The sequence below is a fragment of the Trichosurus vulpecula genome, chromosome 8 (genome assembly GCF_011100635.1).
Source record: "Trichosurus vulpecula isolate mTriVul1 chromosome 8, mTriVul1.pri, whole genome shotgun sequence".
In the NCBI taxonomy this organism is placed as follows: Eukaryota; Metazoa; Chordata; class Mammalia; order Diprotodontia; family Phalangeridae; genus Trichosurus; species Trichosurus vulpecula.
In genome coordinates, this window is record NC_050580.1 from 71,195,711 (window position 1) to 71,267,799 (window position 72,089).

The 72,089-nt window shown below is 41.5% G+C and overlaps 1 protein-coding gene across 3 annotated transcripts; it reads right to left on the reverse strand.

Annotated features, from left to right (window-relative positions):
* Positions 1-15,863: 15,863 nt before the first annotated feature.
* Positions 15,864-44,470, reverse strand: LOC118828936 (annexin A8). Of its 3 annotated transcripts, XM_036735830.1 has the most exons (12): positions 44,450-44,470; positions 38,860-38,950; positions 38,290-38,384; positions 35,906-36,019; positions 35,376-35,466; positions 33,345-33,424; positions 33,025-33,084; positions 30,448-30,541; positions 27,211-27,306; positions 25,245-25,303; positions 22,492-22,614; positions 15,864-16,017 (listed from the first exon to the last, which is right to left on the reverse strand). In XM_036735830.1, the coding sequence occupies exons 1-12, from the start codon at positions 44,468-44,470 to the stop codon at positions 15,958-15,960; spliced, it is 984 nt and encodes a 327-aa protein (XP_036591725.1). In that variant the 3' UTR covers positions 15,864-15,957. The 3 variants fall into 3 exon arrangements, with proteins under 3 accessions (XP_036591725.1, XP_036591726.1, XP_036591727.1); XM_036735831.1 differs by lacking the exons at positions 38,290-38,384; positions 38,860-38,950; XM_036735832.1 differs by lacking the exons at positions 33,345-33,424; positions 35,376-35,466.
* Positions 44,471-72,089: the final 27,619 nt, after the last annotated feature.

A 72,089-nucleotide genomic window follows, 5' to 3' on the forward strand; every position in this document is an offset into this window, starting at 1 on the left:
TGCTTTAATAATAATAATAGCTTGGGGCAGCTAGGTGGCGCAGTGAGTAGAGCACTGGCGCTGGAGTCAGGAGGACCTGAATTCAAATCAGGCCTCGGACACTTGACACACTCACTGTCTGTGTGACCTTGGGCAAGTCACTTAACCCCAATTGCTCTGCCTTTCCCCCTCAAAACCCCCCCTAAATAATGATAATAGCTAACATTTACATAGCACCTACTATGTGGCAGGTACTGTGCTAAGTGCTTTAATAATGATAATAGCTAACATTTATATAGCACCTACCGTGTGTCAGGCACTGTGCTAAGCATTTTTTAATTCCATAAATTTACCCATTTAATTGTTGGACTACGGGTTACAGATATTTGATAAGATTGTACTGGTCTTTTGATTCCTTCAGTCTTTCTTCTGGTGGCAGATTTGACTGTGACTGTAGAGGCGGTACTGTAGGTCCATGCCCTACCAGCTACTGTTTTCATACAGGATCCACAATGCCAGATACCCACAGCCTGTCTCTTATTTTGGTCTTGCCACAGAAGGAGCAGGTATGTGTGGCATGCTGGCTAATTTAAATTTTCTTCACTATTTTTCTGAGGGATGCACCATAACGTGTTCCATATTTACCAACAATCCTGACCTTCTTGGTACATTTAGCCATGTTTCCAGTTGTGGGGCTCTAAGCATTTTAATAATAATAAAAGCTGATATTTATACAGCACCTACTATGTGCCAGGCACTGTGCTAAGTGCTTTAATAATAATCATAGGCAACGTTTATACGGTACCTACTATGTGCCAGGTGCTGTGCTAAGTGTATGATAATAATGATAATAATAATAATAATGATAGCTGACATTTATACAGCATCTGTTATGTGCCAGGCACTGTGCAAAGTGCTTTAATAATAACAATAATGATAATAATAATAATGATGGCTGACATTTGTATAGCACCTACTTTGTGCTAGGCCCTATGCTAAGTGCTTTAATAGTAATCATAGCTGACATTTATATGGTGCCTACTGTGTTCTAGGTGCTGTGCTAAGCCCTATAATAATAATAATAATAATAATAATAATAATAATAATAATAATAATAATAATAGCTGACATTTATATAGTACCTACAATGTGCCAGGTGCACAACCACCTTGGAGGTAGGTGCTATTAGTACCCTGGTTTTACAGAAGAGGAAACTGAGGTAGACAGAAGTTAAATGACTTGCCCAGGATCATCCAGCTAGTATCTGAGGTCAGATTTGAACTCAGACCCTCCTAACTCCATGGCCAGCACTCTATCCACTGTGCTATCCAGCTGCCTCTTCTCTGAGAGATGCCCTACTTCTAAATATGGGGCTCCTTCACCCACTTTGGGCCATTTCCTAGTAGGGCCTACTTATTAAGCAGGTAGGATATAGGCTAATGTGAAGTGAGACAGCAAGTCATCTAAGAAATCATGCTGCCTTTCTAGTTAGAGGACCTGGGTTCAAATCCCACCTCAGCAGCTTATTACAAGTATGACTTTAGACAAGCTACTTCGAGGTTCATGGCCTCAGTTTCTTCATCTGAAAATAAAGGCATTGGACCAGATGGCCTCTAAGTGACTTTCTCTGATGCTGTTATGAGGAACAGAGGCTAAGAAGGCATTTCAATGTCCTTGTATTCATGCTGTCCCCAGTAGACCTGAGTGAACTCCTCGTCACGTTTGGGTTATGTCCAGAAACATGTATGGGTCCAAAATGAGAGAAGGGATTGCTCCGCTGTACTTTGTGATAAAAGGGCCACTGAGGGGTGCATTGGATTAAGGAAGATGTGGATTCAAATCCAGTCGGCCACCCTGGACAAGTCACTTAGCTCTGTTTGCCTCAGTTTCCTCATCTATGGAATGACCTGGGGAAGGAAATGGCAAACTGCTCCAGTGTCTTTGCCAAGAAAACCCCCAAAGGGGTCACAAAAGGACTGAATGACAACAATAAAATGGACTAGCTGACCTAAGGAAGTATCACTAGAAGTGGTCCTGTCCCATTCGGATTGCAGGAAGTATTCATATATCAGGTAAGAGCATGGAATAGAGGACCCCCAGGGGCCTTTCCTCTCGAAGGTTCTATGACTCTAAGATGCTTGTTTGTATGCCTAGAGTACACTCAACCTCTTTCTCATACTTCAGTATTGACTAGCATACCCTTTAGAGGCCCCTCCCCCCTTTAAGCTTCCTGTTGGCTAATTATCTCTGCTAGTAGAGATTTAATTAATGCCCTCAACATGGAGTGTGGTTCCATGCATCACCGGGCTTGGCCTCAAATGAATAAAATAATTGGATTGCTCCAGACGAATGTGACACAAAATTAAAAGATGCCAAGAGACATTGCAATAAATTGAATGATTTTGCTCCAATTTATTATATTTCAAATTAAATTCGGTTGAGCCTCCCCAAATATTAATCCAGATGCTGGCTACAGAGACATAAACTTAAAAGTTTATTATCGTTTAATTCCAGGGTTTTCTGTTTAGATTAGACTCTAACATGAGAATCAGCTGGGAAAATAGACTGGGAAGATCAACCAAGTTCAAAAGCAGCAGGACATTCCTCTAACCAACCTACATCCTGCCTAAAGGGAGAGTTTTTATAACCTAGAATTTGGTTTAAGCTGCTTCAAAATTATTTTCTGTTTGCAGACATTTTGATTCAATTTAGAAAAACATTCATTTTTCTGAGCATCCGCTATGTGGTAGGCCCTGGAGAAACGAAGGCAAAAGTGAGATTGTCCCTGACTTCAAGGAGCTTACACTCTTCTCGGGGGCTATAACACATACACACGTGAGTAGGATATAAGGAAAATTGAGGAGGGAGGGAACATTAACAACTGGTGGGGGCATGTCATGGAACACTTCACAGAGAAGGGGACAACTCAATTCAGTCTTAATGGGAGACCAGCATTATAAAAGGTAGAGACAAGGAGAAAGTGCACTCCAGACCCTGGAGACAGAGGCTGTGGACATGGAGCAGCTAGTGAGTAGTTCAGGTTGTACGAAATGTAGAATTCAAGAAGGAAGGGGTAGTACCGTGAAAAAAAGGCTGGAAAGGAAAACTGCAGCCAAACTTTGGAGGGTTTTACATCCTAGGTTAAACAGTTTATATTTTATCCCACAGGCAATAGGGAGCCACGGAATGTTTTAGAGCCAGAGAGTGACCTGGTCAGTTGCATGCCTCAGGAAGATCATTCTGGCAGCTGTGTGGTGGATAAAGTGAAGAGCGGAGAGACTGGAATCAGGAAGACCAATTAGATTGCTTGTTTGTCGGCCCCTCCCTGATATGGACGTGGTCTCTGCCAACCTTTCTCCTGCCCAGCTGGATTCCTAGGTCTCTCTATCTCTTTTTCTCCACCCTCCACCTCTATCTGCACCCCTGACCTGTTTGCCCCATTGCTATCTAAGGCCTGGCAGTGCCAAACATGGCTCTGAGTCTAGTTGGCTTCTGGCCCACACTGTGCCTGCCCTCTGTCCCCTTCTCTCTAGTGAAAATAAGCAGCTGAAGCCTTGTTTGTTTCTAGAGCAATTGGCCCCTTTGGGTTTTGATGCTAAAAGGAAATGTGGCACCTTGTAATAATCCTACATGTCTATGCAGCACTTTCATATACACCTTTTCATTTACTCCTGATGCTGTTCCTGGGAAGAACATAGGGCTAGCACCGTCATCCCCATTTTGGAGATTCGGACAGTTTTGAGTGGAAAAAATAATAATAAATATTTATATTGCGCTTTAAAATGCTTTACACACATGGTCTGATTTTATCCTTCTCACAACTGTTAGAAGGTGGGTATTCCAGGTGTTATGATGCCCATTTTACAGATGAGACAACTGAGTTACCAGGTCACACAGCATAGCCAACAAGCGTTAAATCCATCAGCTGAACGTGGGGTTTTTCTGAGCTCCGGTCCGGCACTGTAGTCATTCTAACACCGCTAACACTAATTCTAAAGACCTCTACCTCTTGGTAACAATACTTGGCACATTTTTCCCAAGCTGAGTCAGCCGGGTGAGTATATAGAGAACGCTGGACTTGAAGTCAGAAGACCTGAACGGGAATCCTGCCTCAGACACTCGCTAGCTGTGCGACCCCAAGCAAGTAATTTAACTTTGATCAGCCTCAGTTTTCTCAACTGCAAAATGGGCACAGTACCTACCTCACAGGGACCAAGTCAGGCACCTTGTAAATCTTAAAGTTTTATGCAGATGCCAGATGTTATCGTTATTACAACGTGACTTGCCCAACTAGCAAAGAGGCGGATCTGAGACTCGAACCCAGGATTCTTGATTAGAGGTGTCACATCCATGTCCTGTTATAGCATTCTTTCCTACTACGGAAATATGGAAGCCGAGATGCGTCCCGGAGAATCAGTCCTCAAGCAGTTGTTGAGTGCCTCCTCCGTGCCTAGTACTGTGCTGGAGACTGTGAAGGACTCAGAAGACTCTTAGGGCACAGGCCCTTTTATAATCTAAAGTTGCTGAAATGAGGGAGAGGCGGCTTTGGTTTAGGGGCTAGAGGACCGGCTTTGGCCACTAGATGAGCTAGCGGATGGGGGGCTGCTCTTGGAGTCAGAGAGACCTCAGTTTAATCCCTGCCTCCGACGCTTACCAGCTGTATGACGGGGCTAGTCACTTCATCATTCTCGGGTGCTTAAAGACCCCCAGTGAGGAGAAACCCACAGCGGTTAGTGTTGGAGTGAGAAACACCTAACTTTGAGTTCTGCCTCAAACGCCAGCTGCGTGCCCCCAAGCAAAGTCCCTGAACCCCTCTCAGTCTGTGAACATAATGATAGCAATTACCTCCCACGATTGTCAGGAGGGTCAAATGAGATAGTGCATGTAAAGTGCTTTACAAATCTCTTTTTTTAAAAAAAAATTAATATATTTAGTTTTCAGCATTGATTTTCACAAGAGTTTGAATTACAAATTTTCTTCCCATTTCTACCCTCCCCCCTCCAAGATGGCATATATTCTGGTTGCCCTGTTCCCCAGTCAGCCCTCCCTTCTGTCACCCCACTCCCCTCCCATCCCCTTTTCCCTTCCTTTCTTGTAGGGCAAGATAAATTTCTATGCTCCATTGCCTGTGTATCCTATTTTCTACTTGCATGCAAAAACTTTTTTTTTTGTTTTTGAACATCTGTTTTTAAAACTTTGAGTTCCAAATTCTCTCCCCTCTTCCCTTCCCACCCACCCTCCCTAAGAAGTCGAGCAATTCAACATAGGCCACATGTGTATCATTATGTATAACCCTTCCACAATACTCATGTTGGGAAAGACTCACTATAATTTTGCTCCTTCCTAACCTATCCACCTTTATTGAATTTCTCCCTTGACCCTGTCCCTTTTTGAAAGTGTTTGTTTTTGATTACCTCCACCCCCATCTGCCCTCCCTTCTATCATTCCCCTTTTTTATCTTCTTCCTCCTTCTTTCCTGTGCAGTAAGATATCCAATTGAGTATGTATGGTATTCCCTCCTCAGGCCAAATCTGATGAGAGCAAGATTCACTCATTCCCCCTCACCTGCCTTCTCTTCTCTTCCTACAGAACTGCTTTTTCTTGCCACTTTTATGCGAGATAATTTACCCCATTCTCTCTCTCCCTATCTCCTTCTCTCAATATATTCCTCCCTCATCCCTTAATTTGATTTTATTTCTTTTAGATATCATCCCTTCATCTTCAACTCACCCTGTGCCCACTCTCTCTCTCTCTCTATACATACACATACATATATACATACATACACACTCACATATACATATATATACATAAACATATATATATGCCTATTCCCTTCAGCTAGTGCTTTACAAATCTCAAAGCGCTATATAAAGGCTAGCTATTATCACTATTATTATTAATTATCTCCTGAAGTCATTTGTTCCACTTATTGATAGCTCTGATTATTAGGAAGTTTTTTTTTGACACCAAGCCTGAATTAGTCTCTTTGCAATTCCCACCTACTTCTCCTGATTTTCCTGGATGGATTTTTTTCCCCATCTTTGACCCATTGCCCTCACCCAGAAAATTTAGAAACTTCACCATATGATACCACCCAATGTTGTCACCAATATCCCTTGCAAGCACATATTTCACAAAGCTAAAAAAATTACAGAGCTTTTTTCAGAGCTCATGGAAAATATTCTCTCTGTCTCTCTCTGCCTCTGTCTCTCTCTCTGCCTCTGTCTCTCAGTCTCTCTCTAATTCTGAAGATCTCTTTAAATACGTCTTTGCTGCTTAAATGTAAGGAAGTGATCTGTTGTCTGGGAATGTGAAAAAGATCACAAGGTAACCTGGGCAAAGCGTACTGGGTGGGGGGGGGAATCCCTTTCATAGCTGAAGGGGAGAGAAGAGTAGTGGGGGGTATAATGATTGGGGAGAATGGAAAGGAATGTGCCCAAGGCAAGAAAGAGAAAGAAGGGGGATTTAGTCCAGGGAAATAGGGACTTGGAAATATCATAGAGGTATGATATTTATGGTATGATAGCAAAGGTATAATAGAAAACTAGGAATCTCTTTCTCTCCATCTCCCTGTCCCCCTCTCTCAGCCCTCACTGTCTTAATCTCTGTCTTTCTCTGTCTCAATCTCTCTGCCTCTCTCTCTCTCTCTCTCTCTCTCTCTCTGTCTGTCTCTCTCTGTCTCTCTCTCTCTCTCTCTGTCTCTCTCTCTCTCTCTCTCTCTCTCTCTCTCTCTCTCTCTGTCTCCACACACACACACACATGCACACACACACAATCACTTGTTCCAGAGATCTGGACAATTCTCCACAGTCACTCACAGTCATGCATTAAGTTGGTCTTCCAGATGGCATTTCCCCTCTCATTCCTCAGCGCATGGTGCCTGCTGCAACTCTACAAAGCTTTTAGAAAGTACCCCCTCCCCCTTCTGGAGGACAGCCCCTCTTCTGTCATAGAGCTATCTCAGTAACATGGGAGTCCCTCAGACTTCACTCTCATGGTGGTGATACTGGACCAGACCAAACAGGTTTTTTCTTTGTACTATGATTCCTACAGACCTCTGACCTCATGAAAGAGTTTGCTTGGCAGTCAGACGCATACCATACCTCTTTCATCCTTTGTTCGTTCTTCATTGCTGACTCCAAATTATTTCCAAGTAAAGTCATTGTCTAATGTCTTTCTCCCCTAGCTTCTAAATGGCATAGGGTCGGCCTATATCAGCATTCCCCATGAATCAAGAAGCTAAAAAAATTTGAAAACCCACCTGTGGACCCTCAGTAGCTAACTGGTTGGGAATGTTCAAATTATTCAGGGCTGCTTCCCATGCCATCCAGGGCAGGGGGGTGGTGCATGGTAGAGAAGCCAAGAACTCCCTGGCACTGCCATGCATTGAGGAGAAAAACAATGGCCAGCTCTCTCATCATCCAATGAGGATACAAAGCTTTGCAGCAGCCCCCTCACTGAGCTGAGGAAAGACTCTGGAAACCTTTAAGCTCTTACAGAGATATGAGTTATCACTCATCGGCTAAGGAGAAACACTAAAGATTTCATTCTCCTTTCCAAACGGACCCCTCCCTTCTTGTCCTTGCCCCAGGCATGTTCCCTTCCACCCTCCCCAGTCATCGAACCTCCATTACTCTTCTCTCAGCTGTGAAAGTGATGTTCCCCCCAACAGGCTGCGTCCAGGTTACTCAGCTCTTTTTACATTCCCGGACAACAGATCGCTTCCTTACATTTAAATAGCAACGACGTATTTAAAGAGACCTTTAGGGTTACGGAACCATTCATACACATTACCACAACTGACACCCACGAGAGAGGCAGGGGAGGGATTATTATCTTCACTGAGGGAGTAGGGAGTGGGGGAGAGGGTACCTAGACCAGTGACTGATCATGAAAACTTCCTCTTGAGGGAGATCAGCCTTGTCTGTAATTTATGATCTTAGAAAGAGGTCCAGGGAACTGAGAGGTTGAGTGATCAGCCCATAGTCAGGCAGCCAGTACATGTCAGAGGTAGGCCTTGTCTTGCCTTATGTCATAATAATAGCTAGTATTTATTTAGTACTGTAAGTTTGCAAAGCACTTTGTGTAGGTCATCTCTCCTGTTTGATCTTCACAACAACCCTGGGGGGGGGGTAGGTGCTATTATTATCCTCATTTTACAGACGAAGAAACTGAGGCTGAGAGGGGTTCAGTGACTCCCTTGGGGCAACACAGCTAGAGTTTGAGGCAGAATTCAGAGTTAAGTGTTTCTCACTCCAACACTAACCACTGTGAGCTCCTCCCCATTGGGGGTCTTTAAGCAATGTCTGGATGGCTGATTGTCAGGGAAGTTATACTGGGCTTTTTTCTTTCAGTTATGGGGTTGACTATATAACCACTGAGCTTCCTTTTTCTCTACAATTCTATGTTTCTGTGCTACACTCAGCCTCAGAGGACTGGCAATGCAGGCACAAAACAGGATTTAGTCCAGGGGAATGGGGGCTTGGCAATACCATAGAAGTATGATATTTATGGCATAATAGCAAAGATATGATTAAAAAAAACCCTTAGAAACCAGGAAAGTTGGATTTGAGTCCAGTTGCCACCACCAAATAGCTGTGTGACCTTGAACAAATCACTTAACTTTTCTGGACCTCGGTTTCTTAATTTGTAGATGACAGGGCAGGAGGATATGGTCTCTACTTTCCAGTTCTAACATTCTCCAACTCTATGACTTTTCCAGAGTGAGCCCGAGGGGCAGTGGTGTGAGTGATCCATTCCAAGGATGAATGAGTCATGCATCGACAAAGGCAGAACCTTAAACTAAACACCAGCATTCAGGATATTGCGAGTCTCTAGTCTCACAGGAAGGTTTGCATCATGAATTTTTGAGGGATCATTTTATCTTTTCATCTGTCTTGTGGAAGTAATACTCCGTGCAATGTCAGTTCTTCAGGAAAACAATTGCCAGATTCTTCTCTCCCTTCTCTGGGAAACAGTTCTTTCTCCTTATCCTTCTTAGAGTTGTTCTCCAAGTTTTCTGGGTACAGATAGGAAGGGGAGTAGGCTGCTACAGATGCAGTGCAATCTGGGAAACTGGCCATCATCTTTCCTTAATATCTCCCTATAGCCTCTTGCATTAACTGAAATTCCTACTTTGAGGATTCAATTCATTCCAATGAAAATTGTCTCCAGAAGTTTTATCAGGGTACATATGTGTTATATGAGGGAGAAATCACAATAATGCACAAGCCTCATTTAGCTGATTAGATAGCAGCTATATCCAATATGATGGGGTGTTAGGGCTGGAAGAGGACATAGAATGCACTGGATTTGGAGTTGGAAGGCCCGGGTTCAAATTTTTACTCTTTTACATATTAGCTATATGACCGTGGGCAAGTCACTTAATCTGTGTGGGAATCACTTTTCTCATTTATATAACTAAGAATTTGGGTTAGAAGATCTCTCTCTCAGCTCTAAATCCTTTGATTATATATATAAAATCCTGTGATTATATATGTAGGTATATATGTATGTGTATGTGTGTGTATATACATATGTGTATGTATATATATATATATATATATATATATATATATATATATATATATATATATATATATGAAATTAAAGATGAAGTGACCATCCCATTCTCACCCAGCTAGAGCAGAGTTTTGGATAAGGATGAAGATCTGACCCTTGCTCTGGTGCCTTTTCCCTATGTCACACGGAAAGGATACAGAATCATGTAACTTCAGGGTTGGAAGGAGCTCAGAGGTAGACCAGTCCAACCCATGCCTCACCAAGTATCTGCTGTACATGATTCTCGATAATTGATTATCCAGCCTTTGCTTGAAGACCCCTTAGCGAGGGGGAACTTACTACCTCCTGTACGGGGTTGATCTGGGCAGTTTCCTGATGAATCTGATGAGTTTGAAGGATAGTGGGGCTTCGGTTGGGTCTTTGATTTAACTTCTTATGGAGATCTATAGCTCATAAGATCATGGATTGAGGTTGGAAGAGACCTTAGAGACCATCTAACTCAACCCTTTCATTTTACAGATGGGTAAACTGAGGCATGGAGAGGTGAAGGAGTAGTCCAAAGTCACACAAGTGATAGAGGTAGGCTGTGAACCCACATTCTCTGACTCCAGATCCAGGGCTTGTTTGCTTACCATGCCACTTTTTAGTGCTCCTTGGAGGAAGGGTCTCAGTGATTATGGATGAATTGGTTGGCTCAGATTCTTGTAGGATGGACAGTAGTGGGAGGAGTCACACTTTAACATTAGGCCTAATAATATTCTAGCCTTTTTTTGACTTTTTCTCCTCTCACTTTCTGGGAAGAGGTCAGAGACCAGATACTTGAGAATGGAATTTGTCCCCTGGAGGGCATCTAAGTACTGGCATATCCCCGTAGACTGACTGTCTCTTCCCCTTGGCACAAGAGAAGCATTCTCTCAGTTTAAGAGATGACCATGAAGCTGAAGAAGATAACTAAGTCACACTATGGGCAGAGGGGAAAACCTAGATTTTGTCCTTCACTGTTATCATGAATTATTTAGAGACTGTAGTTCTAAGCAGCAATCTCAAAAAGTTTGTTTACATTCTGGGGAAGTTGAAGCCCTCAAAGTGATATCATAAGACTGTAGGCTTGTATTGGTTTTGGGGGGTAAATGGAGGACTGATTGGAATGTGAGGAGGGGGTTGCCTGTCTAGCAACACCAAATTCCTTTCCCTTCTCGGGGAGTCTAAGCTTCTAGAGCAATAAGTATCATAAAACTGAATGGATACCTATATGCATCTTTGGGGTGAAACTGGTATTTACTGGAATGTTAGGTGGGGATTGCCAGTCTAGACACCTCTTAAAATGCTTCCCTTTCAGAGGCAGTCCAAACTACACGGTAATAAGCCTAGATCCCTATATGAGTCTCTTCAGTGAAAGATCGACTATTCACTGAAGTATTAAGGAATTGCTTCACTAGAAATCCTGTTTGTTTTTCTCCCAAGGGGTGGCGATACGAAAATGAAAGACTTTAGGACCCTGAAAGAAAGTGGGACTCATCAGAGAGGAAGGTGAATTGTATCCATTGTCTATGGGCTAATTTTATTTTTCCCTATTACATTTGACCTTATTAGATTTACCCAATTTTCGAGCCCCTTAAGATAATTTTGGAAGATGATTGTCATACAATATGTTAGCTATCGCTCTTAGTTTCATGTCATTTGAAAATTTGATAAGCAGGCTATCTATGACTTCATTCAAGACATTGATGAAAACGTGAAATAACATAGGGCTAAAAGAATCCCTGGGGAATTCCATTATAGACTTACCTTCAAGGCCATGGGATCTTATAGAGTCTTCCTCTGAGCTCTTTGAAATATTTGCTCCCCAAATTTAATGGGAATATTAGACTAAACCTAACTTTCTTCTTCTCAACCACACATTTTGAGATAGAGCAGTTAACTTCTGTCTTATTTTCTCTTAATTGTCCTATCAAGCACCAATTCCTTCTGGCTGGTCAGGATTCCATTCTGCATAACAATTCCCCTTATCTCTTCCCTTTGTCATATTTTGAAGGAAAAAAATTGTCATCAAGGCAAACTCACACTTTATGAGCAGCTCTATTTTTGTCAATCAACCAACCAGGTTTGTTAAGTATCCACTACATGGCAGGCATTGTACTAGGTGTGGAGGATACAAGACGGAAAATAAGACAGTCTCTGCCTTAGGCAAGTGTTTTGATGAGGGATCTGGGGAGGAAAATAGATACCTGAGCAGGGCAGGTGTAGAGAATTGCAGTGGAGAATCCTGGACAACCAGAGAATTTTAGGAGCTCTCTAGGTTCTTGGATGGGATAGAAGTTAGTAGGAGAATGGAGGGGAGAGGGGCTCCTGAAGATAAATACGGTATTTCACAATTTTGTCTAAAGTAGTTCTTTTCCTAGGTTATACAATCCACAGTCATAGGCCAAGAATGACTGACCTCTGTGTGTCCCTATGATCATAGTGTCAATCAATATTTCCTACTGAGACCCAGCTCTGTTTTTGCCCTTCAGAAAGTTTCCCTTAATGGCAAGGTGGGGTGGTCTCTGAGGGAAATTGGGTCAAGAGCATCAGCTCCCCAGGGAATCTGCTTTAGATGAATATTTTAGGGACTAAAACTGAGCAAAGACCAATATCACTGGACTGAGTCAGAGTTGTGCAGAATGATTGAGGAGTGGCTGTACATCATTTAGTTTTCAGGGATTTCTGTTTAGTTTGCCCTGTGGAGACTGGTCCCTTCCCACACCACTCCTTCAGCCAGTAGAGAGAGCCCAACTTGGGAGATGGGTCTTCAGAGACACCTTCACACCAACATTCTAAATTAGAGTCACAGGGCCAACTCAGTCTACAAACCTCACCTTACTTCTCCTCTCACTGGCTAATAGTTCCCTACCACCAACTGATATCTGCCCAGATGAGGTTTTTCCCTTGTTACCTTTCTCTATACTCTGATCTCTTATTTAGTTCAACTTTATCCTTCCCCAGGCACCATAGTGCATGGAGTGCTGGGCATGGAATCAGAAATACTCATCTTCCTGAATTAAAATCCAGCTTTAGTCTCTTAGTAGTTGTGTGACCCTGGGCAAGTCACTTAACCCTGCTTGCCTCAGTTTCCTCATCTGTAAAATGAGCTGGAGGAGGAAATGGCAAACCACTCCAGTATCTTTACCAAGAAAATCCCAAATGGGGTCATGAAGAGTCAGACACGACTGAAGTGACTCAACAACAATATCCCTCCCAGTCTCCCAATATCCATCCTAGTCTCTGGTGACTCCTTCAACTATACCATAGGACTTAAAAAATTATTGATATCTTTTGTTTTTATATCAACAAAGCACTAGCTCTAGAGTTAGAGAGGCTGGGTTCTAATTCCACCTTTGACAAGATGGATTTAGTCCTAAAGAGATAAATATTCTTCCTGGTTGCTCCCCCAACTTAATATTCCTGTATATTTAGGTGGGAACCATTATAAGGCCTAAGCTATTATTTATTGTCTTCTAATTTTTATTCTTGATCAGGAAAACCAAATATTTCTCTAATATTTGAAGCCACCAAAGATTCTGTGAACAGTGATCAGTCTTTAATCTTTGTGCAGAACAGAATAATCCATGACTCAGGATCCTCTTTAGTCTGTAATTCAATTCTACAGCTCATCAACATTTGTTAGCCTGTATAGCCATCTCAACAGAAACATGGAATCCAATTAGGGGCTGGTATTGCATCAGTTGTCATAGATCATTGTTCATCTGGCACCATCTGGCCTTCCTTTGAGCCATCAGGACCCAGCACCAGTCAGCCAGGCAGGCAAGCAGACAGACCCTCAGGGTGACCATGTGCTCTGATTTTCTCCCTTTTTTCTGAACCCAACCAATTTGTAGATTTGGGCCCTTAGCGAGCAGCTCTGTGTTCTGCTATGACTCCAGCTCTAGAGTAATTTTTAATATTTGAGGAGTCAGATTTTAGTCCGGGAAGGGACTATAAGGAAAGTTACTATGTTGGGTCAAATGGAAGGCTCACTCTTTTCCCCAAGATGGTTAAGACATAGAGACTGGACTTGAGATTCCAGCGGTAGAGGGAAATTCCAGGTGAGGAAACTCCTTCTACTAATGCAGGTTGGCACCTTTTCTGCAACTTACAGTCTTAGAGAGTTGCCCAGATCTTTAAGAGGTTAAATGACTTGCTTAACTTTTTTCTCAGAAGCAGGACTTGAGCCCAGGTTTTCCTGGCTCCAAGGTCAGTCTTCTATACATTCTCTGTTGTTGTGTCATTTCAGTGTCTGACTCTTCAAGACCCCATTTGGGGTTTTCTTGGTAAAGATACCGGAGTGGTTTGCCATTTCCTTCTCCATCTTCTTTTACAGATGAGGAAATGCGACAAACAGGGTTACACAGCTAGGAAGTATCAGAAGCCACATTTGAACTCAGGAAGATGAGTCTTCCTGACTCCAGGCCTGGTCCTCTATACAAGTGCCAGGCACTAAGCTAGGTCCCATGGATACAAAGACAAAAATGAAACGGTCCCTACCCTCAAGAAGCGTACAATCCATTGGGAGGCAACATCCATCTAATTATCTTTCTATTTCTCTCTCCCTCTCTTTCTCCCTTTTTCTCTCTCTCTCCCTTCCTTCCTTCCTCCCTCCCTCCCTTCCTTCCTTTTTTCTTTCCCTCCTTCCTTCCTTCCTTCTTTCTTTCTTTCTTTCTTTCTTTCTTTCTTTCTTTCTTTCTTTCTTTCTTTCTTTCTTCCTTTCTTCCTTTCTTCCTTTCTTCCTTTCTTTCTCTCTCTCTAAATATACACACAAAATATGTACAAAATAAATATTAGATAACCTGAAATGGGTATATGTAAATAAATATGTATATACAAAAGAAGTGATAATAGTAGCTACCATTTGTATAGTGACTTAAGGTTTGCAAAGTTCTTGACAAATATTACCTCAATTTATCTTCACAACAACCCTGGAAGGCAGGTGCTATTATTATCCTCCTTTTACAAATGAGGAAACTGAGGCTAACAGAGGTTAAGTAACTTGCCCAGGGTCATACATCTAAATATTTGAAGCTAAATTTGAACTCAGGTCTTTCTGACTCTAGGTCTAGTGTTCTATTCACTGTACCATGAACTGGCTTGACTTTATATAAGGTGGTTGCTTCAACCCTGACTATTGCATTATGATGACATTCCATAGTACCACAAATCTAGGAAGTCCTACTGTCTGTGAAACAACATGGTGTGGTAGAAAGGACTCTCTGAATAGAGGTCTTTGAATTCTAGTGAAGGATCCGCCAATGACTTGTGGTTTGCCAATCTCTGAGTCTGTTTTCCTTTCTATAAAATGGGGAGATGATGATTGCCCCTTTTCTCTCCCAGAATGGTTGTGAGGATAAACGAGGTAAGAGATAGTTGGGTATAAACTGTTATAAATGATGAGTAAGTGGAAATCAGTCCTAGTTACCAATGAAAGCTCCCAGAGCCCGAGAGACCACATAGAATCATGCGTTCAGAGGTTTCAGAATGCCAGTGAGCATTCTATTAGTTCCCTTTTATTTCTACTGACCAGTCCAAAGAAAGAGCTTTCAGCCAAGTGATTGCTTCAAACCCAAAGACCCTTAGGTTTTAATATACAAATCTTTATTAATTTGCAAAGTACAACAAAGAATTCAGAAATTCTCAGGCAGAGAGTGCCACCTATTGTAAAATCACAAGTACAGTCAATCTCCCTAAGAATTTAATTGCCATCAACAATTGCTAATGGGCTCTGGCAACCCCTTTCTCTGCTCCATCCCTACTCCTGCTTTCAGTTCCCCACCCCCACCCCCCAGCAGCTGATTTAGTAAATAAAATAGTTCAGCTTAAGCTTCTCAGGTCATGAAATTTAGCTTCCACTGATCTCCCAGGATTTCTAGATGAGGATGGTTAGAAAAAATACTGGTGATAACCAATTCAGAATGTTTCAAGTAGTTATAATTATGTTCTGTTTTCAGTCATTCCAATTAAGTCCTTGTGATAACTTGCCTTGAATTAAATGGATGCAATTCTATTGTCCAGATTCAATACTTCCGGCTAGTTTCATGTGTATCTTTGCTCATCTGAGGGCCATCAAAGACACTCCGGTATTGTGATTGTATTTAATACCAGATTCTTACTGATTGAGTCCCCGAGGTTTCCTTATTCAGCCTGACATACAGCCTGGGCTATGTTCTTTTGTGGAGGTTGCAGTGCGATGAAGGTGGATAGATTGACAGTCTACATGTAGGTAATGTCTGATTCCTCCTGCCTGAAATACTAGCTTGAAAGGATCGAAGATTTTGTAAAAAAAAACAAAGAAAACAGAAACTTTGTAAATAAAAGCTTATTGGGTGTGATTCCCCAGTAATGGCAACTATGGTGTCCTGTAACGTGTGGATTTCCATCCTAATTTTCATCTCTGACATTTCTCTTCCATCTCTGAAAACTTCAGGAGTCACTCCCGACCAGATTCAGCAGAGCCGTCTTGTAGTCTCCACTGGTGTCTCCCTGGAGGAGTGTCAAGAAAATGAGAGTTAGTTAACGGAGTGACCAATGAATCCACATGCTTATTAAGTTTTAGCCATGTGCAGAGCAGCTAGGGGCAGCTAGGTGGCAAGTGGATAGAGCACTGGGATTGGAATCAGGAAGACTCATCTCCATGAGTTCAAATCCAGACGTAGACGCTAGCTTTGTGACCCTGGGCAAATCACTTAACCCTGCTGAGCTCAGTTCTTCATCTGTAAAATGAGCTGGAGAAGGAAGTGGCAAACCATTCCAGTGTCTTTGTCAAGGAAACCCCAAATAAGGCCACAAAGAGCTGGACATGACTGAACAACAAAAATGTACAGAACAATGTGTTAGGTGCTCGAGAAGATATGGGAGTATTTCTCATGAAATTTATAGTCCAGTATATTACTATTCATTCCCTTAGTGAAATTCTTGAACTGAACAATTTCGAGGCAGAGAAATCCATTGTGATATAGAAAAAAATTGAGAGATATAGTTTCTAGGTAATTAATTATTTTATTAATAATGCTAACATATTATTAATAAAATTATGGTCATTTGGCCATTCTTTCTTAGACCAAGGATCCTCATGGAACCCACACAACGTTTAGACGCTCTTGGAAGAGTAGGTGTTCCTGAGGGTAGAAATCAACTCTGATTGGTTGACAATTAATGAGAAGAATATGAGAGCTGGGCTTATTCTAATGAGGATCTGGGGAATGTAACTAGGATCACTCAGTTTTGGTCAAAGAGAATTATCTGTGTCCATATTACTTGTCTGACAAAAGGGAGAATCCACATTTTCCCAGACCTGTCTGAGGAAAACACAACGGACCAGAATCCATCAATTCACCTAACTTTTATCTTTTGAACAAGTCTGAGTTCTTCTTTTCAATATTAGTCCTGCACTTAAAAATCTGCCTGAATAACCTACAGGGGCTGATATCTGAATGAGGAAGTAAAAAAAGGGGAAAACTTTGTCCTAATTCAATAATTAGTTATTAAATACAAGAGAGAAATAATCATTTCTCTCACCATGATGTTAGAAGATGGATAAATAAACCTTATACTATAGATGGAGAGGTTGGGGGAGGAGAAAGTAGTCAGTAGGAAGAGAGAATGTGTGCTGGGGTCAAGAGAAGAAAGTGGGTATATTTAACATAATAGAGAAAAAAAATCTTAAGCATCTCTATGCAGTCTGATCCTCCTTGGACAAAGAGGTCTAAGGGTTTGATCTCACACTGCCTATTAGCTAAATGCTTGTTTTGTTGATAGATGATAGATACTTGCCACATGGTGCTCCTTGGCACCATCCTGCCCAGGAACTTTATAATGAGAAGCATCAGATTAACTTCAGAGGCTGCATTTCATTAAGTGAACGTTTAGCTCAAGAGAAAATTTCCTCCTTTCCATTGTATAATTTCTGACTGTCAAACTGGAGCCAATAAATTAATAGGGATTAGATGGAATATTCAATTCTAACACCAAATTGACCTAACAACTAGACAATAAAAGCTAATAGAATCAGCCTTCACTTATCCATTGGTAAATAAAGGTCTGGTGGCCTTATTATCATGAAGATCCACAGGAAGTTGAGGGGAGATAGAGAGGAGCGAGGGAGAGAGACAGAGACACATAGACAAATAGAGATAATGGTCACATGCAGAAACAAAGACAGAGACACCCAGAGACAGAGACACCTAGAGAGAGACAGGGAGAAAGATAGATACTGAGACACAGAGAGAGGCAGAAACACACAGAGAAGTGGAGAAAAACTAAGAAAAATAGAGACAGGGACACAGAAAGAGACAAACAGAGAAAGATTGGGAGACACAAAGAAAGAAAGGCAGAAAGAGTGAGAAAGAGAGTGAGCAACAGAGACATATATAGAAAGAGAGAAACAGAGACAAAGACAGACACACACATAGAAAAAGACAGATACACAAATACAGAGAAAGAAAGTGGAAGAGAGGAAAGAGAGAGAAAGAGAGAGAGAGAGAGAGAGAGAGAGAGAGAGAGAGAGAGAGAGAGAGAGAGAGAGAGAATAAACACTTATTCTTCTACACTTCTCTAAGGCAGGGCAATAAGGGAGTAGAATCCCATGAGAGAACCTGAGGGTAGAGCTTTGTGCTGATGGAATTCTTATATTGGGGCTGTAAGAGATTCTGGAGATTACATGGATGTTTGAGACAAGTGGTTTCCAATTGAGGAGTTTTTGTTTTGTTTTCCTCTTTCTTTTCATTAAAAAAAATCTACAATTTTGTAAACTGCACGCTTACAAGTGAGGAGTCCATTTCAGCATATTGTCTGAGGCTTCTTGGGTGGGGGTTATGAGTGAAGGGAGCAAGGAAATCCCCCAGAGTATACCCGGATTCTTCAGGTGGTGAATTAGTTTCTGGTTACCAAGGCTTGGATAACTGATATTTAAAAATGAGGCAGGTGACTACGCTACATCAAAAAGCTTGCTTTATTTACAAGCCAAATAGAAAGATTTCCCCAAACTAAAGGACTCCAGCTCTACTAGAGATAACCTTTAATGTAAAGCACCACAAGTGAACAGCAAGAACACCCACAAAATGGGGTAATGTCTTATGTGTCCTAATTTGTTGAATGAAGGAGGGTTAGGAAAGCTGACTTGTTTTCTTCTTAGAATGTGTTTCACATTATCATATTGATATCCCCTACCCTCACCCCCAAGCACATACTGAGGGTCTTCAACAACAACAAAGAGCAAGAACAAGAACAACTCAGGGTATTGATTACCAACGAATCCCAGGTCTAGAAGGGCCTTTCAGAGGCTGCTCGATCATTACCACTATCAATTATTAGAGGCAACCTGAACAGATGGAGCCATTCTGTCCTTATAGGTGACCAACTGATAGTTGGTAAATTCATTTAAAAGCAGCACAATTTTAGTGCAAGTTGTACCATACTCAGTCAGAAGACCTTCCTTCAAATACCAGGCCTTCTGCTTGTTAATGACGTGACTTTAGTCAAATTATCTTTCCACTCTGGGCCTCAGTGTCTGTATCTATAAAATGGGGGTATTGGCATTTTCACTTCCTACCACATAGAGTCATTGTGAAAAAAGAAAGTGCTTTATAAATGTGAGCTACCATCTATCATTAGTTAAAGGCCATCCCCAGCATTTGCCCAATGCAATTCAGGTTGTACTTTGTACTTTGTAGTTGTTGCATTTGTCCTTTGTCCTCGAAGAGGATCGTAACGTCAGGGAAATGATGACATGACTTGCAGTTGACTTTGATTTGAGTGAGGGAGGGCTTTGGAGGAGGTGGAGAGAGACAATTTTACTTAAAGACCTAGGTATTGTTTTCAACTACCAATTAACTTGGTGTGCCCAGGCAAGTCAACTGGGGGAAAAGGCCTGATGTTTAGTTCATAGATATAAGATTATTTCAGTTATGTGAGGAAATGTCTGAAGTGATCCTTTTCCTTCTCTCTTCCCTTCAACTTGTAGATTTTCTTCAGATCAGGGGAGAAGAAAAAGGGGAACAGGGAGATATTCATCACAAGTTTCATCAGAGAATTAATATTCATTCCAGATCCCTAAAGGAGGCTCATTAATCAAGATAGCAGAAGCTGACATTGTATATTAGAAGAAGGAGCCTTTATCTCCAGAGATTTTCTTTGGGGAATGTTCACGTGATGAGCCTTTAGGTCCATTTCAAACGAGAGGGTTCATTTGTATGCTGGGGAAAAGGATACTACTGTTTTTTTCATTCATTAATTCAACAAATAGCTACTAAGTTTACTATTAAAAACTAAAGTTTATAGTAACTTTAGATTGAATGTGTGTAAGTATGCCTGAGGAGGTTACAAAGGAGTGTGTATGTGTGTGTGTGTGTGCGTGTGCATGTGCGTGTACACATATGCATGTGTGTGTGCATATAGATGTATGCATGTGTGCATGTGTGTACGTGTGTTTGTGTATGTGTGTGTGTGCGTGCGTTTCAAATCCAAGTGGTCCAATAATAATGCTAGACGACATTTATACAGTGCTTACCATGTGCCAGGCATTATGTTAAGTGTTTTACAATCATCTGATCCTCATGATAACCTTGGGAGGCAGCTGCTATTATCACCCTCATTTTACAGATCAGGAAACAGATGAGAGGTTAGCTAATTTCTCCAGTGTCTGAGGCCAGATTTGAGCTTAGGTCTTCCTGACTCCAGGCTCAGCGCTCCATCTACTGAACCACCAAGCTGCCCCTGGCTCAGGGGAAACCTTACTTAAATAAACATTAAGGTACTAGCAGTATTTGCGTTTTTTACATTTTTGCTTAGTCAGAAGATTCTGAGCTCTGAGCTCCTCTCTCTCCCTCCAGGTGATGTAGGAAGGCTGTGGGCTCAAAGGCTATTCATGCTAAAGTATGAAGCTCTTGTGGACTCAGCCTTACTTTAGAGGGGAATAATCTGATGAGTCTTGTCTAAGTATCTAAGTAAGAACAATAAATTATAGGCCTTGTTTGGTCCTGGACCAGTAGGATGTAGGGTCTTGGCCAAGGGATGCTTAATTCTCCTGGGGAGAAGGAGGAAGGAAATCTAGATTGGGATGCAATTTTGGTCACCTTATCTATAAGTAAGATCAGCATGGCGTACCCTCATGAAGGCTAGGGAGCTTGTACAGGTTGTGTCTGCATGGCACAGGGAAAAGCTTTCTAATAACTAGCCCTATCTAAAAACGAAATGGACTGTGTTGGGAGCTAGGGGATGCCCCCTTGCTTTAAGCCTTCAAGTGAATGTCAAATACCTCCTTACCCAGTAGGCTGTAGAACTTTGCAATGCATTAGTCAGATTAGAGTTAAACCAGATGACCTCTCAGGTTCTTTCCAACCCTGAGATTCAATAATTCTGTGTATGACACAGAGTCCCTGCTCCTGAGTGAGTTTAAGTATAGACAGCAAAGAGAGGGAGGGGAGCTTCAATGAGGGGCCATCCCTGGTTGGTCTGCTCATTTCTAGAGCTCCCACTGATGGCAGGAAAAACTTCTTGAAATCAGAGCATATGAGTGAAATAGACTTCCTTGGAAGGTAGGGGTTTCCCCTCATTAGAAACCTTCAGGTAAAAACTGGATGACCATCTGTAAGGGGACAGAGGTTAATTCCGATCTGGCTTTGGGAAAGATGACTTCTGAGATTCTTTCTGACTCTGAAATTTTGTGATAACTAGACCCAGTGCTCTGGTAAATTCTTTTCCGTCATTGAAATCTTCCTCTAATACGCTTTGGCCAGCATTCTTCCAAGAGGGTCATGGGGGTCAATCTTTTGGTTTTCCCAGTAGAGAATTCATAACTTGAGTGGCAAGTTCTATGATCAAAAATGGTAATAGTGTTGGTCTGGTAAGGAGAAGCACATGGCTCAGGGACTTCTTTGCCAGATTCTCATGACTATTGTTTGCACTGTAATGCGGCTTTCTTAGAACTGGTTCTTAGAATTAAATCTCTTAGGACTGATTACTTATCACTGTCCCAAGGAAGACTTTCTACTTCATCTGAAAAAGGGAGTGCTTGTTCTCATATTTTGAAGGGTAATGTAAGTTCATTTCTGGGACAAAATACTTTAGAAGATATTAATCTACATTCTAGTTTCTGACTGTTTCATCTCAGAATATAATTGTATATATATATATATATATAAATTTTAAAGTTATTAAAATAGAAGAGAATTGAGTAATTTAAAAATCTTTTTGGACACAAATTCCTACTCTAAGGACACATCTATGCTTTTGAGGCAACCCAGTCTAAATTCAGGGCAGCTAGATGGAGCAGTGGATAGAGTGCTGGGCCTGGAGTCAGAAAGACTCAACTTCCTGAGTTTAAATCTGGCCTCAGACACCTACTTGGTAGCTGTGTGACCCTGGGCAAGTCACTTAACTCTCTTTGCTTCAGTTTACTCATCTGTAAAACGAGCTGGAGAAGGAAATGGTAAACCACTCTGCCAAGAAAACCCCAAATGGGTCATGAAAAGTCAGACAAGACTGAAAAACATTTGAACAACAATCTAAATTGACGTTTCATTCACTCTTTCCTTTAGATAGTCCAAGCTAAATAAATTTTGCTCTAGGCACCAAAAGCAAAAAAGTAAATAAAAAATGTGGGTTTTTGACTTGTCTCTTGGTGGGAATTCCAAAGCTACTCCATGAGTTCATTGAAAAGAATCTAGAAACTGAGATGCTGCTACTGTTTCAGGCCCCAAGGTTTAGTCAAAAGGCCCTTTGGGGGATGTTTTCACAGATGCCTGAACTAAGTAGTAAAAGGGAGGAGACATTTTGAAGGGCTCTCCTATGGAAGAGGGATTGAATTTGTTCTTTGTGGTACCAGAGGGCAGAAGAATTTGATCTTTCATTGGTAGGCAACAGGACCCAGGAGATTTTTGATCAGAGGTATGATGTGACCACATCTGTGTGTGTGTGAGAACAGTAAATTATGTGAGTAGAGGATAAAGATTTACTCACCATGATCATGCTAGAAAGAGACTTCCCATACAGCTTCTTAAACTCGTTCTTGATGAGGTTTAAGTCGATTTCACTCCTTGAAACAATATTTCGGATCAGGGTGCCATCTCGAGTTCCTAATCCCTGCATTAAATAGTCATAAAATAGATATCACTTCTGGCCTTTTCAAAAGAGAGAGAAATTAATTAGGATTCCATTTAGTCTCAGTTAATGAAACATTTCCATATACATTTTGAAATACGGAAATGAAATTCATTAATGTAATATGAAGTATCACTCGCCATGATTTTTTCTCCATTAAATTTGAACCCTTTTCTCTTTCTTAGAAGTAAAATTTTGAAGATTCTAGTGGTTGTTAGTCAGTCATGTGAGAAGCATAGATTAATCAAGGTCTCAAAACAATAGATGACATTTGTGGATACCTTTGCTTGTTATTTTACAAGTAAAACCTTCCTAATAAATAATACCAGTTTAATTTGAGCCTCATGAAATACTATCTGCTGGGGCTTGTGTCTATTTTTCTTACCATAGTCAAGCTGTTTCTCCTGATTTCATCTTCTTAATTGCCATTTCTGCTTCCTCACATAGTGAGGGTAAAAATGGTGGTGTTACTATCGTTAATGAAGGGAAGAGATTGGTATGGAACCACGTTCCATTTCACAACTATTTGTTATCCTTCTTTCAGTTTTGTCCCCAAATGCTCTTGAGGGGATCTGGTTTAGCCAGGTCTTATATCAACTTTTTGCCTACTCATTTTCCCCTCAATGACTTTTTGCTCTTTTATGAAGTGATAATAGCTTCTCTCCATCAAACTTGTCAATGATGCATTGGAAATGAGTTTGAATCTAAACTAATATTGTCCTTGGTAGTTATGTCCCCCTTCTAGGCAAAGCAATCACATGTTTTCTGACTGAGGCTATTTGGGGGAGGTCTTATTGTGATGACTACTTTTATGCTGGTTAAACTTCTCAAAGGGATAGTGATAATGTCTTTGCCTTCATTTATTTTCCATCTTTCTGGTTCAGTAGCTTTTAAAAATAAACTGGTTTGATGCTGTTAAGTTAATCATTCAACAAGCAGTCATTAATCCCTCCCAGGTAGGAATACTCTGATTATTGGTGGGAGAGGTATAAAGTTTAAATAATATATAATTCCAGCAGGGCAATCAGCCAAAAACATATACAACCATAACACTCAAATGTTATAAGTAGAGAGTTAGATAATAATATTAATAATTATATATTATATAATACATTATAACGTCTATGTATTATTTCTATATTTATAATTATTTCTATATTATAATTATAATAATAATTATATATAATGATAATAAGATAATAAGAGAGTTAGAAAACAAAGTGTTATATAAACTCCACTAATAAAGGTCATCTCTTTTGGGGTTCAGAAAAGGTTTTCTGTGGAAGGTAGCATTGACTATAAAGATTGGGTAGAAATTTTAAAAATATAACTGGAGAAGAAAACAGTAACGCACAAAGGCAAGAGGACATGTATCCTATTCAGGGGGCAGAGAACAGACCAGTTTGGAAGTAGAGCGAGTGAGAGGAGCAAAATGAGACAAGCCTGGAAAGGTAGTGTTAAATTAGTGAGAATCCTGAATGCAAGGCAGAAGAATTTGAACTTCATTTAGCAAGCCATATGGTTTTTTAAGCAGATAAAGGACATGCCAAGATTGATGTGCAAGAAATATTCCATGAGAAAGGTGGTTAGGAGGGATACAGAACAGAAAGGGTAGAATACCTAGTAGGATCTTAAAGCAACAGTCCTGGTAGGTGATAGTAAAGGCTTGCATGAGGATGGATGAAATGGGAATAGGGAAGAGGAGACAAGTATGAGAGATGTCACAGAGGTGCAATCAACAAGACTTAGTAATTAATTGGTTAGGAGAGGTAAGAAAGAGAGAAAAATCAAAGATAATCCCAAGGTTGAAAACATTGGAGACCCAATGAATAGTGGTGCTCTACAAATGAATGGTCTGGAAAAAGCTTTGAGGAGCAACATGTATCTCTGTCTTCTCTCCTAGCCATGTAAGTTACAGGCAGTGGGGAAAAGAGAATCCATTGGAGAAGTTTATAGGGGTATGGTAAATAGCAGAGTTTCTGTTAAAATGAGGAGGTGGAAGGCATATTGGATGAAAAGATTCAAGATACTGGGGAGTTTGTTGAGAATTAAACAGGAGTTTAAAAGGTCACAATTTAAAGGTATAGAAGATGGATATCTAACTTGGGTTGGAATTTAAGTTGAAGTTCACTCAAGGACAAACAAAGAGGCATATGGTAGACTGAGTAGGTTTTAACAAAATTACCTTGTATTTATTTTGTTGATACTATATAAAAATATGCTCAACCCTCCCTCTCCATTTACCTTTCCCTGCCATGTCAATTTCTTTAAGGCAAGGACTGTTTTATTTTCAGCTTTATAATTTCAGCCCTGCCACAAGGCCTAACAAATGCTAATAAATGCTTTTTGATCAATAAGCATCGGTTACCAGCCAAGAGTCCAACCATATTTACTCAAAATGTTTCTTTGGGAAATAAAAGATTTTTTGATAAGTGGAATTTAGTTAAAAGGAAGATTATTTTGTTCATTGAAGAGGCTCAAAGCTAAAGAAAAAACATCAAAAAAAAACCAAGCCCCAAACCAGAATGCTTATATTTGGTTTTCCCCACAAGACCCAGGGATAAGGGACTTTGAAGGGGATGATAAGCTATATCATTAGCACAGTCTCTCACCTTCATGGAATAGTACAGTCTCTCTGCAAAGTAACTGTGAATGTTCCGGGTGCACTTCACTAGAAAAAGGGAAAGGTTCTGTTAATCCTTCAGAAGTAATAGGTGGTGAAATTTGCATCTCCTATGAATATCTTGCAACTGGGGTCCTCTCAGCTTGACTTGCCCGTGATGCTACGATTAATGGTTCTTCGTGGTATTTTATCATCGTGAAAGATATCAGGGGTTGATTTCATGAATATAACTTCCAACAGTCAGTGTCTAGGTTGTGTCAAGGTTGGCCTTGATAACCTAAGCTGAGCTATCTTTAAAATACGACTTCAAAAAGTTTTCTCTTAGAAGATGGCTGCAATTGTAAAATGAGAGAGACTCAGTACTTTGCTGGGAGGGTCCGGTGGGATTGTAGGCACTAAGACCTACTGGATTTTAATTCAAGGTTTGGAGTGGCCCAGAGAATTTCAAGGCCTTCAGCTCAACCTGTGCAATTTACGGCAAATGCAGGTCTGTATTTTCTGTGTTTTTTTCAACTCAGGCCCTATTTTTTTTATTTTTAACATAAACCTACTTGAAAAATTCTTAATTTGTATTGGCATCTTTTGTTTTTATATCACCTTCATTTCCAAATATATCCCTCTTCCTCCTATAAGCCATCCCTTGTATCTAAGAATAAAAAAAGAGAAAAAAGCTCATTTCTTTGCGTCTACTCTGTACGTAACTTGTATATTCCTATTTATATAAATATTGCCTTCTCCATTAGAATGTAAGCTCCTTGAGGGTAAGGACGGATCTTACTTTTTCTGTGTATCCCCAGCTCTTAGAACAGTGCCAGGCACATAGTACATGTTTAATAAATTCTTGTGGTTGATTGAAATTGGATCGTACATGTGATAGTCCATGTCTATAGTCCCTCATAACATCAGTTTTTAAAAATGATATTTCTAATATCAATGTATTTTAGAATATATCATATAAATTAGACAGTCACAGATATTTAGAACGGGAAGAAAGCTTGGAGTCCATCCAGTCTAAATAGTTTATGGCAGATTTAGGACTAGGACCTAATAATCTGCCCCAACTCTAGGGCAAAGTAACCCCAATTTCTCCCCTCTGATCTGAAGCTATCATAGTATAGTGAAAAGGGCACTGGACTGAGCCAAGAAATCAAATGGCTGAGTGGAAAGAAAGCTGGAACTGGAATTGAGAAGACCTGAGTGCAAATCATCCTGCAAACACTAGTTGTGTGACCCTGGGCAAGTATTGACTTCTCAGCCTCAGTTTCTTCACCCGTAAAGTGGGCCTAATAATTACACCTACCTCTCAGGGTTGCTGTGAGGATCAAATGAGAATATTTGTAGAATGCTTAGCACAGTGGGTAGCGCATAGTAGGTGCTTAATAAATGCTTCTTTCCTTCCTTCCTTTAACCAGCTATATAACCAAGTGCACATAAATCAGTTCATCTCATGTGTAAATTAGAAGACATTTTGAAGGGTAGTTATGTGGAAGAGAGATTAGATTTGTTCTGACTTGTTTCAGAGGGCAGAGCCTTGTATTTACTTATCTCTGGATAAGTCCGACGTAAGCCGCTTGAGGGCAGGGACTGCTTTGTTTCTGTCTTAGCATACCCAGTGTCTAGCACAGTACTTGGCAAATATAAATAGGGATTGGATCTGTGATTTCATTGACATAGAGAATTCTAAGACGAGGACATGTTCTCTACCAATGCAATTCTCTGCCATGAACAGCCATAGGGAGTTTCCTAGAGACCTGAGAGGTTAAATAATTTGTCCAGAATCACCCAGCCAATATCTATCAGAGGCGGGACTTGAACCCAGATGTGTCTGGCTTCAAAGCCAACTCTGTACCAGGCTTAATAAATATTTGTTGAATTGACTTGAATTTCAAGAGGCAGCCTCCCTCTGAAAGCCTTTGGGGATGTGAACAATTATCGACACTCTTCTAATGCCTTACCAATAGTGAGCATTGCCTCCTCCAGGGAACCATGGGTCTCACTCTTAATGCTGTCTTCGATGCTCTTGTTGGCGATTTTTTGGTACTCGTCAAACACTATGTGGAAAGAGTAGACATTAGCTAGTCACAAGAATCTCTAAGGGAAGGAAGACTGCCATAGAGAAGTTTTCTGAACCCATAATCACAATTCACGGTCTAACAAAAGATTCATCTCCTCCGTTTTGTGAAATTAATTATACAAAAGGGCTTACAAAAGTATAGAAATTAAATCTTTTAGTTAAAAAAACTTATTGAAAGGAATAATAAATGAATAGAAGCATAAAATTCAACAAAAATGTCTGTCAATTAGTATAATGTTTACAGGCCATTCATGGAACATTATTCTCCTTTAAGCAAGCTACATTCTAGCCCAACTGAAGTACCTGCTTCATATATTGGACATTCTATCTCCAATTTCATGGTCTGTGTACAGTCTGTCTATACCTGTCCTTGGAAACGTTCCATTTTCACTTGTGCCTCCTAGAAACCCTAGCTTCCTTCAGTTGTAGTGCCATCTCCTACATGAGGCCTTTCCTGATCACTGAACATCTTCCTTCATAGCTGTGAGCGTGCCTCAATTCTTACCAAAATTATTGTGAATTTACTTGTATGTTTGTACATAGTTTTCATTTGCTTCTATGTGTACAAATTTTTTTTTCTCTCTTAATAGACTGTAGGCATCTGGAGCACAGAAAGTGCTTTAGTTAATATTTGATGACTGATGGAGTTGGTTCCACTGATTCTTGTCTGAAGAACTTAATGATCAGTAATTGTTTAATTCATCTTAATATTTTAAGGTGGATGTATTAAACCTATTACTAATTCACATTTATTTATTACTTTAAGTTTTATGAGACACTTTCCTCACAATCACCCTGCAAAGATGATATTCCCAAGTATAATTAATCCCAAATTGCTAAGATAAGGAAAGTCACCTTCTAGTAAAAATAAGAGCCAGGAGTGGAACTCAGATCTCCTGATTCCAAGCGTGAATCTCTTTACTTGGCAGCCTGGTACAGTGGAAAACGCATTGGCTCTGCAGTCAAGGAAGCTGGGATATGAGTTCCAACTCCAGTATTTACTGCTGTGTGACTTTAGCCTAGTCCCCTGACTTTTCTAGGCTTTTGTTTTTTCATATGCAAAATAAGTCGTTGGATAAGATGATCTTCTAAGGTCCTTTCCAGCTCTAAATCTGTGTTTCTATTTCTTTTTTCCTTTTTTCTTTTTGGAGGGGGGAAGACAGAGCAATTGGGGTTAAGTGACTTGCCCAAGGTCACACAGCTAGTAAGTGTGTCAAGTGTCTGAGGCCGAATTCGAACTCAGGTCCTCCTGACTCCAGGGCCGGTGCTCTACTCACTGCGCCACCCAGCTTCCTCCTGTGTTTCTATTTCTTAAACGTCTTCTATGTCACTGGGAATTTGATCTCCCCAAAGATGGTGGGGGTTTAAAATATAAAGAAAACAAAACAAAAAATCAGATACTTTCACAGCTGATAGATTCCCTAATGGACACTGAAGGGAAACAGATGATTTGTGGATGTCCTTAACCTTTCCAGGTTGATATCATAAAGGATGATTATAGCATTGAAGATTTAGAGTCCAACCCCCTCATTTTACGGATGAGGAAGCTGAGACTGAGAGGGAGAAGTTAAGTGACTTGTCTAGGGTCACACAATCTGAGACTGGATTTGAACTTGGGTCTTTCTGGCCCCAAGCCCAGAGCCCTAACTTCCCCTCCCCTCGTATAGCATGATGCTGGGAAAGAACATAGCTTTGAGTGTGACTCTTCAAGTCCTGACTTGGGCCATGTAACTTTAACTTAATGGCTTTTCCCCTCTCAGGTTCAGTTGCCTCGACTGTAAAAACTAACAACACACGTGCAATACCTTCCTCATGGGATAGTTGTATGGAAAGTGCTTTGTAAATTTTAAAGCAATATGTAAATAAGCGCTATTATTAATTCAAATGTTCAAGCATCCATGATTTCAGTTGTGTGACTGCTCCATCCACAGACACAGATAGCCAGCCATCTGCACTTTAGAAGGTGGCCTTTCTTCTGGAATTGTTGTGGCTGAAATAATTGTCACTTGATAGGCAACCTCCTAGTGACATGCTTCTTTAAACTTAGCTAGACATACAGTCTTCTCCGTGCCACAATGAGGCATTAGAAGAGATTCAGTAGAGGGAGCAATGATTACTTTTGGTATCACTGCCAAAGACACACTCCTGAGTTTGAGGGACCATAGTTATACTCCTGCATGGCATTGCTTCTATTCTAATGGCTGATTCAATTTGTTGGTCACGTGTGAAACAGGTGGGGTGGCTCAGCAGATAGAGCATTGGTATTGCAGTTAGAAAGACCTGAGTCCAAATCTAGCCTCAGACACTTACTGTCTGTGTGACACTGGGCAAGTCACTTGAAAATCACCCTCTTACCCCCACTTTTCTCTTAATGGGGACAATAAAACACCTAAGAGCACCTTCCTCCCAAAGTTGTTGTGAGGATAAAATGAAGTAATATTTGTGAAGCACTTTGCAAACTTTAAAGTGTATTTAAATGCTAGCTATTACGATTATTGTCATTATTAATAACAGTCCATTTAGATCAGTTCTTACAAGCCCTGGCTGATCCTCTTCTAGATGCACTAGCCTCCATGAAGATGGCCAATACCCTATCTGTGCTCATTGGACGGTGACCCCAGGCTGAGTCCTATATCTCCTTCCAGGTGGACCTGCTCTAAATCTCTAGCCTCAATCCGTCGTGTCTCTGTAGCTTCACTGGGTCTAGAAGAGCCCCTGAATCTTAAGGGCACCGATCCTGGCTAACGTCAGTTGAGCAGACTTAGCTCTGAATGATGAATGGGGAAAAGAACTGGGAATTTTAGTTCCATTGTTCTAGGAATTCCGAATGGGTAAAATAGCTCTAACCCATTCCCCTGTAGACCCTGACCACAGACAAGGGACTGAATACACCAGTTTCTACTCGCTTTAGGTTCGTCCTTCTTTATGTGGTTTGTGTGGGAAGTCAGATGTGATGGAGATTCAAGGTTTGGAAGCTGTTTGTCCAGAGCTAAAGCAGGGCTCACAGATAACTCTATGAAGGGTTAGTTAGCACAGTGCTGGGCACATAGAGAGCACTGAAGAAATGCTTGTTGACTAACTATGGGGGTGTAAAAACACAACAAAGGATACTCTGTACCTCTCATCAAATGTGTGGCACTCCGGGTGCAAAGGATGGTGATAAATTTCATCTCATCGGTACCCTGTATCTTTTCTCCAGCTGCATAGAGGTCCTAATAACACAAATAACATTTATTTATTATTTATTAAGTTATTTATCATTATTTATTAAATTATTATTATTTATTTATTAAATCATCCCTAACAACATATACCTGTAAGAAAATCCAGAAACTGAAAGAGGAAAATATTAGAGTGGAGACCATTTGAGTCAGGATCAATGGAGAGAGAAACAGAAGTGATCTTGTTATAGCAGTAAGTGTGGCAGAAACGCTTGTTTTGTTCCGTGAATTGAAAATAAAATTTAAAAAAGGAATTAGTGTTTTCCATGTGGCTCCAATGGGGCAGCTTTTTAAAAGTGATCAGAGTAGACGCAGAGGGCACTCACTGGCTGACTTACGTTTTTGAAAGCCATATCCAGAAGAGAAGCAAGAAAGGGGATAAATAATGTGTAATAAAGAATAGCTTTGTAAAAATGGCACCAACCGTGCTAAAACTGTGAATGAACTGAGATTGGTGATGAATGCTAGGGACAACAAAAGAGGCTGTTTTAAACTATGTTGTTGTTCTGTAGTATCTGACTCTTTATGACCCAATTCGGGGTTTTCTTGGCAAATATACTGGAATGGTTTGCTGTTTCTTTCTCCAGTTTATTTGATAGATAAAGAACAGCGGCAAACAGGGTTAAGTGACTTGGCCAGGGTCACACAGCTAGCAAATGTCTGAGGCTGGATCTGAACTCATGAAGATGAGTGTTCCTGGTTTCCAAGCCCAGCACTCTACCTGCTGCACCACCTAGCTGCCCCTTCATGTAAACTATGTTGGGAAAGATAAAAAAAAAGAACCAGGACTGCTCTTTGGCTTGGATAGGACGATGACAATGGATGACAGAAAGGAGACAATAATTCATTCTTTAGTCTTTTCTTCTGCTTTTTTTCCCCCCACAAAAGCCTCACTTCAATGCCTCATTGTGGTGTGGAGGTGACCCTGTGTTCTTTAATGATCCTGCCATCAGCGTGCAAAGGAGGTGGTTTGTTGAATTGAGAAAAGTCTTGGGCTGGCCATCAGAAGCCTTGGGTTCTAGTCCTAATTCTTTGATTGGGCAAGTTCCCCTCAATAGGGCCCATCTATAGCATAAGAAAGGGGGACATAGTGACCTCTAAACATTCCTTCCTCCTTTAATATTCTCTGGTTCCAAGGATAACAATAAAAGATCTCTATGTATAGTCTTTCAGACCGAGTCCTGTGGAAATTTAAAATTACAATATTAAAGGACTAGAGGCAGCCTGATGTAGTAGCGGGCCAAGCCTCAGAGTCACAAGACCTGGGTTCAAGTCCCACCTCTGACACATATGAGTTACGTGACCCTGGGCAAGTTCTATAACCTCTCAGTGCTCCAAGTGACTGTCTAAGATTTACAATGTAGACCAGGTTTGGATGTCCATTGGTAGAGGGAGTTTCCTGAATGGGAGTTTCCCTATAACAGTGAAATCACAGATTGGTCCAAATAGACAACAGTTGGAACAAATCTCCTATTTAGCTTCAGATAACTCATACGTTCACTTGTTGAGACAGCTTTCTTCTGGGGACTTCCCAAAGAGTATCCCCAGCTCCCTTGGTTTAGATATTAGAAGGGAATGACAGAAAACTTGCTCCCGATTCAGTGACAGAAGAGACCTCAATTGTAGACATTGGGATGTTTATTTCAAAGCATTAGGCTGCGCCTAGAGGGGTAGGCAAGAAAGGCAGTGACCTAGAACTCGGCATGCATGGGATAAGATGAAACACTTTGGAATAGTTATTTTTATAAATGCATATGTTTTGGATGCCAGAAAATTCCTTTCTCTGTGTCCCGTGTTTATTTTGTGATAATAGAATGATAGTTCAAATCCTCCAGGGGACAGTGATATGTAGGAGAACAAATTTCAAAGTTTATTTATTGGAGACTTTATTTCTTTTATTTTTTCCTAGGAATTCCAAGTAGACAACATCATTCTAACCCATGCTCACAAAGACACTGATCAGACATAAAAGGGAGTTGAATGCATCAGTTTCCATTTGCACTGGGGTCTGGTTCTAACATAGCTCCAATTTTCCAGGGCCTGGGTGAGAGGTGGTAGGTATCATGATGTGTGTGTGTGTGTGTGTGTGTGTGTATGTGTGTGTGTGTGTGCGTGTGTAAAATGCGTGGGGACATTTTTAATGTCTAGGGAAGCAATGGTAGGGCTCATGAATACGTTGGACTAGATATCCTCTGAGGTCTCTCTAAGCTTACTTGAGCAAAAAAATAGAAGAATGATAAAAGCATCCAGGAAGCAATAAAATAAAATACCCAGAAGAAAACAGAGGGAAACAAAGTGGTATAGCTCTGGAACTAACATGTTAAACGTACTTTAAAAAAATTCAAGTCATATGGAGCTTGAATTTTTGTGTATAGTCCTCTTTTTCTGTTCTTTGCATATCCAAATGCTCATATTTTCTGGTGTTTGACAAGTTCAGAATAATGGAAGAAATATTTAATAATTAAAAAGTTTACCTGTGCATCCTGGAGTGCCAGTCCTGGATCCACAAAACCGCTGACATCATCTCTACTGCCCTGTGAGAGGAAAACAAAAGTAGTTATATAAGGAAATGGATTCTTCTCCCAGAGCAGACATGAAGCTGAGGCTGAATCTTACATTCCTACCCTTGGCTGCCCTAGGAGTTCCATCCCTTTGACATTTGAATCATCAAAGGCTTTCTCTCTGCAGACCCATGTGACCCTGCTCTCCGATTCAGGGCTTTCTCAGGGAACCAGGCCTGTGGACCCTTCCACGACTGCCTTAGGGACCATCAGAAAAGCAAACCCGCTCTTACTTGCAGAAGGCAGACCAGGATTCTCTCCAGGTATCCACTCGTGTCTGATTTAATATCTTCTTCCAGGTTGGAACCATATTCTGTATGGCAGAAACTCAGGAGGGTTAATAAAATTGGTTCAAATTTATACAACGCTTTAAAGTATAAAAGCACTTTCCCTGTGATGAAATGACCCTGTGAGGTAGGTGTGCATAGAGAAAATACCAGATTTAGAAGGACTGGGGCCTGATATATCATAGATTTAGATCAAGAAGGGATTGGGGAAGCCATTGAGACTAATACTTTTATTTTACAAATGGGGAAATTGAGGCTGAGAAATTAAGTGACTTGTCCAAAATCACACAGCTAGTAAATGTCTGAGCCAAGATTTGAACAAATCATTTTAAAGATAAGGAAATTGAAGCCTGGGAGGTTAAGTGACTTGCTTAATGTTGCAGAACTAATAAGAAAAAGAGTCAGGATTTGAATCCAGGCCTTCTGACTCCAAATTCTAGTAGGCTGCAATGTTGAATGTGCTGTACTGGTCACCACAGTATTGGTGGGCAGGAAAATCTTTCTGGTCACATCATAGTGAGAAAAAGAGAGCTTTGAATATGGCTCCGTACACACATTTTCTCATATCCAGATGCAAAGCCCGTTGGATTCTCTATAAATGTGATTTGGGGCAAGTTACACGTCCTCCTTAACCTTCAGTTTCTTAATCTGTAAAATGAGAGACTTAGACTAGAGGGCCTTTGAGGTCCATTCAATGATCCTATGACTATCAGGCTCTTAGAGCCAGATCTCTCTACTACCATGTCGAGTCCGAGAATACCTCTTGGGGAGCTCATCAGCTCATCACCTTTTCTACTCTTGCCATGGCCTGAAGACCATCACATCTGAGGCTCTTGGTCACAACCCTCCCTTCTCATTGACATTGGTCCGTCAAGCTCTACAGAAGCTACTTGGGCTGTGTTTCTGAATCCCATCAGGTGAGCTTCCCCTAAGATTTGTCTATGGCTTTCATCTTTGTCAGTTCCCTTTCTTTCATAGGACAATGGGGCAGGGAGCACAGGCTTTATCATTTGCACGTGTCACAAGCTATTAGTCTGTATCTGTGTAAAGAAACAACAGGAGGTAGCTTAGGTGACCCAATGGATAGAGTCCTGGTCCTGGAGTCAGGAAGACTTGAATTCAAATCTGACCTCAGACACTTACAAGCTGTGTGATCCTGGGCAAGTCACTTAATCTCTGATTGCCTTAATATACTGGAGAAGGAAATGCTGAGCCAATCGAATATCTTTGCAAAGAAAACCCCGTGGACAGGTCCACTGGGTCATGAAGAGTTGGACACAACTGAACAACAACAAATCGATTTCTTTGTAATGAATTTCTTAGTCAAGGCAGTCCTTACATTCCCACTGCCTTGGTAGAGCATACCATTTTAACTCTCAATCTTTTCCCTTCTAGACAAACTTATTAATGAGAAAAATCAAATAAGCATTGTAGGAAGATCATTTAAAATACATAAATAGCCTCTACTAGATATGAAATACAGTAATGAATATAAAGGATGCTTGAGAGCAATTTGCAATTTACTTGGAAAAATGTAATTTCTGTGCTTTTAAAACCCAAAAATAAAAATAGTTGGTGCAGTACACGGTAAGTGAGGATATTTAGCGAGATGATCTCTAAAGCCTCTTCAAAGAGCCAACATTCTATGCTTTTCTACTTATGTAAAATGTAGGTCAGGAAGTTCTTCTGATGCCAAGATTTTTTGCAAAGTTCCCAGGATCGGGAGAGCACTGCCGCCACCTCCTTTTTGGGAGATGTTTTGAGGTGACTTCTAGGACACTAGGCAGTGTCTACTTGAGGTCTTACAGGTCCTCACATCCCCAAAATGTCTTACACTCTGACAGTGTGCGGCCCCTCCACCTCCCCGTATCTTTGTCTCCATTGCTACTAAGCCCGCTAATTGGTGAATTCCCTTCAGCAATTGCCTTACGAATCCTTTACATGAGATACCAAGGGCAGAGCCACAATGACTCTTACCTTCCTCGTAAGCTTTCATGATTTCCCTAAGTTGGGTTTTGGTCCGAGATGCCAAGACCTCAATGATGACACCCTCTTTGGTTCCTATACCCTGGGAAGAGAAAGAAATTCCACATAAGAGTAACTTCTGGCAAATGAAACATATGGAAGCCATTATGAGGATAACGTACTAGACAGGTTCTTAGGGGGACCATGGTAGAACGTTTTTGCATGAGTAGATTTCAATGAGTCAGAATTGTGTCTGTGCGTTTTGAAATTTAATGTATTGCTTGGGTCTGGCAAATTAAAATGTGTTTTTTTTTGCATTTATGCCTGCCACAATGTTGATAACTTTATAGTGCATATTGTTTGAAAACAAGAGACAGCAGCAACCCTTCCATCTCATGGCAAATATTTACTAGATGCCTGCCATGGAGGATGCAGAAGGTCAAACATTTGTCTTCCTCATCAGGAGCTGAAGCCTGAGGCAATATCTGGATGGGCAGCATTTAGGCTATCACTTGACAGGCCTTCAACATTGCTTCAGTTACCTTCATGGCATCATGTAATTCCTTAGCTTCATATTTGTATGGTGGGTACATGAGGGCTATGATGAGCCTCTCAAACTTGCCGCTCAGTTCAGATTTCAAGGTCTCAGTCAGATCCTATTGTAAAGAGAGAGTAAGAAGATGCTTTATCAGAGACAACCTGGCTCAGAGAAATTTCCATGTCATCGCCAGTTAGAAGAGAAATCATAAGGATCTCGCCAGCTCACCCCCTTTCTTCTCTCTTCTTAGGCTCATATTGCCCAGATGCCTGTCTAGACCAGATGCTCTATTTAGGGGGAATACGGAGCCACAGGGATCGCTAATGTTAGCTAAATGGAACACCATTTAACATCCAAATTTATCAGTTAGATTGGTGGCACTCAAGTTTTGCCATCTAGTGGCTCTTCTCTAATCCTCCTGAGTGCTTCCTTGACCTCCCATGCTCCATATTATTTCTCCATCCAACAAATGTGAGTCAGCCTTTTTCTCTTAGGGACCTCCACCAGTGGACAGTCCTGGATCACTCCACAAAAAGAACTTGAGACTGTAGCAAATCAGAAAGGAAGGTAGGCAGGGAGGGAATGAATGTGGAGGGAAGCAGAATCAGGCCACTAAGCCTTTTTGTCCAGATGATGGCTTCTCACGACACCACCTCCAGAGTAGATGTTTAGATTGGGGCAGCTAGGTCAAGTGCTAGACTTGGAGTTAGGAACACCTGTGCTGGAATTCTATCTCCAACACTTACTCTCTAAGTGGCCCTGGTCAAGTCACTTAATCTCTCTTAGTCTCAGTTTCTTCAACTGTAAAATGGGATAGTAAGAGTATCTCTCCCTCAGGGTTGCATTTAATGTACTTTGTAACCTTAAAGCTATGTATCAATATTAGTTATTATTAATGGCCACGGGACCCTTGGAATTCCACCCCCTGGGAGAGTGGAAGTAGTAGAGAGTCTTGTTGCTAGTCTGGGGGATCATTGAGCCATGTGGATTGCTAATGTTAGACACTATCTGCTCTGAGGTGTACTAGTACGGCCACCTTCCCTTTCTTCAGCTGAGACAGAAAATGAGAGACATTTATTTTCTTCAAATCTGAGATAGGCCAACAACATCAACATTAACTAATTTTTTTTTAGTCCAGGAAAACATATCTGTAATATAGACTTAGTGAGAAGTTAGAGGTGGGGCTTGAATCCAGGTCCTCCTATCTCCAAGGCTGGACCTCTAAGGAGCATCCAGGTTGTTCACGGGATAGATCACTGGCCCTGGGGTCAGGAGGATCTGGGTTCAAATCCTGCCTTTAGACATTTACTAGCTGAGTGACCATGGGCAAGTCACTTAACCCTGTTTGCCTCAGTTTCTCGATCTGTAAAAAAAGCTAGAGAAGGTAGTGGCAGACCACTCCAGCATCCTTGCCAAGAAAGCTCCAAATTTGGGGTCACGGAGAGTCAGACATGAATGAAAGGCCTCAACAACAAAAGGTACCAAAGGTACCATACTACCTTTGGGCCATTAGCTATATTGATTAAGATTATGAGCTCTCCTAGTACATTCCTTGAGATAAAGGAGACTGTGCATGATCTGCAAAGAGCAACATCCTTTCTGAGATTTCTGACCTATTTTCTCCATTAGTCATAAATAACAGTTTACATTTGCATAGCCGTTGGTGTAGAATAAGAGTCGTTTTAGTAGCTAGCATTTATATGGTGCTTTCAGATTTGCAAAGAGTTTATAATTATCATCTCATTTTATCCTCTTATAACAACCCCAGGAGTTTAATACTATTCTTATCCCCATTTTACACATGAGGAAACTGAGTCAGACGGAGCCACACAGCTGGTATGTGAGGTCAGATTTGAACTCAGGTCTTCTTGAATTCAGGGCCGGAGCTAGTAAAGCAGTCCTTAATTCCATTTTATAGACTTAGAGCTGGAGGCTGTGGATGCGATCGTGTCTAACTTGGCTCCTCTTATTCTAACACAGAGCTGCGCTACCCAAGTGGGTAATTTAGTATGATAATTTAGTATTTTAGTGTAATATTTAGAATAATAATGACATTTAGTATAACTTGGTATAATAATAATATTCATACTATTTAGGATAATAATAATGTTTAGATAGCTCTTTAAGGTTTGCAAATATTGTCTTGTTTGCTCCTCACAACAACCCTGGGAAATAGTGGCTGTTATTATCTCCATTTTGCAGATTGGGAAACTGAGTCAGACAGCAGTTAAATGACTCGCCCAGGGTCACGCTGGTGTCTGAGGCCATGTGTGAGCTCAGGTCTCTCTGGACATCCAGTGTAGCACCAGCGCTGCCTTCCTGGGCTGGCAGGAGAAGTGAGATTTACAGGCTGGTGACTGGTCAGGCCCTGTGATGCCCTTTCTTTACCTTTCCATACCGAGACTTGTACGCTTTGGCAATCTGTTGCCGCTGTGCGCTGCTCCTCTTGGTGAGGACGTCAATGATGGCCTGCTCATTGGTTCCTGTTGAGGACACATGCATGTGTCTATGTATAGATGTACACACACATATAGACACCACGCCCCGCCCCCCAATAAGTTTACATCAACCTTTCATTGAAGCCCAACTTGACACAATAATTGTTTGTTGTTAATTTGGTCAAAACCTGTGATTTTATTCTTGTATTGAGCTCTGGGGGAGGAAACTCTTGATCAGGGCAGATCTAAAACTGCCCTGCAATTTTTAATCTTAAAGACTTGCCCAAGGGCACTGAGAGACAAAGCTCCTTGCCCAGAATTACCCAACCAGTATGTGGAAAGGCTGGATTTAAATCCACACCTTCCTCTGTTCGTTGTCCACGGTTGGTTGGGTTCTCCCGTTTATTATTCCCATGCTGCTTCTCTACACAATAGTTACTTCTTTGAAAACAAATAGAAACACTTAAATTACCTTAAAATAATTTTTTCCAAAGGAGGTCTGATCAGGTTGACGACTTACCTATTCCTTTCATGGCCGTGTACAACGTTTCAGCATCAGGTTCAGGGTTGAAGTGAGGGTTGCCCTTCACAGTGACACCTTCTTGCTCAACCTGAGGGGGGAAAATCATCACTCTATCATCTCTGGTGACAGCCAGACCAACCCTACTATCAGAAACTGAATCTTTGAGGTGTTTGGTTTAGTATCTAGAATACCCAAGGGTGTATAATAAATAGGGAATCTGCAAGTCACAGTCACTTCGGGAGCATTCGCAAGGCTCCTTTCAGGAACGAGAAGAGGACTTGAATTAAATTTCCTTTCTTACTTTGTCACTTAGAGGCTGCCTTTCATACTCAAGTCAACAAGGATTTATTAAATACCCACTAAGCACTAGGCACCATGGCCAGAGGCTGGGGACAGGAAGACAGGAACAAACTGGTGCTTGCTCACAAGGAGTTTCCGTTCTCCTTGCAGAGAAGGTTGTCTTTTCATTCCTCCATTTTCCTCCCCTGATCCCCCCATCCCCATCTTCCTGCTCCTTTTGGTAATGGACTTTCCCCTTGGACCTCAGATAGTACTTTGTTCTGCAACGTTAATGTGCTTAGGAGGCAATGCCATGTATTATGGTTTGGGTCTTATCCCCCTACTAGACTGAAAGCTTCTAGAAGGCAGGGACCATGCCTTAGCTAAGCTTTGTAGCTCCACCAGCACCTAACACAGTGTGCAATTTATCTTAAGTACTTAATAAGTGTTTGTTGAATGGATGGTCTAATTAGCAATTCCCTCCATACTTCATTTACCTCCTGGTCTATGAAATGATGGTCAAGGGAAGTGAAGAATTAAGATAACGGAGGCAGCTAGGTGGGGCAGTGGATAAAGGGCTGGGCTTGGAATCAGGAAGACTCATCTTCATGAGTTCAAATCCAGCCTCAGACACTTACTAGCTGTGTGACTTTGGGCAAGTCACTTAACCTGGTTTATCTTAGCGGCCTCATCTGTACAATGAGCCGGAGGAAGGAAATGACAAACCACTCCAGTATCTTTGTTGAGAAAACTCCAAATGGGGTCACAAGGGTCAAAGGACTCAGCAACAACAAGACAAGGGAAAGACCTGCCTACCGAAAGGTGCAACTAGTTGAGCAAGGTCTCAGTTCTTTGAACATGGAAAGAAAGTGACATAGTGACCTTCTTCTCAGTCCTAAAATGGAAAAAAGTTTCCCACATAATCTCCAGTAGCATCTATGGTTCAAGTCTCGGGAGGATTTCAGCTTCTCAAAGAAATTCATTTGCACATAACACTGAATTCTTTTCCAGACTAATAATAACAATAATTAATAATCATAATGATAGCTAGAATTTACACAGCACTTTAAGGTTTGTAAAGTGCTTTACAAATATTACCTCATTTTGTCTTTACAACCACCCTAGAAGGTAGATGCTGCTTATTATCGCCTCCCATTTTACAGATGAGGAAACTGAGGTACAGGTTGAGTGACTTGCCTAGGGTTACACAGTAAGTGTCTGAGGCTGGGTTGGATTCTTGCCTTACCTCCCACTGCTCCCCATTTTTATACTGTACTTGCAGCTAGACTGAACTCACTGTTCTACGAATCTGTCTCTCACTTTCCCACTTCTGCATCTCTTGTCATTATCTTCTCTATATTTGGAAACCCCCTCTCTTCCACAACACACATCTCCTTCTGTCAAAGTTTTATTCTTCTTTAAAAGTCTATATATCAATTGCCATCCTGTCCATGAAGCATTTTTTTTTTGGACAGGACCAGTAATTTCACTGGCACAAGGAATCCCCTCTGTGACAAAATGTCTTCAGGTTGCCTGGAGACCCTGAGGAGTTAAGTGATTTGTTCAGGGTCACGCAGCTTCTGTCAGAAGCACAATTTGAACCCAAGCCTGTCCTGATTCCTGAGCTGGCTTCCTAACCACCACACACCATCATGGAGCCCTCTCTGGTGCTGTCCAGTCAAAAATGCTCCTAACTTCTTAGCAGCTCCCATAGACCACAGTAAATATACAAAAAAGGCATTAAGAGTGTGATATTTCAATTATAGTTGTCTGTCTCAGTGCCTTGTCTAACCTCCTAGACCCTAAGGACCTTGAAGACTGTCTCTGTCTTCTCTGTTTCTCACTCAGCACCTAGTACAGTAGCTTGCATTTAGCTTTCTTGTTATTGAGTTGTGCTTGACTCTTCACGGCCCCATTTGGGGTTTTCTTGGCAAGTATATTGGAGCGCTTTGCAATTCCTTCACCAGCTCATTTTACAGATGAGGAAACTGAGGCAAACAGGGTTAAGGGATTTACCCAGGGTCATACAGCCAGTAAGTGTCTGAGGCTGGATTTGAACTCAGGTCTTCCTGACTCCAGGCCCAGTGCTCTATCTACTTGCTGCCTTGCATTTGGTAGGTTCTTAATAAATGTTTGATGGATTCAATTGTTTTTTGACTCTAAGGTTAAGGATAAATTGTGAAGCATAGTCTTTAAAGCGGCAGGATATGAAGTCCTGTTGGAAATTGGGCTAGAGGAGCCATCATTCCGCCAAGAGAGATCCTGGGTTGTATGCAGCATCTTGGCACAGAAGGAGCCCACTTGTATATTTTATTTAGTCCTGGGTGTAGCAATAAACCTTGTTTTATTGAAAACCACTGTCTTTTACTCTGTTTTTGTGTATGGTTTTTGGGGCACTCTCATATATGTTCTCCTTTCTAGCCTCATGACCACCTTGTTCAACAGGCAAGGCAAGTATTTTCAGTTTCATTTTACAGATGAAAAAACTGACCGTCAGAGACAACAGAGGTGACTTCCTCAAGATCAAATGTCTAGCACAGACTAGAACTGAAACCTATCATCTGATTCCAGCTCCAGAGGGCTAGAGATGATCCATCTGGAGAGTTCTTGCACTCATCTGTCTTGCTTATTACTCTCTGTTGTTAAGAGTAGGAGTGTGTGTGTGTGTGTGTGTGTGTGTGTGTGTGTGTGTAGGCTTGAGGGATAGAGTACGTGCAGGTGTGAAAGTGGTTTGTTGATGGCCCATGGGGTGTTTTGTGTGTTTGTGTGTGTATGCCCTATAAGGTGGCTGGGGGCCATTTGGGGTGGCATGCATGGTGGGTGTGGTTCTGTGAAATGCTTGGGGTGTGTCAGTGTGTTTGGTGTCTGTTCCAGAGAGAAAGGGATAGGAACAGAGTCAGCGTGGTGCCATGGTCTTCCCACTCTATTCCCCCAGCCACAAAGATTGCTCAAGAACTCTGTCCCAGAAAGGTGTTCCTGCCACTCCCTGTTTCCTTTCCCCTCTGGAATGTAGGCTGGCCCACAATCTTTCTCTCTACCTAGTCTGGGAAAGGGCTGGTAGGGTGAGGTTTTCCTCTATCTCATTCAGAATAGAGTTTTGTTCTTGGGGAAGAACACCTAGGCTTCAAGGGCCATTGCAAAGCCTTTCTTGGGTTTCTAGCCAGTGGAGAACCTCTGTGCTGGCATTCGCTGGTCTGGTGGCTGGAGGCTAGGGGCTGGGGCTGATGACCTGTTGAGTTCTCTCACAGATCTTTGAGGTTAATATTAAAAAGACTCTGAGGCTGGGGGTGGGGTGAGGCAGGAATCTGGAATTTACAAAGACAAGTGTGATTTAACAGACTCAGACTGAGAGCTCCCAATTTCTCATGCCCATTGTGCTAACTGATTTTTCCATAAAACCTTTTAGTCTTTTATGTGAAGCAAGTATCTAAAGATAGTAATAGAGAGAGACATTAGCAATTTCCCAAGGTTTTAGAGGCTTATTCAAGCAGAAATATTTTATGGAATAAATATGACTCAGCCAAGCATGTCTACACACATTTACAATGTCCTTAATAATGATTACAAAGGAGCTCATCTGCCTCTTTGTCTTTCCTCATTAAATGAATATAAGCTAGTAAAAAAATACACAAACGACTAAACAAAGCCTCAATGGGCAGAATAAGAACAGGAGAGAAGGAAGGAGGGTGGGAGGGGGAGAGATGGGAGGGAGGGAGGGAGAGAGAAAGAGAGGCTTATTAAATAAGAAGGAAGCTCAGGTCCTGGCACGAACTTCCAACATGGGCTGCGCCCAGAGAAAGCATGGTTCTGTAATTTTGGAGTCAGAGAACTTGGTTTTCAAATCCTGGTTCTGACACTACCTACCTAACCATGAGTAAGTCTACACTCAACTTTCTTAGCTACAATTTCTTTATCTGCAAAATCAATGAGGGAGTTGGATCAGATAATTTTTAGGATCCCTTCTATCCCTATCCTAGCCTTTCTTCTGACCTACACTGATCCTTTCTGTGTCCAAGAGTACTTAGCAGACCTCTATGTCTAGGGAAAATTTAGTCTGGGGACTGAACAGGTGATTTCACTGGTGAGGTGAACCCTAATGCTGCTCAATGCCTCCTTTTCTACTTAGGGTCTTAGAAAGTTACCTGGGAGACACCGAGGGGTTAAGGGTCTTAAAAGACTTGCCCAGAGTCATCCAGCCAATATGAGTCAAAGATGGGACATAAATCCAGCCCTTCCTGCCTGCAAGGCTGAGTCTTTATCCCATAGCCTCTTCTGCCTCTCAAGCAGATTAAAAAAGCCCAAGTCCTAGTCCCAGTTGCTTGGCTTTTTACCTCTACCTTTCTGAGCTCATTTTTTTTATCTGCCAAACAAGGCATGATGGGTTGAAATCTGGAAGAGACTTTTGAGGTCCAATCACCTCATTTTACAGGTGAGGAAACAGAAGCTCAGAGAGGCTTCATGACTTGCCCAGGGTCTAACAAAACTTATACTGCTACCTGCCTCACAGGAGCTGTTGGAGCATCCAATGATATAACATTACGAACAGAGCTTTGTAGCCATAAAATGTAATATGAAAATGACCTATTGTTTAAATTAGCCTCTTGGTCTGCACAAGCCCTTCTTAAAAAAGAGGCATAGCCTTTTGCCTAGATAACCTCTGGAGCTTATGTCTTGCTCAACTTACAATAGCCTAACAGATTTTAGACAAGATGGTGCTGGCTACTGGAAGAAAAGGAGGATCAGAACAATTTTCATTGCAGATCCCTTTTCCAGGTAGTCAAACTGGTTCTTTTAATCCAAGGATTCTTAACATTTTTTGTGTCTTGGACCCCTTTGGCAATCTGAGGAAGCCTGTGGACCCATTCTCAGAATAATGTTTTTAATGCATAAAATAAGGATACATAGAATTACAAAGGAAACCAATTATAGTGAAATAAAAATGTCAAAATATTAAAAAAAATAAGTTCCTGGATCCGAGGCTAAGAATTCCTGCTTTTGACAAACAGAGTCAAGTCGGGAACTTGGGGGCCGTATCTGACATTCAGCTTCTCCCTATTTCCTGTTTCACCCTTAATTACAGAAAAAAATTTGAGCACAAGGTGACTGACTGGGCAAGAATGGTTCCCTACAAATCTATCCCCACAACTAGAAAACCAACTCGATTCTCACTTCTTTCAGTTAATGTGGTAGCTGATATGAAAAGTAGGATTATATGCTAAGCCCTCTATTTTCTGTTTTCTTGGGAGTTCAAGGAACCATTACTATATTCTACGAAAGCCATTTCCACACCAGCATTTTATTGACTTACCCAAGCTTTCCACCAGGCCATTGTCTTCAGTCCAGTGCCCCTTTCCCTAGTGAAGTAGAGGAGAAAAATACAAAATAGCATTATCTAGAGAGCAGCTGTATACTTTTAGGATTATGGCACATGTGTAGGATACATAGAAGGACCCCCTTCACCCTCACCTCCACCTCTACCCCTTCCTTCAACCAACCTACCAGTAGGAAAAAATAAATGTCTCAAAAGTTTGGTTTCTTTTAACTTCGGAGACACAGGACCGTAATCGGCTAACCAGCTCTATTCCTGTCTGGGATAGTCAGCTTCTTTCTATAACTTCTCCCAGGGCCACACCCTTCAACCAGGCTGGGTCTGTTTCTCAGAAATGACTTCACTGCCAAATAATTGCCCCAGTTTGAAAAACCCACAGCTCTAAATCAGGTGATCAAACATAGTAGCTATTGGGAAATGCTCCTATTTAGAATGGAGCCCCAGAGAAGAAAGGGAGAGCAGAGATTGCCTAAATCCAACGCCTTTGTGATACAGATAAGAAACTGCCACCCAAAGTGAAGTGACCAGAATTCACCTTTATAATTGGGTGGTTCTAAAACCATATTTCGCTATTTTTGTCAATGAGGGATGGAAACAAATCCAGGTCTTACAGACAGAGCTGAAATGAGTTATGCAGTAACATACTTGTCGAGTACCTATCAAATGCAGAATATTTTAGTGTGGAAGGATTCAAAAGAAATGTAAAGATTTAGACCCTGTTCCTCAGGAGCTTTCAGGCTGATGGGGAGGGGTGGTGGTGGAACCATATATAATCCATCAATAGACATTATTACACACCAGAAATGATGAGAAAACAGCGGTAGCAATGTATTGATCCATGCCAAACAATATATGGGTGGTGGAGTGGCAAGAATGCTGATTTGGGAATCAGAAGACTTAGGTCTGTTTCAGCTAGTTGTGTGACTGTGGGCAAGTCACCCAACATTTTTGAGGCTCAGATTTGTCATCTACTGGATGGGAATATTGTTCTTTGCCCTGCTTACCTCACTGGGTTGTTTTGAAGATCAGATAATTTAACAATACATAATGCCCTTTGCCGCTATAACCATGTAGGTTGTTATTAGCTAGTTGCTTAGAAATGGGATATTCTAGTGTTTAACAGCATTCCTCTCTTCTCTCAGCCCATGTTTCAAGCAACCTTTGTTGTTGCAAGGGCACACCCTCCACTGGAAATTTAGGGGTGAGGCTTAGGTTTATAGTCTTGATTGCAGAGTTAAATTTGTGTTCAGTTTTCAGGCTTTCTCTCTACCCACAGAATATTTGTACAGCTTTTATTTGTGCCTTGGAGACATATAAAGAAGGGAGCCTGATACTTCTTTTTCCATGGATGGGGTTAGCTTATTTTTTGGGGGCTGGTGATAGGCAGACCATCAGGCAGGCTCCCAGCCTTCCCTGGTCTAGTGGTCTTTGTCCTTAGCAGGCTTCCCAGCTTGATTTCTGTTTGTGTAGGGAAGAAGATAGATTGATAAAGAATTTATTGTGTACTATGGGCCAGGCATTGTTCTAAGTGACAATAATACAATTACAAGCAAGCAAGATGGTCACTATGTACAAGGTTACATTCTAATAAGGAAAGGCAACACATGAAGAGAAAATGGAAAGGGGAGTAGGGGTGAGGGTGGTGGTGGCATGTTATAGCAGTGGCCCCCAAATGGCATGGAGAACTGACCCCAGGTGAGAAAAAATTAAAAAGGCTAAAGCTTACCAATCAGAGCCCAATATCCCAGAAAAGGAGCCTAAAATTATTGGAGTAAGGTTACAAAGTTTAAGAGTTGAAGTCTTTATATTTGGCGTCCTACTGAAGAAGGGAGGGTTAGACAGCTGGCTTTGTGGATGGGATGGAAATCCTTTCAAAATGTCATGTTAGAGCTAGAAAAAGACAGCTAAGTGATGCAATGCATAGAGTGCCAGGCCTGGAGTCAGGAAGACTCATCTTCCTGAGTTCAAATCTGGCCATAGACACTAGCTGGGTGACCTTGGGTAAGTCACTTAACTCTATTTGCCTCAGTTTCCTTATCTGTAAAATGAGCTGGAAAAGGAAATGGCAAACCACTCCAGCATCTCTGCTAAGAAAACCCCAAATGGTGCCACAAAGAGTCAAACATGACTGAAAACAACTGAAAAAGAATAAATAGTTAGAAGGGGCTTTACAGTTCATCTTGAGCAGGGGTGGGGAATCTTCGACCTTAAGGCCACATGTGGCCCTTTAGATCCTCAGATGCACCCTTAGAATCAGTCAAAGGGCCACATTTGAAGACCTAGATGGCCTCAAGTGCCTTAGAGATCCCAGGCTCCCCACCCCTGAACTAGTCTTCAATTTTATAGAAGAGCAAATGAAATTCACAAAGAAAGACTTTTTTCAGCTGATAAAAGTGAAGCTTCTTGAAGTGATCTGGACCTTTTACATTCTTTAAGATCTGGGATAAGTAGCTTTCTTGAGGTCTCTTCCTCGAGAGCCTAGATCTGTTGACTTGGCCTCTCCCGGCCGTTTCCTCAATGATAGCAAACAATCCTTTAAGGACAGTCTTAAGCAACTTTGGCTTAATTTCCTCACCCTTCCACATGTACCACCCCCACGTGAATCTTTTGCTACTTTTTACCAGTAAAAACCTTAATCCTAAGGCATGCACTCCCACTGACCCCTATGAGTTCTCTCTTGGCAACTACCAGGTACCATAGCACCTTCTGGGAACAGATTTTTTCCAATTCAATAAGCATTTATTAAGTGCTAAGCTATAGGCTTGGCATCTCAAGTAGCCTGGGTGGTGACTCAGGAACATTTATTTGCCTGGATGAATAATCATTAATGCTAATGAGGCCCTTTGCCCTTCAAGCTTCATCACATGAGAAAATACCTTTTTCCTCCTATGCAGGGAAGGATGCTTTACCTAGGCAGCTGCCCTTTGCTGGGCTGCTTCATGTGTCTCTAAATGGCATTCTGAAGTACAAGCCTCCTTCTTTTGCAGTTAGCCTATTTATGGCTCCGTTTAATTCAGTTGATTTCCTATTGGTGGGTCCAGGACTAGATAGGAAGTCATGGTCTAATGAGAGTTTTGACAAAACTTTCCTCCTTTGCTATGTTAGACCTGAAAAATCAACAGTTCTTTTTTCTGCATATGAAAAGAAATGTTTGCAGGCCAAACCTAACATACATTGCTTGGTGATTTATTTCTTTCATTTCACAGAAGCTAGAATAGCAGTGGATGGAATGTTGGACTTGGAGTGAGGAAGACTTGGATTCAAATCTTGACTCATACTTACCAGCTGTGTGACTAGGGAAAGTCATTCACCCTTTCTGAGTCTTGTAGGACTCCTTTGGACTTAGCTATTTCTCTACATGAAAGGAGATGCATTACCATCTGTCTTTAGCTATATGTTGTCTCCCTATCAGAATGTGTGAGATCCTTGACAAGGGCTTTGCGTATCTCCTTCCTTTAACAATGTACTTTGCATCTATTTAGCACATAATAAATGTTTTTTCATTCCTTCATTCATAGATAGGTTGAAATCTGCCTTAGTTGAAGGTGCTTCCACACTGGCAGCTCCTCAGCTTTGTGTCTCTTCTTGCCACTCTGAGCAAAAGTAGGAATTTTCAAGAGTCCTGGAAATTTTTTTCAGTGTAAACGAATGATTCTTCATCTCACATAATATTGTCAATCTTGCCTTCAGTTTGCCTAATTTTAACATTTGCAAGACTATCACATTCCTGGCTAACAATGCTTTGTGGAATTTATCAACGTGACTCAGAATTCTATTCCAGTTTACCTGGGCACATAAAAATAGAATTTCTGTTAGGCAGAAAAGACTTTGGACCTTGGGAATCATTTCTGAATTTGCTGATGTACTTACGATATTGTCACTGAGACCTCAAAGATGACTGTTGTTAGGAATTCACTACTATCATAGCACTTGCTTTAGAAGACAAGGATGTTTCTGAGTGATCTTTCAGAGATGTCTGCTATGTGCTCATTAACACTTCCCAAAGCCTGAGAGAGCCTACCATTTTTTTTCTTTTTACTATTTCAAAGAATCCCACAGCTCTGTTATTCAATGAAACTTCATTTGCTCTTAAAACGTTAAGCCTGTGTGCTATATAAAGCCTAGATCTGGCAAATCCATTTTCCTGAAACATGCGGGATATACTTCCTTTTGCTTATTACCATCCTAACCATTTGGTTGACATAGGCTTGGCCTCTTTCATGTCTCGTGATGCAGAATAAAGAATACTTGCTTTGAAATCAGAGAAACTGGGTTCAAATCCTAATTCTGACACTTACCTGTTGACCTTGGGCAAGTGGCTTCCCCTTCTCGGTTCCTCATATGTAAAATTGTATAATTTTTACGATGATAACAATAATATAGATAAATACACCTTTGAAAGATTTTAGCACTCTGATCAACTCAGTGATCAGCTTATGAAGCAGCTTTCTAATACCCACAAAGAGCGCAATATACAGATTTTGAGTTTTATTACAAGGATCTCTAAGTACCAGATTATTTTCTGCACAAAAATGAATGACCTCAAAAATACATTTGAGACTTTTGTATAATTTTTACTTTTCTGAGTTGACTGATTATTTGAGCAGTAGCATCAAGAAAATATCCCTTTTCAATTTTTTTTAGTTTTCATTCCTGCTTCAAAAAAAAATCATGCACTGAATCCTTATGGTATTCAGGCACAGATGCAAGTTTTTGGAATCTGAATATTCTTTTTTGGGGAGTGTGATCATACATTATTTTGTCTTACAAAGAGAACATGAGGAGAAGAAAATAAAGATTTATTCGATTTGCAATATGTCAAACAATCGCAGTTTGTTAAACTTCCATTGGAAAGTTGCCTGGTAAACTATTAGCTTGTGAATAATTCCCATGAGAGCTGGCTTTGAATTGGTCCTATTTACCCTGCCCATGCTGTACACTAATAATTTATAGAGTCCTTTTAGGGTTTGCAAAGCACTTTACATATGTCATCTCATTTGATCCTCACAACCACCTTGGGAGGTAGGCGCTGTTACTATTCCCATTTCACAGATAAGGAAATTGAGTCTGATAAAGGTTAAGTGACTTGCCCATGGTTGAGTAGCTAAAAAATGACTGAAGTAGGATTCAAAATCAGGTCTTCCTCACTCCAGGTCCAGTGCTCTCTTCTCTTCATCATCTGGATGACTCTAACTAGGGATTCTAAGATGCAAAGATGAGGAGAGAGTTTCTCCCCCAGTGTATCCCTCCAAAAAATGGAGATGGAAGTTACATATGAGGAATAGAAGAAAGTGGACCAGATTTACTTGACTGTAGAGTCTATGAAGGGGAGTAATATGTACTAAGTTTGGAAAGATAGGTTGGAGTCCCATTTTAATGGTTTTAATTACAGAGGGATTTCTATTCTATCCTAAAGGCAATGGAGGAGCTGGGTTCCATGGCCACAACTGTCCTTTGGGAATATAGCTGGTGGCCATGCAGAGAATGGAATGAGATTTGATGCGTTGAGATTTGAGGTGGACCAACCAGGTAGGAGGTTATTTCAAAAGGTGATGAGGGCCTGAACTAGGGTGATGAAGAGGAGGGAACAGACATGAGGGATATTGTTGAGATACAATCAATGAGACTTGGAAACAGATTATCTATGGTGGGAGTGGGGTGGGGTGGGGGAATGGTGAGTGAGAGGTAGAGAATGTTTCTAAATTTGTGAACCTGAGTAACTGGAAGAATGATGGTGTCCTGGACAGAAATGGGGAAATTAAGAAGATGGATGTGGCTTAGGGAAAGAAATAATCACTTAATGTTTTGTTTTATTAAATTCTGTGCTGTCAGCTATCAATGAAGATATTATCTTTGATTTCTTGACATTTAGATGAACTTCAGATGCATCTGTGGTATAAGCAGTGCATTCACAGCTCTTAAAATCTGCATGTGGCAATAGATTCCATGGAGGGAACAGGATGATGATTTTTCATTGGGGTTTAACTATTTCTGCCTGTGCCTGAACAGCCTTCCTTTTTCAGTTTCAACTTTTGTCTAAATTTTGCCCCTGAAAATAATTTAGATGTTATTTTAAAACTGTAATAATAGTAATCATAATTAGATGTTTGTTTAATTATTTGGGCAATAAAAGCTAATGCTCTTTCTTTTTTTTCACTTGTTTTGTAAATAATTAATTGAGTGTGATGATTTGGGGGCAATACAGTTCACTCCAGCTGAATACCTCTTCTTAGCTCCCATTGAAATTTGGGAAGATTTGGTGTCTCCAAGGATTCTGTGCATCCTCAGAGCACTATTGCATGATGCGTGGCTTTGCATGGTCCATTTGAGTCCCATTGACTTCTGGTGCTTCTAGATGTTGTCACAGTCAGGGAGAAAGCGCAGTTGAGCTTTTGGAATAGGAAGGCAGGAGCTACTATCATCTGCCATAATGAGGGCACCGACGCTTTTGCTTTAACTGTATATCTATCTATGATTTGGAGAACCACAGGTCTTACTATCTGCCTTGTCCCAGACCCCTAAGGTCCTTCAGGTTTTACTTTCTGTCCTGCCTCTATGTCCTACAGTCCCCTGGTGCTGTCATCTGACCTACTGATGTAACCTAAAGACCCCTGAACCTTGCCATCCACCCCACCTCTGACCTTAGCACTTTCAGGCTTTTCCATCTGCCCTGTAGTGCCTCTCTTTCTCCCCCTCCCTCCTCCTTCCCTTTCCCTTCCCCCTCTTCCTTCTTCTAAGTGGATACAGTGAAATTATACCCCCCGAAGGATCAGTGCCATTTATTTTGCATGTTGTTTCTGCCCAATTAAAGTGTGAGCTCCTTGAGTGTAGGAACCATCTTGCTTTTTTCTATTTGTATCCCAAGCACTTAGCACAGTGCTTGGTACATAGTAAGTCCTTAATACATACATACATACATACATATTTCCATTCATTCTGAGACTGCCCATGGGCTATCTTTAAAAGCAAAGGAGCATCAGCTTGTGTTCCCAAACCAGCCCTTCTATCATTCTTGTGGAGCTGAATATGTTGATATGGAAGAGAGCCACATAAGGCCTTACCTCCACAGAAATCTGCTGTTTTGGGGAGACTAACCTGAATGGCTTTGTCCGCATGCCTGTATCTGTCTTTCCCTTTGTGTGCATGTCCCTGGGAAAGACTTGAGCTTTGAGCTTAATTGTGTGAGGCATAGGTGGTATCAGGCAGAGAAAGGTCCCAAGATGGGGAACTTGTGGCCACCTGTAGGTCCTCAAGTGTGGCCCACTGACTGAATCCAAATTTCACAGAACAAGCAATGGTGACTTTGGAGAAGGACAGAGCCAACTACTTCCTGACTCACCCTTCCTGGGCCTTTTTGTATTCTCCTAGGTGCCTTTGTGTTAGGAAGCAGAGGACCCTCACAGCTAATGGATGCTAGTACCTGGAGCTTCACTTGCCCAACTAGTTACATTCCTTATCTACTTACCTAAGTGGTCAGCTTATTTCTCTAGATTTCTTACTTCTATCTACTCCCTGGCTTTGTCTTCTCCATGAATGAATATTCCAAACTAGTAGCAGATTCAGAACCTTAACATGCAACCTTCTCCCCCCTCCCCCTTCCTGCTGCCATATAGGGTAAGAGCAGAACTGGGGATGAAGGGAGCTGGGGAGAGGAGGTATGGGCATCCCATGTAAGGAGTGGGTAGAGTTAAGGGAAGCTCATCTCTGATGGTTTGGCAAACCTGGGGGGGAGATGGTATTTTAAAATGCCTGTAAAATAAAGGGAGAAAGGGAAATGATTGGAAAAATGAGCAGAAGGGGTGGGAAAAGAGTACCGATGACCTCAATTCTTGCCCTAAGGGACTGCCTTAGCCCTGGAACACGAGCTCAGGGGAACTGAATGGATTCTGTTGAAGTTTCAGGGGCACATGGGCAGCACAGAGAAAAGAGGCCTTAGAAAACAAGTATTCTTCCTAGAAGCAATAGCTGACCTTGAGGCTTTCTTTGAGGTAACCCCAGCCTGCCTGACTCTGCCTTGTTTAGTCTCCTGCTATCCCATGAACCCTATGGTCTTGGAACTGTACGGCTTAACTCAGTCTTTGATACAGTCATGGATCCCACCAACTTTAGCTTCTTGAAATTTACTACCATCTGATCCCTTACGTTCACCTCGTCCTGGCTCCCAGGACTCCCATTTATCATAATCTTGTATTGAAAGTCTCCTCGGAGGTCATCTAATCTAACCCCATCGTAAGAACCACACAGATCTGCTACAACACAGCAGCCTCAGCAAGTGGTCACCCATCCTCTGCATGAAGGTCTCACATGGCAAAGTGGCAGGGAATCTACCATCTTTGTACATAGCCCCATACCATACAAGCTCTTACGGACTACAGGCAATATGGGATGGTTGGAAGGTTGTTGGGCTTGGAACCATACTATATTTCAGTTAGAATCCCACCTCTGACATTTAGCAGTTCTGTGATCATGGGAAAATCCCTTCATCTCTCCGGTCCTCAGTTTCCCCATCTACCCTGTAGTACTGTAGCACAGGTTGTCATAAAGATGAAGTGAGATAATAAGAGCTGATATTTGTATTGCCCCTTAAGGTTTGTAAAGTGCTTTACATTCATATCTCATTTGATTCTCACAACAGCTCTCTGTGATGGGTGCTCTTACATTCATTTTACGGATGAAAAAATGAGAATTGGAAAAGTTAAATAACCCATCCATGGTTATACGATTGGCTAAGTGTCAGAGGCTAGATTTGAACCCAGCTCTTTCCTGACTCCAGGTCCTGCACTCTTCCTACTACTTACCCTGTGTCTTATAAAGGCCAATTATTATTATCAGGATTTTTTCTTCTCATGTTGAGCCAAAATCTGCATTACTGGGTTGTACGTGACTCTAAGCATCTTCCTGGAGAGAAAAAACCAAACAAAACCTTTCTTTCTGTCTCTGTCTTTGCCTATCTATCTGTCTGTCTTTTACTCCCCTTCACATTAAAAATGTGACCTTGATCAAGGCTGAGAGTAAGCATAGTGCTGGTGGTCGGGGATAGGGAGAGCCCTGAGATTTCCTTTAGTATAAAATACATAAGTGAGATTGTACCTCTCAAAAGACCAGTGTCATTAAATCAAGAAATCCTGGAAAGTACCCAGAAGCCCAAACATTCCCTTCTATATGCTGGTAGAACTCTGGGCCATCACCAGTCATATTGACCTATGTCTTGCCAATGGACTCCAGTGATTCTGGAGAAGAGAGCGAGGCTGATGACTTTGCACAGCCCTGCCTCACTTGAACCCAATTCACTTACAAGTGAGTATCATTGGTCCTATTCATGAATGAAGGAGGAACCACAACAAGAACTCCGAGGATGTCCCTCCCAGAGAACCTCATTCTTGGCCTGTGCTTTGGTTACCAGCTAAAAACATCTGCGGAGCCCTGCCTGCTTCATTCTTTAGCAAAACAAAAACAAAAAATTGCTCACATTCTGCCGGAAATATTTGAGATTTCTACCTGGAATGAATCACAGAACTCTCTACTCTCTTCATCTAATTCTCCAACCAAGATAACCTTGTGCTTCCTATGTCAATAATAGCGCATATTGGCAGACTGTGCCCGATAAATGGCATAGACCAAGATTTCTCCTTGAGAACAAGAACGTATGTAGTTATCAAAACTTAAGAATAGGCTGTGCCCTGACTATTTCAGGTTCATTTTGGCTTTAATGTGGTATGGTGGGAAAAGCCCTGGTTCTGATAGCAATCAATCAATGACAAGGAAGGAAAAATGCATTTATTGAGCACCTACTATGTGCCGAGCATTGTGCTAAGAGTTTTATGGATAATCTCATTTGATCTTCACAGCAACCTTGGAAAGTAGGTCCCCATTTAATAACGGAGGAAACTGAGGCTGAAGAGGTTAATTGACTTGCCCACAGTTACACAGAGTGTCTGAGGCTGGATTTGAACTCAGCTCTTCCTGACCCCAGGAGTGGCCCTCTATCCATGAGTTACCTGCTACTATAGAAATGCTACTCGATATTATCCACTCCACAAATACATTGTTCCCTGTCCCATAAGAAAGGTGAAGGATGTCTTTGCTTGTGGTTACATGTGGGATTCTGAGATTTTGCTGCCTTGTAGGTGAGCTGCTCCCTAACATGATTCTACGCTGCTTCCTTCCCTGGTGGCAGCCTTCCCAGCAGGAGTCTCGATGTGCTCTGGGGCTCTGTCGTGCCTCACTGGGCAAGGTGCTGGTGTCACTCCTCTCATAGGGACTGGTGTCCTATAGAGCTCTCTCCCCAAGCTTCGTCCCCCTTTCCAACTCTACGTTTGCCCCGGTGTCAGATTTGCTGCTCTTGACTCAGTTTATTTTTGTGTGCCATTTTGAGCTAAAACCACAGGAGAAATGGAAGTAAGAAGTCCCCAGCTTTTTGTCTGGGCTACTGTTGTTCTTTCGTGTCTCCTTAGAACAGGAGTTTTTAACCGGGGGTCCATGAGTGTAAAAAAATATTGATGACCATATGTCAATTAGATTGGTTTCCCTTGTAATCCTATGCATTTTATTTCATGTGTTAAATACATTATTCTGAGAAGAGGTCCATAGGCCTTACCAGACTGCCAAAGGGGTCCATGACATAAAAAAGGTAAGGAACTGCTTTCTTAAAGGGAATACAGTGACTTTGCCCTTTGGTCCATGCCAGGGCTATGGTTCATTAGGTTTGGTGATTTACTGCCCCCTTTAAGGGACAAATCCTTTTCAGAACAAAGAGACCTGATCTGGCCCACTGGACGCTGTTTTTTTGGTCCAGTCAGATTGCTGATGATCCTTACCCTGAGGCCTTAAAGTGGGCAAGCAGTTGGGGAGTAATCATATAGTAGTTAGTCTGCTCCTGGCCACACTAAGTATATCGCCAGCAGGCTGCCAACAATTGCCTGCTTGTGGACTACCAGCCAGCACCACACCCCCTTCCCCACCCCTCCCTACCGCAGCAGGATGCCTCCTCCCCAGTCCTATTGTTTTTATGATCTGTTGTTTACTCTTTCTCTAAGTAGAGTTGGTTTTCCTTAAGCCGAGTCTACCCCAGCATAGTATGGTCTGTGTCTGGCTAACCATCAAACACTGACAAAGTAATTGGAATTTGCCCTGAACATCCAGTTATATCAGGCTTCTCTCTCTCTCTCTCTCTCTCTCTCTCTCTCTCTCTCTCTCTCTCTCTCCCTCCCTCTCCCTCCCCTCTCCCTCTCTCTCTCTCTGTCTCTGTCTCTGTCTCTGTCTCTCTCTCTCTCTCTCTGTCTCTCTCTCTTCTTCCCTCTCCTCTTTGCCTCCATCTCTGTCTCTCTCTCCCTCTTTCTCTTTTTCTCTCTCCATCTCTGTCTCTCTTCTCTCTCCATCTCCTTTGTCTCTCTGCCTCTCTCTTTACTTTTAAATCACATTCATTTTCAAATATCCTCCCTGCCTTATTTGGGAACAAAGACTTCAAAAACAGAAACAGTTCAGTAAAACTAGCCAAGGCACAGATGGAGCCTGAAAGAGTGGGCAATGTTTCACACCTATAATCTCCCACCTCTGAAGGAAGAGAATGAGGCTTGTTTTCTCCTTTCTTTTCTGGAGCCCAGTCCTGTCATTATAATTATGTTCACATCATTTGTTGCTGCTGTTGTGGGTGGTTTTTCCCCTAGTTCTGTTCATTTAACTTTGCATCAGTTCATAGATACTATACCAAGCTTCTCTAAGTTGACAACTCACATTCCAAACTGTCTCAAGTACATCAGACAGGGATTCTCTCTTCCCTTGCCTATGCTGGGCAGGGGACCCAGAGCTCCTTTTTCTAGTATAACAATAATAAAAAAATTATAATAATTCCTAGTACTTACCAGGTGCTTTAAAGTTTGTAAAGGACTTTATAAATATTATCTCGTTTTAACCTCACAACAACTTTGCCTAAGAGGCAACTAGGTTTTACAGGGGATAGAATGCTTGGAGTCAGGAAGACCTGAGTTCAAATCCAGCCTTAGCTACTTACCAGCTATGTGACCCATGGCAATTCATTTAACCTCTGTTTGCCTCAGTTTCCTCAACTGTAAAATGGGGATAATAATGGCAGCTGCCTCCCAGGGTGGTTGTGAAGATAAAGCAAGATAATATTTGTAAAGCCCGTGGCACAGTGCCTGGCACTTAATCAATGCTTGTTTCCCTCTTTCCTTTGAAGACTTGACTCCAGGTTGGCATTCTATCCACTACCAGGCCACCTAGTGGCCTCAGTAGAAGTTTACTTACACTTGTCCCCCCGGGGCCTCTATGTTGTGAAAACATAGATCATCCATCTGTTTCTTTCATGTTTGCGTTCTGCTGTCTGTTTGTATGAACTGCTCCTGTGTCTACACCAGCTTTATTTCTCTCAAATTGTAAACGCCTTTGGAAGGGAAGGAACCATTTTTATGGAGGCTCAGTATTCTTGCCTGGGACAATACCACAAGGAGTTCTGTGTTTGTTTATGGAAGGAGAGGTTAGCATGATTGAACTAGATAATATTTGTGAAGCACTTAGCACAGTGCCTGGCATAATGGCTCTTAAAAAATACTTCTTCTTTTCTTTCTTTTCCCTATGTAGCAGAAAGAACACTGAACCAAGTGTCAAAAGACTTGGGTTCAAATTCCACCTCAGAGACCAGCTGTTATGTAGGTCCTTTAATCTCTTTGTGTCTCAATATTGTAATCTGGATAATGAGGAGGTGGGATTTCGGGGCCTCTGAGCACCTTTCCAGTTCTAGATGGATGCCCCTGTGCTCCTGGTTCTGCCATTAACTGGCTGTGTGATTTTATATAAGCCACTGAAATTCTCTGTGCCTCAATTTTCTTTTCTGACAAATGCTAAAGCCTGCCCTGCCTGCCTCACAAAAGGTTGTTGTGAAGATTGTATAAGAAGAGGCTAATTAGCCATTTAACATTTCCTTTTGGGTTGGTGTTTCAACAATCCAGCTAGCAGCTGCTGTGAGGGTGTAAAGCCGACAACAACCAGCTCACAGAATGCTGCAAGCCCAGGTCCTTTTCATCTGCTTTACTAGAGAAAGCAATGTCAAGGGGTTAATAATCTTACTTTAATCCAGAATACAAGTATCATTTACTTAGTTCAGGGGAAAAAACCAGCACCCTGAATTACAGACCAAATACAATTTGTAGTTATCAACATCTGAGTATTCAGCCGGGGAGCTTATTATAACGGCTGACCCAGAGTCACGTGCCACTCCTGCTAGGGCTCAGGGCTTTGAGAGAGAATGCTAACCTCTGCGCTTATATATCCTGTTCAGGGTCCTGGGGGCCCAGACCTCACCCAGGCTGGGTGTGGAAAAGTTCCCCACCCCCAATATCACATCAGATACAAATCAATGACTCCCAATTGTCTCAGTGCTGAGAAATACAAAAACATCCCACTTTATCTGCCCCATTCAAACAAAGGCCAGAATCATTAAAGGTCAACAGCAAAAAGTCCCACCTTAATTACTATTACAGTTGGTAACCACTCTGACACTCCACTCATGTGAAGTAAAATGGCAAGGGTTGGCCAGCCCTCTTTCTGGTGGCCCCTCTCTGGAATGAAAAAATTTCCCCTGCTGTCAGCCAGTTCAACTCCAGAGGTGCCATTGGTCAATTGGCACCATTCAGTTCTGACCACAGATAGGATCTTATGATCAGACCTTTGAATCTACTGAAATGACCGAGTCCTCAGGACACATTACTCTCAGGGTGATTGTTTGGCTTAAGTCAGGAAAGAATAAGCACAAAAAGGTCGGAGGAAGCCAGGGACCCCCAGGCCCAGTTTTGCCCAGTTGTATTCACAGTCCGTGAGGAGAACAGTAGAGGGTCACCTTATTATAGCAGTAGAGAAGAAACATCTTTCTATACCCCTCGTGGCATTCATGTCTTGTCACCTGGAGAATAGAGGCCAGGAGGGCATTAGCTGGAAGCTTCCTCTCTTTTTTTTTTGAATAAAGAACTCTGCTCCCCTCCTGCCACTGTGACTGAGTGCACAGGGTGCTCAGGAAGGACTAGCACCTCTGGTGTGAGGGCTTGCTGGGTCCTTTTCAGGGCTGCTTATCCACCTTTGGTGTCCATCTGTCCCCCAACTCTCACCTGTGGCTCCAAGAAGCTATAGCATGTGTAGTGGCCACACCCCTGGCCCCAAAACCATCTGGACAGATGGGTTAAACCAGGTTGAGGATAACTGACCTGTCTCAAACCTGTCAGTGAGTTAGGGGGATGTCTGCCCCAAGTACTTCCCCTGGTGGAATGGGTGGATGAGAACAATTTATTCCAACGGCCATGAAGGCAACAGCAGCAGGCACTTTGAAGGGCTTAGAGCTTGGTCAGACATCAGAGGCACCAAGGTCACCCACTGTATCCCTGGCCATTGCCAGTCGTCTTCACTTTTGTCTTGCCACCGGACTTTGATGACTTAGGAAGAGAGAGAGAGCTGACGACTTCGTACAACTCTGCCTCACTTAAATCCAATTCATGTGCGAGTCAAGATATCATCCTGTGATGTCTTTGGTCCTCTTCAAAATGAATAATAACTGTAACTGGGCAGGGGAATGACCAAAGGATCACTCAGGGTCTATCACATTATATTAAAATGGCAAGTCCTTGTAGCAGTGGGCCACCATGTGTACAGAAGCAGGCCCAAAGCTGTGTACCTGGAAGCAGAAAATCTGGGCATGTATAACAACCCACTAGAAAGGGTGAATCTGAGCATGACTTTCTTACATGGCATATGTGAAAATGCTATACAAAGGCCTGGAATTATTAAGGGGATGATGATGACCTCAGAATTTTCACATTTCTCTTCTGAGATGCTCACATCCCAAACCTGCAGTCCTCCCCACTCACAAAAATGCTGCTCCCCTCAAGTTTGACTTTCTAGCTGGCACCTTCTCATTGCTTACATTACTGTATTCCATATGCTTCCACAGTAGAACAATTAAGACTTTGCCCAGGGTACCAGCTTTTGGGGGGAGCCACACTTTCTTCCCTCAGCAATCTGCTAGCCTGTGGTCCCCTTCCTGCTCAGGGTGATTGTGATATCAACCCCCATTCCCTTGTCCAACCTCATGGCGTTACCTAACAGTATTCTGTCGCTGCTGTGTATCCCTCATTAGAGCCCTGCCTTCCTTCTGTGCTATACTGCCATCACATTGTAGTGGTATGGGCTGTACTCTTTAGGACATGGGCCATCCCTTCTCCCATAGTGACTTCAGCCAACTAGGGGCAGGTGCTGCTACACTTAGAGATCCATGCCATGCCTTTCATGGGGGAAACCCAATGCGAGCAGTGGTGTGGGATCCCAAGGTCTTCCTATCCACCAGTTCAGCTTCCCTGTCCCTTGAATGAACTTCCTCAGAATTCTTTGTCATGGCTCTGAATGTTCCCAGTGGCAGGCTGACACTCTGTACTCACTGCCAGTGACAAACATGTACCCTTGTCCTCTAGCCTCACAGTCTGGCAATGGGGTGGTACCTCCCCCTGACTGAACACACAGTAATGTTGTGCACATGATACAATTCCCAGGGAGGGTGGGTGGAATTTTATTGGGCTACCCTTTGGCTTAGACTTGGAGGGTTGGCAAATTAGCCTAATTTGTTTGCTGGCATGCTCTTGCTCCCAAGATTTGATCTCAGATTATTTCAGAGGCAATATTTCTTAATTCTCACAACAGTCCTGGGAAGTGACTGGACACTCCCTTTCTGAACACCCTCCTCCTCAGCCACCACCCTGCAGCTTCAGAGAGACACTGGTGGGTGGTTGGTAGCTAAGCTGTTTTGAGCAGTTTCCATATGGCCCTACCAGGAAAGTGATTTGGTTTCCAGGGACAGGAAATTAAATGCAGATGCTCATGATTGTGCTCAATGCACAGACCGAGATAGTCTCAGACATCTACATTATGGTCCCTGCAGGAGATTATTGTGAGGATGGACTGAATGAAATGGGTATGCTTGTTCCAGATAGCTGCAAAACAAAACAAAGCAAAACCCCCTACTCTCATGGAGCCACAGGGAAGAACATGGCTCTATCCGTCAGGGATCAAATGTCTTGGGAGTATAATTGTTACTGTTATTAAAATCATGGCTGGCCCTTCCTTTCCTTTCACCTCTCCTTTCAGAACCCTTTTCTCTCCCCTCCTTCCTCCCCCTGCCTCCCCCCAAGCACTTAGTATGCTCATGCTGCTCTTTGGGTATCCCCAGGGCTCTCTCAATCCCAGTTCTTTCTCCCTCTTGATTATTTCCTATTTATCCCCGTATATAGCCTGTTTGTACAAATTTGTTTGCTTCTTGTCTCCTCCATTGGATTATGAACTCCTTGGGGTTAGGAACTGTCCTTTGTCTCTTTTTGTATTCCCAACGCTTGATACAGTGCCTGGCACACAGCTTAATAAATGTTGGTGGGCTGCCTGATTCCGCACCCAAGCCAGTGAACCCTAGGCAGCAATCCAACTTGTACCCATCACCAGCTTCTCATCGTTCCACCCAAATCAAACCTTACATCTCTATGTTAACAAATACAAATTTGATGGACAGTATGACATTTTTAACAACAAGCAGTGATACGCTAATGGTAGACTTAGAAGCAAAAATGATAGGTCCAAATAATTTTGGGGACAAGGGATTCATGGGTGACCCTTCTCATCACTACATAACCGGTACTGCCGACTGTAGCTGCTAACACTGACTACTGCTAACAGATTCCTCTATTTTAACATAAAATAAAGAATATTTTTAGGTCCAGAGATGTGGAACTTCTTCCCTGGAGATCTCTTAGTGCAGAATAAGAGGTCAGATCTTTTGAGGTAGGACAGGAGCTGCCCTGTCCAGAGGGACTGGGATGCAACTAACCAGAAGACTTTGGACCTATCATCCCCATTTGTTTTGGGCTCACTAATCTTTAATGCACAATATTTTCTTTAAAAACATTTTCTTTGATTTTCTACCTACTTATTATCTCTTTCTTTCTATTCATTATCAAACTTTTTCAAAGAAAATCTATAGAAATCCAACAACAACAAAAAAACCACTTATGAAGCACTAACTCTGGGCCAGCTAGTTGGCACTATAGCGTACAGAGCACTGGGCGTGGAATCAGGAAGACCTGAGTTTAAATTTGGTCTCAGACACTTTCTAGCTGTGTGACCCTGGGCAAGTTACTTAACCCTATTTACCTCAGTTTTCTCATCTGTAAAATGAGCTGGAGAAGGAAATGGAAAGCCACCCTAATATCTTTGCCAAGAAAACCTCAAAAAGGGTTATGAAGAGTCAGATACAACTGAAATGAGCCAGCTACTATGTTAAGTGTTAGAGATTTAAAAAAAATACATAGTCCCTGGCAGAAGTGGAACCTTTACTTTTTGACACTCATTCTTTTTTAAATTTTCTGTACTCTGGCTATCTCTTGTATTCTACTGAAGTCACTCCCTTGAAAGTCATCAATTACCTCCTATGAGCCAGACTCAGAACCACAGAATCTCAGAATTGGAAGAGACCTCTGAGACTATACTACTCTAACCTCTACCTGAGGGGTTCTTGACCTGGGGTCCATGAACTTGTTTTTTTTTTTAAATGGAAAACTACATTTCAATATAATTGGTTTCCTTTATACCCTAGGTATTTTATCGTGTACATTGTAAAACATTATTCCGAAACCTGGAGAGACTTACGTGAACTGAGGCAAAGTGAAGTAAGCAGAACCAGGAGAACGTTATATACAGTGACAGTAATATTATACAGTGAAGAACTGTGCATGACTTAGCTATTCTCAGCAATACAATGATCCAAGACACTCCCAAAGGATTCGTGATGAAAAATGCTATCTGCCTCCTGAGAAAGAGCTGATGGAGTCTGAATGCAAACCAAAACATAATATTTTTCACTTGCTTTATTTTTCCTTCATTTTTATTATTTTGTTTTATTTTTGGATTCAAGTTTTCTTCCACAAAATAACTAATTTGGAAATGTGTTTTACATGATTGCACATGCATAACCTATATCAAATTACTTCCAATCTCAGGGATAGGGAGGGAGGGAGAGAATTTGGAACTCCAAATTAGAAAAAAGAATGTTGAAAATTGTTTTTTACACATACTTGGGGAAAATAAAATACTATTTAAAAATAAATAAAAGAAAAAAGAAAAAAATTATTCTGAGAATGGGTACATAGGTTTCACCCAGCTGCTAAAGGAGATATCTAACACACACACATACACACACACACACACACACACACACACAGATACACACATACACACACTCACACACACAAGATTAAAAATCCTTGATCTACCTGAATAAGGATCCTCTCTATCCACCAGGGATCAAATGTCTTGGGATTATTATTGTTACTATTATTAAAATCATGGCTGGCCCTTCCTTTCCTTTCACTCTCCTTTCAGAACCCCATTTCACCTGGTCTTTTCCTGAAGACCTCTAGTGAGTGGGAACCCCCAACTTACAAATGCCTTTTCTCCATCCTCATTTTCCTTAGCCTCCGCATAACACTTGACATTGTTGGTTGCTCCTTACCTTTTGGAAACTGTTGTTTCCCGTGGCTTCCATGACACTTTACTCTCAAGGTTCTGCTTCTAATTCTCTGACCACTCCTCTGTCTCTTTCATGGGTTCATTTTTCTCCGTCCTCCCCCTTAGCGCCAGCCCCCCCCCCCAAGATAGAGACATGTCTCAATTGCTCGATAACTCCTAGAAATTCAGAGAGGTCAGATGATTCTAGTCCTCTACTATCAGTATTGCTAAACCTGCTTGGGGGTGGAGGATTGAGAGATATCTGATATGCTGGTATTGTCTGATATCAGTAGGTCAACATTCTATGGACACCAATTAATATCTGTCCCAGATTGAGTTTTTCCATTCCAGATGTGGAACTAGTATAAAGGTATCAGCTCAGAAGCCAACTCACAAGCAACAGTGACTCCCACTCTAACAAGATGTAACTAGACTGGTATCCATGTACCAGCTAACTTATCTGGACTTTCTGCGTATCAGTGTCTCACCCAACTTTTAGTCATTGATCTGGTTGCCAGAGGAAGCCAAAGGCATCTGATGTGCGGCCAGGAGATGCAAACATAGCAACCACCATCTATTTTTCAGGACTAAATTATGGCCCAGGACTTTGTTCGGTCCTTGTCACTGATGCCATCAGCATTCACTATGCATGTTGCATTGTGCTGGGCTTGTATGTGTGTGTGTGTGTGTGTGTGTGTGTGCGTGTGCGTGTGCGTGCGTGTGTGTGTGTAGAAAAATGAAGCAAAGGACACCAGTCCTTGCCCTTGAAGAGAGATTAGGATTCTGAATCAGTGGTTCCTTGTGGTTTAGACAGAGGCCCCTCCCAACAGTTCTGTGCATTCCTGAGAGTTGATTTATGCCGGAAATGTAATTAAATGGAAAAAGGAAAATTTAGCCTGTTCCCTCTGAATGCCCCAAAATCAGGATGATGATTTAAAAATATCTGGCAAATCATTTGAAGGTTGCAGTTATGTGGACAATGCCATAGTCAATTAAAAATACTGACAGAAATAATGGAGAAATATCTCCTTTATGGAAGTGAGGAACATTATTTATTGTGGGGTGAAGCATTGGTTAGTTTTGCTGATCTGAATTTCTTTTTCTTTTTTTCTTCTTTGTTGCAACGGTTGACTCTCTGGGTAAGAGAGGAGAGAGGGATGTATTTGAAAATTGAGTTGATATCAAAACAAAATATAAAAGAACTAAAACACGATTCATCTTATTAGATATGTCCTCCTCCCAACCCATTTCCCTTTTTGGGTCCTCCCACCCACACAGAAATAGTGGAGGAGCCACAGAAAAGAATCATTGAGTCATTGAGCTTCCTTTGCCAGCTGTTTAATCATTGGGAAAGAGGGTAAGCTCTGATATGCAAAAAAAGTCAAGTAAGTCAGCAGGCAAACATGGTTGCTGATTAAGTAGCATCATCTTAGAGTGGAAGCCACTGTCGCCAGAGCTGGACCTTAGGCCAAAGCTTAAGGAGAATCCTAGGGATGGGAGGGGTTCGGGACTTCTGGTTACGAAGCTAACCTGTTTAGGGGTAGAAAATTGTGAAAGGTTTTGACTTGGGGTAACTAAGGGTCACAGTGGATAGAATTCTGGGCCTGCAGTCAGGAAGACTCATCTTCCTGAATTAAAATCTGGCCTCAGACATTTATTAGCTATGTGACCCTGGATAAATCACTTACACTGTTTGCCTTGGTTTCCTCATCTGTAAAATGAGCTGAAGAAGGAAATGGCAAACCACTCCAGTGTCTTTGCCAAGAAAACCCCAAATGGGGTCATGAAGACTCAGATACAGCTGAACAACAAGAAGTTTTGACTTGCAATTTGGGTCTAATCCAGGATCTAGTCAGAGAAAACCTAATGTCTTTAATTTAGGACAAGAAACTCTTGGAAATCTAAGGAACTAGTAAGAAATTCGGCTGGTGCTACTGTGAGTAGAGAGAAGGCAAGATATGAAAGAGATATTATGAAGGTAGAGGGACTTGATAAGTAGAGTTCCTAGCACATAGTAGGGTCTTAATCGATGTTTATTGACTGACTAACTGATTGACAGCATGGGGTGGAAAGGAGTGCTGTACTCAGTATCAGAAGGACCAACTTGGATTCCTGACTCTGCTCCTTACCATTTCTAACACCCCAGGCAAATCAATTTTCATCTCTAGGCTTCAGTTTTCTCATTCGCAAAATGAGGCAGTTGGACTAGATGGCCTCTCAGGTCCCTGGCAGCCCTAGGATGCTATTTTTAGAAGATATTTATCTCAGGTCTCTATTCATTCTTCCTGATTTTCTGACAGAACCCAGTGTAATGATTGACCTAGTTTCTTGCCTCCACATTCTGGCTCCCTGCCTCCTCTGCCTCCTCCCCACAGCTGAGCCTGTTTCAACCCTGCTTCAGTCTTGTTTTGACTAGGACCTTCTTTCTATCCCAGTACCAGTAGCCAGGTCCCTGCCTTCCTTCCTGGACTTTGTAACATTGGTCTTCATTTGAGAACCATGGCCTGCTGTGAACTGTATGATCATCCAGCTGGAGGCTGGGAAAATGGTGGGGCACAAATGAGATGATGGATGTATAAGCATTTTGCAAACCTTGAAGTACTCCATTTCAGCTTCTTTTTTTCCTCCTCCTCCTTCCTCTTCTTCCTCTTTCCTGTCTCCTCCTCCTCCTCTTCCTCTTCCTTCTTCTCCTCCTCCTCCTGCTTCTCCTCCTCCTTCTCTTCCTTGTCCTCCTTTTTCTCCTCCTTCTCCTCCTCCTTCTCTTTTTCTCCTTCTTCTCCTACAGACGACCAGGTTTCCAGTCTGTTAATGATTTCATTATCTGAGCCTTCTATCAAACTTCTGCTGAAATCAAGCAGTGTTCAGCCAGCAATACAAGGATGTGCTGGTAGCGACTAGCCTCTGGGGGAAAATGTAGGTACATACACTTTTAAATCTAATCTTCATTACTGACACTTTTTAAAGCTGAAACAATTAACAAAATAATAAATCAAACCCCAGTTTTTAGCAATTGCTGATTTCTGAGGTGTAAATGCCCATATTGAAAATTTAATAATGGACTCACACAAGCCCTGGTTCTAGCACATCCTAGCTGTATCTCGCCTTCTCCATGTTGTGTGGTTTATCTCCACACATAACCTTCACCTATTATGGCCCAATACACCCTGACACTACCCCTTCCACTTCTGATAAAGCTCCCAACCAGAGATGTGCTGGTAAAAATTTAACAACCAGCTCTCTGGCGGGGGTGGGGTGGTGGGGGTGGGGGGGTGGTGTGTTTGTGTGTGTGTGTGTGTACCTATGACACACTTTTAAGTTTAATCTCTATTATTATCACTTTCTTAAATCTAGTTAATCAACAAAACAACAAATCAAGCCCTGATTTGTGGTTTGCCCATTTCTAAGGTGTAAATGGTCATCCTGAAATTTTAAGGCTGCCTCCAGAGTATCCTGGCTGGGTATATGTGCCTCAGGGAAATTATAACTTAATTCCCTCTTGGGAACCTGCAGCAACATCAGCCCAGATGCCATTTGGAAAATTCCCAACGCACCACCCCTAAACATATTCATAAAACTTTTGGATTTACAAAATTATTTATGTTTTCTTCTTCGATACTTGAGATGACCCTGAGAAGTAGATTTGTATCAGAGAAACATGAGAAGTCTTGTACCGAATAATATTAACAGCATGGTACAATTGGAAGACCACTTGACCAGGAATTAGGGGATCTGTGTTCAAAGCTCTCCTTGATGCTTTCTACCTGTTGGACTTCGAGCAAGTCATTTACCAACCTGTGCCTCCATATCCTCATCTAAATAATGGAAGAAAAAACCACATGACCTCTGAGGTCCTTTCCAACTCTGGCTCTTTGATTCCTTATGGCAATAGTCTTATAACTTCTCTAATGGCTCCCTATTATCTCAGACCAAATATAAGCGCTTCCCTTTGGCTTTCTCAACCCTTCAGCAGCTGCCCCCCACCTACCTGTCCAGCCTTATTGGATATCACTCCTCTTCCCATACTCTGCGGTCTAGCCCTGGTCTCATTTCTGATTCTCACGCACATACATAAACACACCTAACCTATCCAAACAGGAATCGCAGATTAAGATATTAGATTATCCATTAAACACAACCAGCTATAAAAAAGAAGAATGGACTTATACTGAAAACTTCCAGTTGAATTAAAAATAGAAATAACTTACTTTTTCTCTTTATTTTTAGGGCAACTAGGTGGCTCAGTGGATAGACACTTGAGCCTGAAGTTAGGAAGATCAGAGTTAAGATCCAGCCTATGACATTTTATAGCATATGATCTTGGACTCTTGTGACCTCTATATCTTTGTCTGCCCCTCAGTTTCCTCATCTGGAAAAGGGAGGTAATAAAGTATATGCTTCCTGGTGTTGTTCTGAGGCTCATATCAGGCATTTGTAAAGTGCTTTGCAAATTTTAAAATGATCTGCAAATAAACACTAGCTACAATTATCGTCCTGGCCACGAGGATGGAGATTTATACACGGAGAAACACGACTCCTGTCAAAAAGCCATTAGGGTCCCTGCCTATAAAAACATTTTAGGTGATTGTTGTATATCTTGTGTATTCAATAAAAATAAATGTGTCAAAAGAAAGTTCGCCTTGTGGTTAGCTACATTGATCAAAGTAAATGAATGATGAATTACTACCTATCATCATTTCCAAGACTGTCCTGTGCTCCAGGATATACACAGGAATTCTTAAAATAATGAAAGCATATTCAATCACATTACTCTTTAGAGAAAAAAGGTTTTTTTTTCTTTTACCACTGATAAAAATGAATATCATGTTTATTTCATGTTTATCTTATTCTTTTACAATTTATGTTTTTGCATTTCATAATTTGTATAACATTAGTAAAAGAGTAGATGTACATAATTTATAATTAGATAAATAACTATACACATATTGTGAGTGCATTCTCAAAAATACTTTACAGATGGAGTGAGATCAAAGATTTTGGAGACTACTGCTACAAGGAATCATAGAGCTAGACCTGGAAAGAACTTCTGAGTCATTTTTTAGATGAGGAAATGGAGGCACTTTGCAACATATCCTTGATTTCTTGGTTGTCACCTGGGAAAGGAGGAAGAGTTAATATTCTCTTAGGAGAAAACCTGCCTGCAACGCATGCATTCTGTAGTACATACGGGAAGTCCGTGAATGCCAAGTCTATGGAAGAAGGAGAAGAATGATCTGAACCTGCTCTTGCTGGTTAGGGTAGTAAAAACTTGGTGTCTTTGATGTATTTCTGTTGCATTCAGATCACATTGTAATGCAGTGCTCATATTTCCATGTCTTCGGTTTTCTTAAAGGAAGAGCAGAAGAAAGAGGAGATGAGGTAGGTGTGTCTTCCTGGCCTTTCCTGGTTGTCAAAAAGGAAAGGTCATCAAAGAGAGGAGGAGCCAGAATCAGTACCCCCCCACCCCCCCACCCCCCCTGTCAATCCTGAGCCATACATTTTTGACCCCATACTGATGGCTCCCCACAGTTATCCAGATTCTTATGCAGCCCTGGGCTTAGGGGTTTGGCAGTGCCAAAGACATAACCATGATGTTGCAATAACTTTCTGGGCTTAAACTTCCTCTTCAAAACTCCTGGTTGTTGTGAAGGACCTAAAGCACAAGAGTGAGCTTGTTAGTGCCCTTCTCAGCTCAAAAACTCCATGGCTCCCCACTACCTGCCAAATAAAGGCCAGATTCATCAATCCAGCATTCAATGCCTTCAGTGCTTAGTCTTCATTCTGCCTTTCTGACACTATCTTCCATCACTGTCTTACACTCCAACCCAATTGGACTGCTTGAGGCAGTGGGTGAGGGGAAAGGGAAGCAGAGCTGGTGGGGTCAAATAGCATTTCTGACTCTTACTACCTGTGTGACCTTGAACAAATTGCTTAACTTCCTTGGGCCTCAGTTTTCTTGTCTGTAACTTGGGGTGGTTGAACTAGATGGCCTCTAAGGCCCCTCCCAATTCTAGGCTGGTGATCTTTTGATCCTTAAGGGAGGCAGGTAGTTGATAGTCAATAATCAATAAACATTTATTAAGTTCCTACTTTGTGCCAGGCACTGGGTTAAGTGCTGCCAACTAGGAGGCTACTACAATAATCTAGGACCATGAAGCCTGAACTACTGTGGTGACAGTGGGAATAGAAAGCCAGGGAGGGAATCAAGAGAGGTCAGGAAGGAAGAAACGAAGGAAGAATCCATAGGATTTGCTGACATTTTATATGGTGAAGGTGTAGCAGGGGAAGGAGCAGTTAAAAAAAGACTCTGAGTTTGAGTTCAAGCGATTGGCCAAATGATTATGTTCCCTGGAGAAATCCTGAAATCTCCTGCCATGGCTTAATATTGTTCCTTCCCCTGACATCTCCATTTGCCTAAATCCAATCCTCTTTCAAAACTCAGTTCGAAATCATGTAGGTCCTGATTAGTATGAATAATGAATTCCATGAAGTAGCTGGATATAATCAGATTCACATGATTTGAAGTTATAATTATAGATCTGGTAATTGGATCCAGCAGAAGAGATGGAATAGATGCAGTGAAAATTTGAATAATATGACTGCTTCATGGGATTCATTGCTAGTACTATTCAGGACCTAGCTGTACTATGGGCAAAGATATAAAGACAAAACCCAACACAATTCTTCCTCTCAAGGAGCTTACATTTTTCTGGGGGAGGGAGGATATAATATAACACAGATGTAGATCCAGAAATTCTAGCACTGAAATATAATAGCTGTGTTAACTTTTAAAAATTTGTTTTATTCTGAACTTAAGAAATAAAACAAGCATTTTCATAACACATTAGAATAGAAGAAAGATGATTGTATATGAAACTGTAAATCTATTATATACAACTTGCTATTCCTTTTAAATATTAAAGTTACCATGTAACTTTCTTCCCCCTCCCTTTTTTCCCTCTCCTCCTGCCCTAGAGATGCCATTAGACACAAATATGTATATTGTACACATGTGTGTATGTGTGTGTATAAAATAATTCTATACATACATTTATCAGTTCTTTCTCTGCATGCAGATAGTGTTTTCCTTCATAGGTCCTTTGTAGTTAATCTGGAAATTAGTCTGTTTCCAAAAATGATTGGGGAGAAAGGAAAAGAACCTATATAGCAGCTCTCTTTATGGTGACAAAGAACTGGAAATTGCAAGGATTACCATCAATTGGGGAATGGCTAAACAAGTTGTGGTGTATGATGACAATACAATAGCACTGTACTATAAGAAATGATGAGCTCCATGATCTTAGAAAAACCTAGATAGACTTGCATGAAATAATGAAGAGTGAAATGAGCAGAACCAAGAGAATGTTGTATACAGTAACAGTGATATTGTTTTAAGAATAACCTTGAGCATTATTCAATATTGTACTGGAAATCTTAGTGATAGCAATGAGAGAAGAAAAAGAGAGAGAAGGAATCAGACTAGGAAATGAGGTAATAAAATTATCTCTTTTTGTAGATGTAATGATACACTTGGAAAATCCCAAAGACTTAACTGTGTTAACTTGATCAAATAATGTCATCACGCCATAGGGGTAGATAATGGATACTAGAGTGGAGGTGGCAATGACAGGGGCCTGAGTTGGCACTCAACCCCTTGGCATTCTCTCTTCATCATGCCCATGTGCTGGGCCCTGCTTCCTCTCCCTCCCCCCATCTCTTCTAGCTTCCTTTTGTGTGTTATCTTTCCCCATTAAATTATAAGCTCCTTGAGGGACTGTCTCTTTTTCATATTTGTATCCCCAATGCTTAGCACAGTGTCTGGCACAGTTGGCATTTAATAAATGTTTGTTGACTGGAGATAAGATGACGGGTTGCAGGTGAGAAAAATGGAGATGAACAGGAGAACGCAAGTGATCCTAGAAATACACTCATCCCTTCACTAAAGTCTTCACCCAGAGAAACATTTAAGAGTACATCAGAAAGTGGGGGGGTGAGAAGGGGAAAGAGAGAGAGAGAGAGAGAGAGAGAGAGAGAGAGAGAGAGAGAGAGAGAGAAAGAGTGAGTGAACCCAGGCTTTCATTTTCAGTGTTACAAGTCCTGAAAAAATTGTTCCTCAGTCTGTTATGGAGGGAGTCAAAGATGAAGGTGTATTCATTTGGGAATAAGTGTCAGGACAGGTTTTTCTATTTGATTTGCTCTAGAATTCTATGTGAGTGAAATATTTCACTATTTCTGGACATGTTTCTAAGTCTTATCTATTATCATGGCAGCAAATTGGATATCTAAGATGTCTGATATCCAAGATAGTTATGGTATGGATTCAAGTATATGAGAACAAGAGCCATTCCTCAATAGATAAATGGTCAAAAAATTTCAAGCTATCAACTGTCATATGAAAAAAAATGCTCCAAATCATCAAAAATTAGAGGAATGCAATTTAAAACAACTCTGAGATTCTCCCTTATTACAAACACTGGATTGGCAAAAACAGCACAAAAGGAAAATGACAATTGTTGGAAGGGTTGCAGGAAACCAGGCACACTAATACACTGTTGGCGGAACTATTAGTTGGTCCAGTTATTCTGGAAAACAATTGACTCAGCAGTATAGCAATTAGGGTTACTCACCAAAAGATTAAAAAAAAGAGGAAAAGGACCTATGTATACGATGATATTTATAGTAGTTCTTTTTATTAGAACAAAGACCTGGAAATGAACAGGGTGACCATCAATTGGAGAATGACATTATGGCAAATGAATGTAATAGACTATCATTGCACCATAGGATATAATGAAAAGAATGATTTCAGAGAAACCAAGGCACACATATGAATGGAAGAGTGAAATGAGCAGAATCTGGAAAACAATTTATACAATAATACCAACTCTATAAGTAAAAACAACTTTGAAAGACAGCGATTTTGATCACTGCGATGACCAACCATAACTCTGGAGGATAGATGATGAAGCATGTTACCTGCATCCTGGAAGAGAAGTGATGGATTCAAGGGGCAGACTGAGATAAATATTTTTGGACATAGACAACGTGGTGACTTATTTTGTTTGACTACGTATAT

Bases quoted from the DNA above. Each gene is read 5' to 3' on its own strand.
- LOC118828936 (XM_036735830.1), bottom strand. From the start codon at position 44,470: ATGGCCTGGTGGAAAGCTTGG. The intron at 35,467-35,905 runs GTAACTGAAGCA...TTCTCTTCCCAG, and splicing joins AATTACATGATGCCATGAAG to GGTATAGGAACCAAAGAGGG. The intron at 16,018-22,491 runs GTGAGTAAATCT...ACACTCCTCCAG, and splicing joins CTCTTTCTAGCATGATCATG to GGAGACACCAGTGGAGACTA.